A 72,089-nucleotide genomic window follows, 5' to 3' on the forward strand; every position below is an offset into this window, starting at 1 on the left:
GCTTCGGACGTCAAATATTATTGCGCCATTACAATTCAGTATAGAACACACCACACTGGCTATAGCTTCTATTAAGTAATCGAAAGCTCCAGGCCCTGATAAGATACCTGGGACCTCTTTAAACATGCGCCAGAGGTGTGGGCTCCATATATTAATCTTTTATGCAATGCAATTGCTAGAGGGCAGCCCATTCCAGAATCCTGGAAGGGCGCGGAGATCGTCTTGATAAGAAAGAAGGGTAGTAGGGACGATCCTGCTAATTACAGACCTATCAGTCTGATAGAAATAATGCAAAAGGTTTATGCCAAACAGATCCTAGATAAGTTAAATGACTGGATGATTGAAAATGATGTACTCTCCCCATGTCAAGCGGGTTTTAGAAGGAGAACTAGTACCATAGACCAAGTGTTCAGGCTTGTAACTATAGCCTGGAAATACATAAAGCTGAGATCTGGCCATTTAAATGTGGCCTTTATCGATTTAAAGGCTGCATTTGATTCAATCCCTAAAGATTTGTTATGGATAAACTTGTGCAGCAGGGGGTACCAAAAGATATTTTAGTTCAGCTGATTAGGCTTCATGAGGACAATTTTGCAAAAGTGCGCTGGGGCAAAGGGGGGGAACTCACAGATAAGATAACAGTTAAGAGAGGCGTGTGCCAGGGCTGCTTCCTTGCGCCAACTTTGTTTCTCTTATATGGTAATGATATGTGGAGTTCCTGCAAAAGTCCAAACATGATTCCCCAAAATTAGGAAGGAATCACATTTGTGCGTTAACATTTGCAGACAATACAATTTTGTTGTCACAAACGCCAAAGGGCCGGCAAAATCTTTTAAATACGCTTGACGAATACTGCAAACTAAAAGGCTTGGAAATAAACCCAGTTAAAAGCAAATATATGTCTATGAGGCCCCATAAATGTTTTAAAAATGACATAATCTTGAATGGAGCGATTTTAGAGCGTGGTTCTAGTTTTGTCTGCCTTGGGGTAACCATTGATTCAAAACTCTCATGAACCCCACAGAAAAAGAAATTGAAATCTATTTTAATGCAAAACTCAGCACCAGTTATAAAAAAACTTCATGCAACTATGACAAAGGCCATCACACCAGCCCTAGAAGTTTACAGGTCTAGGGCCCAAACTGCTGCTTTGTATGGTTCAGAGTTGGGGAGGGGGGGATTACTCTGCCCTCTAACTGTGGGGGAAAATAAGGTTTTAAGAAGGTTAATTGCCCTTCCCCAAAATACACATGTGATCCCCTTAACATATGAGCTGGGCATAAAAGGAATTGAACAAAGGGCGGTCTGGATGACTTTGTCATATTGGGTCAGAATATGGACCACCGAGGAACTACAAACTTACAAACAAACATTGAGTGAACTATTGCCAATTGACATTCATGTTGGCTCATATCCGTAAATGGTTTCGGGATCTAGGCTTGAGTAGATTCTGGGAATACCCGAGCATGTTGACTTCGGACTCAAAGCGGGAAATCAAAACCATCTATTGGAATTTTATTTGGCACAGAGTCACTTTAAATTGTACATGTGACACACTTACAGTCAATTCCTGATGTTCAAAATACCATTTTGTTTTGAACTGTTTTTAGACGAAATTGAACCCCATCTAGCAAAAATATTGTATCTGAAATTCAGATATGGCTTCCTCCAGACAAAGGCTTTCACATCTAAATGGGGAATGACACAGGATGGGGGGAAAGATTGCAAGTGCACCCTGTGCAATTCAGGAAGTAAGGAGAACATTGCACATGTCCTATTCTTCTGCCCCGCTTACGTAAATCCTAGAAGAAAATGGCTAAAACCTTTGGCCAGGAGCTTGAGTATTAGAAATTATATTGATATGTTGCGTATTTTAAAAACTGATAGCTCCCAGCTCATTGTGTTTGGTGTCAGTAGATTTTTATTGGCTATTAATTTTATGAGGAGGAAGAAAGGGCTCAAATTTTTAAATATTTTTTATCGGGGTCATATAAATTTCCTAAAGTCCTTGTTGTATATAGCCATTAATAGCACTAAAGCACTATCCAAATTTGAATCATGTATTGTGAAACAAGCCTCGATGATATTGCACTCCGCACTTTGCACTTTATGGAACTTATATTGGTGCTAATTGTAAATAATAGGAGGATTATTGTACTGTACTGTAACCAACAAGAAGAAGAATGCACTGTATATGTTTTTTTAACAATGTTTTTTAGTATTTTATTGATGCTTTGATGATTCCGTTAATTGAATAAAGATGCTTTGAATGAATTAAGTTTGGACTCCATTATCGGTGAAGTTACTGAATCTATGCCTCTGTTTGGAGGAAGGGGTGACATCGATGCTTAATTTGAGCTGTTGGTTGTTGGTGGGGCGAACAGGCACTCACTTTTGGGGACCAGCATTTTTTTTTTTCTGGGCAGACTTTTATCCATAGAAATGGAGAGAAATGCACAAATAAAGGAAAGGAATAGGAAGAGGGGAAAGCAGTGACAAAAGCAGAAAACATGAATGAAAAAACACCTGCCAGAGTGAGAGGAGGATATAGGGAGTGTCTGGAAGAGTATTAGAGAGGCATGAGGTGGAACCAAAACAATACAGCCTTGGTATTCGGCACTCTTACCTTCAATAGTGCCGGTCGTGGGCTCCCGAGGAAAACCTCGGGCCACAGCACTTATTCTTTTACAAATTAAGCATTGGGTGGAATTATAGGAGAAACCTTCTATTGTGGTATTTGCTACTACTAAGTGTGTTTCCCTTTACGAGGAGTCTGTGACCAGTTAGACAACTATACACTAGTTTAGGAGAGGGCCTGAATGTAAAATACTATGCATATCAAGAGACGTAAACAAACCAACAGTAACTTGGTCCTCCTTGACATTGAGACACCTTAAACAATTCAACGTTCTTAGGCCAAAAGGCAAAAGTTTAAAGTAACAAAACTCTATGTGGTGACAGTAACTCTAAAATATAGACAACAGACTGAAAATAGTGATCGAATAGTGAAACCAACTGTTATGTGCTGTTTCTAGGAGTGTGATCTGGACTATTTTATCTGATGCTGCAATATCGCTTCCTGGGTAGGGTGAGTACACAATACAAATCACTGCACTAGTCTTAAGGGAGATCCCCTTCCAGCCTGTGAGAGGATATCTTTATGCAGAGAAAGCCATTAGCAGTAGTCAGTGGTTGTCCTGAAAATGTGGACTTGAGTTGGACTCTCCTAAATAGAAGGTATTGGACCAGGCTGCTTTCTTGCAATGAACGACGGTGGAAACTGGTTGAAACTACCTTCAAAAAGTAATGCTCAGTGATTGGAAGACTCTTCTATCCCTCCGCTATCCTGCTCAATCCAATAACTGACTAACATATCGACCACTCAAATGAATTTCATATTTCACTATACTAATTCATCACTAATCCTTTATGGATTCCAGAGTAGCGTGCTACTCACTGAAAAAGTGCTTTGATGCCTCGTCAGGGGTAGTAAGCGCTATATAAATGTAATTACAATACAAAGAGTAGAATGAAGGGCCGTGGATAGGCACCAAGATTGGAAAAGGCCCCTTGACACTCACCACAATTCATGTACTGCCTTCAGAATGACCAGTACCACTGGAATTATGCGGCAGGGAGGGAACAATTTATGCAACAACGTTAAATAAATTACGCTGCAAAAAAATACTAATTAGAAAAAAAAGTGTTAAAATCTACAAATTAGGCAGAAGATGATGCAATGTTCGTACTGTAACAAATCGATAATTATGCGGAAAATGTCCAGCTGAAGAATCACATCATTCCAGTCGCAATGAGAGTAAGACAGACTGGTTTACTTTTAATTGCACCCGTTTACGCATAGGAAGTGGGAGGCCAGAAATGGAAAACGGTGGTACTTCCTGCCTACCATGATCCTCAGCAGAATGTTTTTCGTGAAGGCACCTAAAGTGACAGAAAAATAGGGAGCAAAGTCTCTAAAATAGCTTTAATCATTTTTTATTTAAGATATTTACACTTGTTGTTATAAAAATATAAAATGATGTTGCTTATTTGTACATTTACAATCTCAGATATACATTACACTCGCAGAGACTGTTTCAACTCACTGTAATTTGCAGTTAAAACCTAACCGCTTGGCAAAATCTTGAAAATTCCCTGTAAGCTTTAAAGAAGAAGTTTATATTATACCAGGATGAAGACCGAAATATTCATAAATATGAAATATGCTAGAGCACGAGGTCGTTGTTTAGGGAAGGAAGGGGGAGGGGAGGGGAAAAGGAAGGAAAGTGAAGGGTGATTGATTAATGGCTATTGTGGGAAAAAGAAACATTTTGCCAACAAACAATTTACAAAATAACTTAAAATGACGCTGAGTGAATAGCAGGGGCCGTGTTCCATCGTGTGTGCGGCGATCTGTTGTAGTCTGGAACCAGCATCCAACTTGTTGTTGCCTCAAAGTCTTTAAAAAAGTGGACACTGCTAAGCTTTATAGTGCTTTCAGGAACTGTTAAGCGTTTAACATCACTAATGTCGCACACAATTAATTTACACATCTGTTTTACGAGCAGTCCGCGGGCCCAGCTGTGCAACCTAAGACGAGGAGGCTGGGATTGAAAGTCCGTGCACGAGGTTGAGGGCTTCCTGCGTTTTCATAAGTGAACCGGAAGATTTTCTGTTCATCCCTAATGCTGGAAAGAAGAAAAGAAGGCATCAGATGTGGGCAAGTACAGCACACGCACAGACACCCAGCAAAGTCCGGAGTCTGTTTTCACTGGAAGTAGAACAGAGCACGTGTTCCGCGAGGCCTGGAAGCATTTTGGACAACAAAGCCTCTGTTTTTAATGCGGCACAGAATTATACGTTTGTAAGAACTAAGCATGTTGGCACAATAGCGGCGTTTTTATGCCCAATCGACTCTCTAAATAGACGCCTGATTACATCTGTGTTCTCTGAAACCTGAGAATGTTACACTGAGGCCTGGAGCCAGAGGGGGGTAGTTCACTACTGCTGAGCTATCATGGAACAAATGCGAAACAAGAGTACATTGAACAGCAGCCATTGTCTGAGTGCATTACTGGCAACTTTTTACTGCGTACTGCACATTTGTGGTAAATGTTTACCGCAAATGTCGCGTAATTACGTGAACAGGCATAATGTTAGAAATTTGAGTAACAAGCGTACCACAAAATTCCTGAAATTACATGAAGTACTCAACCGTAATTTAAATATTGGCGATGCATAATAAACTTCCAAAACTCAACTGGTTCACATCAGCGTGTTTATTTACAAGGAATTAACACAGCGCGGTGCCGCAAGCCATTTGGCTGTGCCGTACTGCGTTAATTCGGCAGCAAAGGGATGCATCATATCTACAACAATATGACAGATACCTTTGCTCTCCCGTGCGCTGACGCACAATTAACTGGCATACGCTGACACATGGTGTAAGGATGCCTCCGTCACGGGGATGATTGTTTTGTTGCAAGAAGGGACACCTTCCAGCACCAAAACAATCACAATAGGTGATTTCCTCTTCCTATGTGGGCTGTAGAACGCAGCACACATAAGAATAGGAAAAAACAAGGAGAAATTAAAACATTTCTCCTTGTTGCACCTCCCTATGTCTCCTCTGGGGAGGCGTAGAATTCAGACGCATTCCCAGTTTTATGATTTCTCGTAAATCTGGGAATGTGTCAGGTTCCATGGGTGTTCCGAGGGAATACCCACAGCAACACTCATGGAATGCCCCATTCACGCAAAGTGTTGCGTGTAAAGGGGCAGTATTTACAAGGACAGGAAAAGCCACGCAGGGTGGCTTTTGGTGTCTTTGCAAATACAGGGCAGCAAAATGACCCGCCTGTGATTCACAAAAAGTGACGCACCAGCGGCACAAGGGGTTTGCTGCCTCATCCTCACACTCTTTATAGCACAATATCAGGTTCTACTGCCAGTATTCTCAGTGGCTGTCTTCATCGCAATCAGATCCTGATATTGGCAGGATGAACACAGTTTTATAAGAATTCATCCAGCAAACGGCTATTTTACTAGTGCTTCAAATGAATGCATTATTGATTGTGCTGGATTCAGGAGACCCTCGTTTAAAACATTAGGAAACACAATCATCAGGAAACAAGGTACAAAGCAAATGTTAGGTCTTGCTTACACACAGCTTTAGATATACGTTATCAAATACCTATTATCACTAATACACTAAAATATATACACATAGTGGGCTTTGGATCAGTGCCTTACTCTTGATTGGAAAAGTTTCTTGTCTTTATTACTTCTTTGCTTCTTCTTTGAGGACTTTGCTCCCTATTGTTTGTCCTCCAGTGGAGCATGTTTTCTTTACTGTGATATGATTGGCTGCCTTTAAGAGAAATATTTTATTCTTTTACTTTCAGCACTCTGTGAGTCCATGTGTTTTCTCGTTCTCTCCTTTTGGTGCTGCTTCTCCTGAAATACCTGCCCCCACAAACCCTGTGTTGTTTCTTTTTTTCCCTCCCCGACTTGGACGTTTGTTCCCATGCCTGGCTATTTTTTGCCTTTTTTTGTATTTTCTCCTCCCTCCTCCCCTCAAGTTTCTCCATTGTCCTCATCTCCTTTTTACAAAATGTGCTTTCTTTTACATCTAAGTTCTTTTTATATTTACAGCTCCAAGACTGACGATTGCCACCTTAGAATACCAAATAAAAAAAATAGCTGCACCATGTTGTGTGGGCATGAATGCATGGTGATGCATGCATGCGTGCCTTCATGCATCATGCTGAGTCTCCATAAGAGTCCTGATGCATAGATACATGTGTGATGATGCATGTGCATGTACACATCATTGAGCCTTTTGTTGTTGCTGTTGCTGATGCTGCACAGCATTGTCAAAAATTATTTTTTTCTGTTTTTGCTGAGGCTGAAAAGCATTGGAAAAAAAAGATAAAGCTGATGGTCTGCATTGACTGCCAAAAGGCAAGACTGATTGGCTATGCCAATACTAATTCAGAATGCAGTATTTACAAACTTGCAGTAATTACCAAGCGATGTAACGGTAACAGTGTATGTCTCCTAGCATTTATCACAAATGAGTAGCAGGTCAAGTCAACCAGAATAAGGAAGCAGTAGGTTATCCCTCAGTTTTGGAGGCATCATCAAAACACAGTGATCTGCTTGCAGTTATGTAATACATTCAAAGGCCTTCATTCCGAGTGGCCACTTAATTAAGATGGGCCACAGATAGTATTCGGCCCCACTGGAATTTAGGGATCTGCAGCAGCACCACTGATCTGTTTACTTTCACAAGGAGATTTTACCTGCTAAAAGCAGCCAAAATCTTCAGGTGAAAATCTAGAGACAAAGTACACATTGTAAGAGCTGCCCAAAGTAAGACAACTGTTTTGTTTTTTTATATGTAAAATTTATTTTCAATAAAATATTTTGAAATAGAATTAGGAATTATTTGTGGAATCAGATGGAGAATGCCGATTCCCCAAGTAGTTCCTCAGTTTTTAGGGGAACCTCAGAGTCTAACTCCATGATGAGCCAGATTTTCATTACAGGTATCCCTAGTGGAAGTAACTAAAGAGGTGGGAAAATACCAAATCGATTTCAGGGTCACTTGTAATAAGGACCTTGGCCATCACCACAATATGTATTAACAGGTTCCTAAGTAGGGTCATAGACTGCATCCGACCCGACTGCAGACGTAAAGTTAGGAGTCGTAAGTGATTTCTGTGAATTCCAAAAATCGCAAGTGCCTTCTGTACGTTGTGTAGAAGTAGTACGTTTAGGATTTTGTCTCAGATTATCTCTGTGAATCGGCCCCACAATGTATTACTAGAATGCCTATGTATTTCTAGCCCCATACATCAGCTTGTTATTTTCACTAACCCTGGGCGTAGTGGGCGTAGTGGGGCTTCGCGAAGCTACGTGAAGTGGGCAAAAAACTACGCCCACCCACGCACTTCGCGTAGCCCCACTACGCGCCACCCGCCTCCCTCCCGCCATGCCACCCGCCTCCCTCCCGCCCTCCCTAACGGCTTCAATGACATTATAAATGAGTTATAAAACCACTTACTGTGTCCGCCGCGTCCCCGGGGCTCCCTCTCGTCATCGCGCTGCCGGCGCGCGCGTCTTGGATACTAATGCGCATGCGCGGCCGCCCGCGCATTCGCATTTCTTGCGAGAAAGTGGGCGTAGTGTTGCCTGCTTCGCCTACTTTGCAAAGGGCGAAGTAGGCAACACTTCGTGGGCGTAGCGAAGTTGCCCGCCCAGGCCTAATTTTCACTAAACACTCACATTTATCCATGTATTAGTCATATATAGACACAATGCGTCTCTCTCTCTCTCTCTTTCTTTTTCTCTCTTTCTCTCTGAAGTCCCCTCCGACCCCCATCCCCGCTCCTCTACCCATTAGGCAGGAGAATCCATTTTCTGGAATGTGCTGAAAAAACATACTAAACAGTGGTAAAGTATATGCTATCTTCTGCCAACCTAGATGTCATGCATTGTTCCTGCTCTGTATGAGTGATGTACACCCAGCACCCTGCTGAAGTACAGATGTATACAACTGTTTGAATAACAAATATACCACAGCAGGGCTAAGCATTAATTCCCTCCTTGCACCATCTCCATCTCTCCCTGGCCTTGTCCCCTCCTTTAAAGTGGCACTGGCATGTCTAATGAGGAAGATATCCACGTGCAGCCCTCAACACTCTTCACCTTCTCTTCATGTCTTGGTCCAAGGGCAACATAAACTAGGTTTGGGATTTTTGAGCTAAAACTAACAACAGTGTAATGAAAACCTTTTCTGTGAAACATCACAAAAAAAAGTTTACAAGAGGATAGAAAGAGAGGCATCTAAAAAATATATGTGTGAGACTGCTAAACATGAGCACAGGAACCTAGTACTTAGTAGGGCAGTTGGCACCTCACATCAAGGATTAAAAGGTGCAATTGGCCTTCTTTGCATAAAATGGATAACATAATCGGGCTGCCTTTTAAATCCACTAGCATTTCACTTTATTAATGCTTTACCTTCTTGCTGTCCATTTTTTGCTGTTGGTGCTAGTGGGGAGTCAAGGTCCCAGAATCCCAAGGGCCGAAGGGGGAGGGGCTGACACGTGCATCTCCTGTGCTGCTGCGCTACAAAGTGCTTCACCACCTCCCGTTGCTCTGGACACTTTGCCTGCTTGCTAGCCATTCTTTGCTGTTGGTGCTGGCAGGGACTCAAAGTCCCAGAATCCAGAGGCCCGAAGGAGGAGGGGCCGCAACCTGCATCTCCTGCACTACGGTGCTACAAAGCGCCTCTTCACCTCCCACGGCACAGGACCCTTTTTGCTGGCCATTATCTGCTGTTTGTGCTGATGGGTGCCTCAAAGTCCCAGAATTCCGAAGCTCGAAGGAGGAGGAGCCGCCACCCTGATCTCCCTCTCCGCTGCTCTACAAAGCGCCTTGCAACCTCCATGGCGCGGGATATTTTACCTGCTTGATGGCCATTGTTTGCTGTTGGTTCTGGTGGGGACTCAATGTCCCAGAATCCTAATGCCCGAAGGACATGGGGCAGCCACCCGCATCTCCCATGCAACTGCACTTCAAAGCGCCTCCCCACCACCATTGTCACAGTCAGCGTCCATCTCAATGGTAGGACCATCTGCGCCCGGTTCAAGGGTGGGCCCATCTGAGCCGTCCAAGCCCGGCCCAAGACCAGACCGAGCGTCCACTCTAAAAACTGCCCTTTAATTCTTGAGGCTGTAGAACCACCAAAGTTAAAATGGGAAAGCGTAAGGCCACGACTGGAGGGGATACTGCTCGACAATTGGACTGAAGCCTACCTAAATCCCAGCAGGGTAAGCCGAGTATACTTTCATTACTCTTGTCTGCCATGAGTGCACTGAATGATGAAATCTCCAATGTGGAGGAAGTACTTGCCTCGCAGAGGAGATCGGACGATACTCCTATCATATTTGTTTGGTGGCATCCCTGACTCAGTTTCCTCTCTGAGCGTCGATGCTTCTGCCTCAGGATCTACACGTTGCCAGTACCCTCCCATTAAGTGGTAAGGCAGAAGGATGCACTAACAACGCACAAAAGCAGGCGTTAGTACACCATACTCCTACGGTGGTAGCGCTATCTGTGAGAGACCTTGGGGCAGCACTCACACCTCTCTTCGACTTGCATGTAAAAGAAACAAAAAGGGAGGGGACAGCAACAAAAGGATCGCACTCCTGAAATACACCAATTAATGAGTGGGCTCCTGCCACCTTGGTGGAATTTCTTATTAACAGCGCAATTCAAGTGTCCCTGAACAATCTATCCGTTAAATTGGACATCCTTTATCAAGGGCTCATTCCATCCCTTAGACCTACACGTGGGAAACCTGGTGCAGACTATGAAAGATCTTAAAGTGGGCCATCACATCTCTTGCCATTCTTTTGATGGTAGTCTGGCCCATGTGGAGAGTATTCCTTCTGATAATATTCATGGTAGAGGAAAATCAGGAGGTTCAGTTCGGGTGGACTGCCTGGCCAGGTCCAAGATCGCGTCCTTGAAGGAGATTGCTCATCCAACTTCATCACCCCGCTCCTCATGCTGGTCCCTCCTGTGCCTCTCAGGGTCGACCCAGGACTTGCTAAGTGTGAGGTTGTCATTGACTTGCCACATGCGGCCTCCCCATATGTAGAGGTGCTGGAATATTTACTGCTGCTGCCTTGTGGCACAAGTGAGTCTTATGGTCAGTTAAAAAACAAGGTGACCCACTGGATTGGCTCACATTCCAATCTTAGTTCTCAAATCCACGCACAAATAAATATGGTGAGAAGAGTGAGCTGGCTGGGGAAATTGTGTGGTGATCAATTGTAATTGTCCTACGGAAGCTGCACGAGTTCTGACAGATGTCAGTCCTTTGAGACTGATCAAACTGTCTTCTACCCAGGCCCTGCTGCTAGGTTTTTTCTACATGCCAAAGACTGTTTGCATTGCACGATGGACACAAGTGGATCACCTGGGTTACCCCCTGCTTTTGAAGCCTCCCATATCTATCCCCTTGATGTTTGTCAATTGCTTTGCCCCTGTGACCCCCAGGGAACCTGCGATTGACTTAAACCTCCTGTTTTGTCACCAACCCCAGATATCCCACTTGTTGACTGCTCCACTGCTCTCTCCCTCGATGACTTCATTATGCACCACCTTAAGGATCTTAAGTTAGTGAGTTGGAACACAGCTGGACTTGCCTCTAAATTTAACGATCCAAACTGGCATTCATTTATTAGAAAATGTAATGTGATCATTTTGCAGGAATCTTGGGAGACTCTGAATAGATTCTTTTTGGAGGGATGCAAAGCCTACTTTGTCTCTGCTGCTATTTTTACCTCTGCCGGTAAGATATCCAAGCAGTTTGTTATTGCGCTAAAAGTTTGAGGCAACCTTATACAACTGTAAATCGTGCTTACTCTTGCTTTGTAGGGCACGAAATTAATCTACTTCTACCCTAATGGCGACAGCGACCTAAAAGATAGAGGCTCTAGAATATTGGGTAAGGCCGTTTGCTGCCTTTCCATTCTTTTCTCGTGCAGTAGCTGCAAGAAATCTGCCCTAATGCCTTGCATGTCCACTACTTTTTAGGTATCACCACTGCCCCTCCAAGCGATCACCGCCTCAGGTACAGCATCGTCTGTGTTTATCTCAGCAGGTAACATTAAAAGTCCTTGTCCCAGTTCTCTCAGTCACCTCCATCCAAGTCCTGTATATAATTTAGGTCTGCTTTCGGTCATTTTCAGGTACAAATCATTCCCCAGCCTTGATGCTGTGAAAAGTTATATTTGAATGCATTTGCTCCTCTTCTTGGTAAGCTGTGTAGGAGGGGGTGTTAACTGAGTTTAGATTCTGATGTTGATCAGTCAAATGCACATTTGGTAAAACCACTTTTTTCTCACTATCTTTTTTCTTTCTGTAGAATCAAAGGCCCTGATGAGAATCCTCTTAGACCAGCAGGATTCGAAACGCGTAGGACCATCACCACTCTCAAGTCTGCGTGGGTGATAAGTTTATCTGAATTGCTCCGCTGCTTATCATCCGTTGTACATTACCGTGTTTATTTTGTCACTTTATCCCACCAAAAAAACTGTGATTATTCAAATTTTGATTAGGAATGTACATTTTCATGTAAATAATTTTTCAGTTAAAACTTTTCGAAATATATTGCAGACTGTGGCCTTTTCCAGCATCTTTGTGTTCACTGTAAATATCGTTCACTGTAAATATATCACTTCTTATTCTCCCCATTGTTCCTGAATGGTTGATTGTTGTATGCTTGTGATATGTCTGACATAATGAAAGATTGTTTCTTCCCTTAATTTTGTACCTAGCATGTAATATTGTTTACTTTTGAACCAATTCGTTTTTGATAACATTAAGCAAATAATAAAAGCTACTAAGCAGCTCCAAGCCTTGAATCTTACTTCAGGTTTAGCGTTTTAATAAGTATTCATGTGTATCAGTACTGGCATCCTCATTTTGTTGTTCTCGCTATTTTGACCTCTGGCAGGACCACAGGGGACGGCGTGATCTATATCTCTTTACCAGTTAAAGGTTGGGTTAAGTAATTATTCTCCGGCTCTTCAGTTTTACAAGCTTTAAAGATGATCCTGCCTGATTCCTCTGCACATTCCTCTGCACATTCAGGTTCACAGATCCCTTCTAATAGTCAGTTGTTGGGTTCCTTTATTGAATCTCTACCTGATAAAGAAGGCGGCTCACCGAATGTAATAGTTTCTGAGAATTTCAACATACATTTATGCGGGTGCCCTCTTGCCGACAGAAGCAAAAAATGATCACGTAGGATCCAGGTTGGTTTCCATATGGAACACACTAAGAGGGGAACCCTGCAGCACAAATGGTGTGTGGGCAGTAGTGGTCGGTCGTGGGAGTGCTGCAGGGCGGTGATGTGGGGAGGGGAAGGGCAGGGTGGTGGGTAGTAAACTACGAATTACGGCCAATTACAGGTAAGTAAACATATAAATAAATAAAATGAGTTTTGTTGCGCGCACTGCATTGCATTTGGCGATGCAGTGCGCGTAACAAAATTCAATTTATTGATTTTTATATTTACTTACCTGTAATTGGCCGTAATCCATAGTTTACTATGCCCCACCCTGCTCCTCCCCCTCCCCACGTCACCGCCTGGCAGCACTCCCACGACCGACCGCTACTGCATGTGGGGGGTTTCAACATGCAGGAGCTCATCTTTTTTTAAAGCGGCAGACAGCCTGTTTAAAGATTGAAGTGATGGTCATGCATGGTGGCAACGGGGTGAAAGAAGAAGGAGACAGCCTGGTTTTCAGGGCTGCAGCTATCACTAGTGCCGCAGGTGCAGTTGCATTGCGGCCAGGACTGTAAGGGGCCCACAGCACCCCAATTATGAGGAGTAGTGTTTAGGTCCATTCTATTTTTGTTTGATGCATTTGACCTTTTATAAGTCACACATTTACTGTGAATTATGAGCTCCAAAAAAGTACACATGAAATTATTTCATAATCACTTCCCCCTACGATTAGCCATGCCACTCCCGTTCCCCCAAACCTTGCCGTAAAGATTTATGGGTGGGCTAAATGCAAAAAAAAAATCTTAGTGGGGCTCATTGCAAAAAGGTTTGAGAACCTCTGGTATAGAGTGAAAGGTTCGACCAAATAACGACATAATGATGTCAAGACCAGTGAAAATAGAGAAGATTGCATCTATTCATGAATTTGATAGTATATCTTGCACAGGTTGGCCAATCTAAGTGTCTATGCAAATCTATGTAACTGCAACAATCACATGTATAAAGCTTGGCTGCTGGGGAGCACACACATGCTCATGCTTGCACACATATGTGGGCCAAGATAGAATGTTTTTACTTATGCTTGTCTTAAACACCATTACAAGATGCACACACAGGTGACGATCTACGTATTGTTATTAGAGCATTTAAACATTGCTGCCTATGTATTAACTTGCACAGCAGCAATTTTGGATGGTGTTTCATAAAGTATTTAAAAAATCATCCTCTCTGCATGTGTAAGTGTGCTTGAGTAAGTATGTTATAGTGGCAGTAGCAGCTCCTGGAGGGAGTGCTGCTGGGCCGTGACGCAGGGCGGGGGAGGGGAGGGTGGCGGGTAATAAACTCCAGATTGTGGCCGAACGGAGCTAAGTATACAAATAAATAAATAAAACGAATTTCTTTGCACGTGCTGCATCGCCAAAGGAGAACCTTTTTACAGATCAATTGAAAAGTGCTTTAGGCCACCGAATGGGTTATATAAAGCATTATATAAATACCAATAAAAAACAACTCGGTGAACAATGGCACTATAAGGTTAGGGTGCATTACGTATCCCGCTGAACACAGGATCTTGAGAAACCAAGCAAATTCTTTCCTGGATAAGGAACTAAAGAATATCATTAAGAAGACATAGCACCAAAAACTACTTAGTTAAAATATAAGTTATGGTTTACTTTGCTCACTGCAAATTGAATGTATCTAAAACCTCCGACATTCCCTTAAAAACTATAGTTATAGAAACTTTTGGTTACAATGAAAAATCTAAAAAGCACTGAAGTTTCCGTTCTATGGTAACATATGTCACAATACCTATTATGCTTTCGATCCACTGCTCATTGTCTCTCAAATTACATGATTCTAGTAATTTCTGATTACATTTCATTTGACCTCTCTAATTATAACGGTGACATCACAGATGCCATCAATAACATAAGAAATGACAAAAATGGGTTCTTCTTGGAAAACACAAAAAGGCTTACATATGATCACAGCAAAGATATTTACTGGAATGTGGTAAAGATATTATCAAATGCTTTAAAATAATTATGTTGCGAAGTATATGTTGAGCAAGTTGTAAAGCTGTTATTTCATTTGTTTTAGAGAACCCCTGACGAAGAGGCAGTAAGGCTCGAAATGCATTGGGTCAAATCAATGAAATGAACCCATTCTGACACTTGATTGTCCACACGTGCCGATGTTGAAAGCCTGGATTGGCAGCAGAGGCATTTGAAAATGTTGAATAAAGATTCACTGCACGATTAAGTCGTCTCCGCAGTGATTTGAAAAACAGCAAGAGTGTGATGAAAGAATTGTTGAAAATATTGAATAATAGAGAGTAATATGTAAATGATTAACCGAAAGGTATTATTGTGAAGAACTCATGTTCACTACAGCAGTGCGACTGATGGGTGCATGACTGAAGCACCCTTTTGGCACTTTTAAAATAATTATGTGGCATAAAAGCCAACCAACGGAGTATATAAAATTTGATACTATCATAAACATTTTTTTCATAGCACCTCCTTCCAGATTTGGCACGAGTGCATACTAAATCTTGTAATTGCGTGTTTAGAACAAACAAATACACGATTAAATGTAAATGAAATTCTTCAAGGGCACATGAAAAACGTATTTTGACTGTGTTATATAGTATACCGTGCACACCAATACACTTTACCAAGAATATATTTGTGGACCAGTGCTACTTGTATGTTAGCAAAAAAGATCTATTGACATCAAAAATCCCAAAATGATGGATGTAAAAGAGCATTACAGCTTTGGAAATATATTTTGAAATTGCCGGATTGCTACATTTACATGTTCGCCTAATTGTAGAAAAATATTAACTTTTTAACCACTTACGGCCACATTCAGCAAAGGAAATTGCATTTGCAAATGGTGCGAATCGCAAAATTCAGCCGTTTGCTAATGCAATTTCCATTTTTGGTATGCATTAACATTTTGTAATTTTCGCAATTTAAGAAATCGTAAAAATGCGATTTCTTAAATTGCAATTGCATTTAAGGAATCTCAAATTGAGATTCCTTACATGCAATGCATCAAACTCTGAAAATTTGCGAATTCGCAAATAAGAGGAGCAAATTACCATGAAGTTGACCTTCATGGTAATTTGCGAAAACTTTGAAAAATGCAATAAAGTGCATTTTTCAAAGTTCCATTTTACACACACACATGCCCTTGGAGCATGTGAGTGTTCAAAATGTACTTCTAAGCAGATTTCAGGGGTGCAAAAGGGTGTCCTTTGGACACCCCTGCACCCTTGAAATTGCATTCTTAATTTGCGAATTTCTAATGGTGAATTGCAAATTAAGAATGTCTTTCCATTCATTCCTATGGGCCACTAGGCCCATAGGAATGAATGGGGAGGTATTCCTTAATTGCGATTCTCAATTAGAGAATCGCAATTAAGGAATTTTAAGAAATCACTATTTTAATAGCGATTTCTTGATGCATTGCAGTTTACAATTCCTTAATTGCGATTCCTTATTTTTCGCAATTAAGGAATCGCAAAATGCAATATTGATGCATGTGCCCAACAGTGTATAAAATGGTAATGGTATAAATTGATCATTTTAGGTTCTATTGACACTTTTCTGGCGTACTTTTCGATTTTACAACGCAAAATATGATTTTTTTCCAAAGCGCAGCATAGCAATATTTATTATTATTTATAAGACTTTCGTTAAGTTTCAAAACCATCTAAAAGAATCACACATTTAAGCTGATAACTCATTACACAGTTCAGGAATTTTTATAGACAATAGTACAAAAGAACTACAAGTATGTTGCTCGCCAGCGTTTGCAAGAAATCATAGCACAACTCAATTGGTGCCAGAGACGTTTTAAACATTGGGCAAAGTGGGCTCTGGCCCAGGGCCCCAGCCTTTCAGGGGCACCCCTGATAGAGCAGCTCTGCTCTGCAGAGAGTCTTGCCCTGATGACCTTGAATAAATCTTAAAGAGATTGTTTCAAATACCGTTTTCCTTTCATTCATTTTTAGTGTGGGAGTCTATTATACACACTTTGCAGGTAAATATTGTTTGTTTTATGCAAAATCCATAAAAAAAAGTTTATTTTAGATCAAAATAGGACCTAGCATAACCATATGTCACAGAGATTATTTGCAGTAATGTTAGTGAGCTGCTGCTGTGTTCAAATATTGAAAACACGTCATTATCCTAAATATTAGATGTAAACACATTTAGAATTTGGACAAGTGTTCCTGGGCACTGTCAGTGATATGGCCAAAGAGGGCCTTAAAAGCTGAAACTGGATCATAAATTCAAAGCTATTCGAAGAAGGGGGCTCCACAGTCCGTTTTGTCCAGGGCCCCCAAAATTGTTAAATTGTTCTTCATCTGTGTTGTTTTTTGGTGGAGCTTAACAATGTTCTAAATGCTACAAGAGTAATTGGAAAGATATTTGTTGTGGAAGATAATGTGAGTTAAACATCCTGGTGTGTCTTTAGAAAACTGCCATGCTCAGATTTCTTAAGGAATGCCCCGTCTATTACTCAGGAAATGTGCTCAAATCATGAACACATTAATCATATACTTGTATTAAACATACATCACAATAAAATGCTTATTGTTAAATGACAAAAGGAGATGACTACCTTTGAATTTCAAGTGAGCAAATTGTCAATGAAAGACAACTTTAATTAGTACCTCAGAGGTGAACAAACAATGTCTGATTAGCCATTTGTTCACAAAAAACTAAATTGTAATTCAGTCTTCAGACAGACATTTCAAATACTAAAACATTGGCAATATGGACCAATTTTCGAATTATTATGTTTGATTTTAATTAAAATTCCTATTGTATTAGATGGAAAATGATAAATGGACAAATGCTACCTTAAAGTCACTAGCTCAGCTAACACCCAGCTCGACATAAAACTATTTGTGATTGCTTTAACTTTGTTTGGGATATCGTTCCTTGTTCCCAACAATTGCAATCATTATGGGACTTTAAAAGAGTTGTTAGCTTTTGTAATTGCTGGGAAGCTGTTAGACCTTAGGCTGGTGTTCCGCTGGACTTCTTGCCTTTTGCCTCCACGTTTTGCTGATTCATTTTGTTGGCCTTAGGACTCTGAGCACTTTACCACTGCTAACCAGAGCTAAAGTGCAATCATCTCCCCTAAACATGATGACATTGGTGTATACCTGATTGGCATATTGGTTATAACCATATGTCCCTTGTAAAGTGGTACACCATATACCCAGGTCATGTACTACTAGTAGGCTGCAGCACAGATTGTGCCACCCACGGAAATAGACTTTCAAACCTGTCTAAGGCCTGCTACTGCAGTGCCTGTGTTTGCAGTTAACTGCAAATTTGACATGGCATTTAAAACCAATTGCCAGTCCTTAAACTCCCCTTTAAAAACATATAGGTCATCCATACGGTAGGCCCTAGGTAACCCAAAGGGCAAGGTGCAATGTAGATAAAAGGTAGGACATGTACTTGTATGTTTTGCATGTTTTGATAGCGACAAATAGCCTATTTCATTTGATACTACCGTGAGACCTAACCCTCTTGTAGGACTGCATTGGGACTTCCTTAATACACTTATAAGATGTAATTTGTGATCAGAGAGGAGCAGCTTTTTCATGTGTCATATATTGGGAGTGGTAATGATAAATCATTGTTACTGGTTAAGCTAGATTTAACATTACTGTACCAGAAATGCCAGTTTGAGAGGGTGAAAATTTCTCTGTACTTACTGCTCTTTGTGCCTGACAGCCTGTCTCCAATACATGTCTATAGTGGGTGACAGTTACACTTTGTGCATCCTCTATAGCTAGCCACAAACACAAGAAGGTGAGGCTCATCTGCATTATGATGGAACTTCCTGGGCAGGGAGGAATGGGAGGGGCGACACTTACACTTTAATAGGTACTGTCCAGTCCACACACAAAGCACTGATTTACCCCGACAAGCTGGCAGACAGATCTAGGTTTAAAGGGATTGTTGTGCACTTTAGAGAGTTACTTTGAAGTCACACCCTACATCAAATGAACTTTTGGGTTAAAGTACTGGATCTCTGCCACCCTAAAAACAGACACTTCTGGATCTTGAACTAAACCTCTCTCAGAAGGACTGCTGTGCTGCTTACAGGACTCAACTGGACTGCTTTTCTGGAAGGACTGCTTTTTTTCTTGTTGTCCTTCTACCTGCTGATCCTTTACTCTACAGAATGAGAGCTAGACTCTGACTTCCCTCGAAGCGATCTCCCAGGGCTTGCAGGCTTGCCTCCTGTTTTCTGAAGTCTTAGGGATAAAAAAGACTTCCTGCAATTCTGCTTGTGCTGCTGGACTCTGCCGTCTGTGAGTCCTACCCTTGCCTGAGGTGCCCTCTCCAAGTTCTGTGCCTCAAAAGTGGGTTCTACAGCTGTTTTCTTGAAAATCCACACATCATCACCACTGTGCTGAGTGGAAATGATGTATCGCCATTTGTCTTCAACACAGAGGCTGTTTGATGACAGCGGTTCTACGGCCTGAGCAGCCAGTAGACTACGCTCTGCTCAGTTAAATCACAATGCATTGACTTCACTTCAGTGAAGTTCAATGACAACGCAGTGACCCAACTGCATGGAAAGGATTGACCCACTGAGCCCTCATTGTTGATGCTTTGTTCCATCCAAGGTACTTTCTCAGTGGGCCCTGCTTGAGTCCTGTAGCTGGCCTGCCCTCAATCGAAGTCCTCAACTTTTGATTTGCACTGGTCCTTCATGACCTCAAGTAGCCTTTCACCGCTAGTGAGTTCTAAGCACTATTTTTGCCTTTTATCTTTAAAATTTCATATCTCAACATCTACTGATTGAATTTTTGCCATTTTGGTCTTATGTTGCTTAGGTAGATTTTTTCTAATTTTCTAAACCTGTGTGAAGTCTTTCTGTGGTGTATTCAATGTGTTACCGTGTCTGTGTGTGCGTGCCACTTTAGATAAGCCTGACTTCTCTGTGCCAAGCTACCAGAGGGTGAGCACAGTTTATCTTTTAGTGTGTATCTAGCTTACCCTGACTAGAGTGGTGCTTCGTCTCTGGCCTGGGTGCATACCTCAGCCAACCAGGTATCCCAATTTTGACAGAAGCATACTAGGGATCAGGAGCATATTGTTGACATAATGTAGGTGGTATGAGCTTCAAACAACAGCCTCTATGAATATCCACCATATGTCTTGTGCAATCTAAGGAGTGTATTGGATTATGCAGTAAACCTTATCTTGTGCAATCGGAAAGTGAGACCAATGATGACTTTCAATTGAATGAGATTCCCTAATATCTATTTCTGGCCACAAAATTCAGGGAGTTTTTATCAAGAGACCAACAACCTCACAAGAATGTTTTGCCAATATCTGATCACCTGGCTTTTCTCAAAATTGATCTTCAACTTATTTTCACTAGAATTTCAGGCAATGGTGAAGCTTCTCATACCTTTGCACAAATGGCAAAGAAAGATGGCACCCCTGAAAAGCCATTTCTAAAGCAACTTTAAGATTAATGATGTGGGTGTTGTCCACCCAGTCAGATAATTTTTCAGGAGTAACAGCCAATATATTCCTTGGGTGACTTAGCATAGAAAATAGGTAACAAGTGGCTGGGTCTAATTTGGTGTTCTCTTTATAGATTGGTACTATTCTACTTTTAGACCCATTCTAAGTGTTCAAAATCACCCCAGTTGCAAGCGCCAATTGTAATTGGTTCTCTAAATTAATGCCCACTCATGTGTTTGCTCCTTAAGAACATTGGTCCATCATCCTCCTGGGCTGACAGCATCAGATAACCTCTCAGTAGTCTGCTCATGTAAACAATTCTGTATTGCGAGATGTTAACTTCAAGGTCTTCAATATATGAGATCTTCAAAATAAAGATTCAATTCATTGTCTTATAAAGGCCAGCTAAAAATCTGAACAGGTAATTATGTCAATTTGAATCTTTTTAACTTTAGTTCCTGTGATTGTTTGAGTTAATGAACTTCAGTACTATTACACAGCAATCACACTAGACTTACATCCATCATAAAGCAAATTAGGGCTTTAGGCGAACTGTACTTAAATGGGATCATTTCTTGCAGAACAACATCTTCAAGTAAAAATTTGAGACTAGACATCTGCTCCTAGCAGATTGGCTTGTGTGGTGCCACAGGTTTTGATTCTGGCTAAAACTCTCTTTAACATTTATACAGTGCCTCGTGGTTTAATAATGAGAAACTCTTGCGAAAACTTATACCAATGTGCTCATGATATTCAATTGTTTCTAAAAACATCAAATACAGCATCAACACCCTAAGAATCTGCCTCCTCCAATGCAATCATGGGTGAAAGATAATTTACTCCACTTAAACACAGAAAACAACAAAGTTCTTCCTTCTTTCCTCACTATCAAAAACGTTGGACCTGACTCTTCTGAACCTACTAAATTTAGCAGCTTCACCACCACCACTCCGGTGTCACAAGTCAAACTGTTGTGTTTTAACCTGTGAGCCTTATCATGCACAATGCAAGAAAGCTAAAAAAAATATTTTCATCTATGTATGTTAAAGAAAATACAGACACCTATTTTTTTACAATCTTCTCTAGACAATTATCATATCCAGATTAGTCTTTGGCAATACCACATAAGATGAGGCTGTCCAAACATGCCTGGCCCCAATCAAAGCTGTCTTTCACTCGGCTGCAAGACTTATACATAAAGTAATTATCTGTGATCTCTACTGGATTCCCTTACAAACAATGATCTGCCTCAAGTACTCTGTTCTTGTTTATAAGGTCATTCATGAAAACAATTTACCTTACCGAGCTGAGCTCCTAACAATCACAGGATGATCTAGAGATCTGAGAAGAAATTACTCTCTGCTGCATGAAGTCCTAAAATGTGTAGCCTCTAGATAGGAAACAGTCCTTCTCTCGGAGAGCGGTAGCTGTAAGGAATAATCTATCCAATAGCGATAGAAAGCTCAAGCCCAGTTACCATCTTCCAGCAGAATCATTGACTCTACTTTACATATTCCCATTCATTAGTTACAGTCACCTTATCTACTAAACAGCCTCATTTCCCCTCCAGGAGGTTTCGCCCAGTTTGACCCCATGCCTACCTGAAAGCTCACAATTTAGTTGGTTTGGTTATTTGCGCTTTCATTACATTGATTTCTCCATTGTTCATGTGTATAGGTTATATGTAAAGCATCTGTATACATACCCTAGTTTTGGTTGCAATAAATAAATAAAAGTATGCTATCTGGTTCAAATATACATTACTTTCCCTTAAACTTTGGAATTTTCAAATGTTCATTGTCTGTATGAACTGCTTATATTTTCCACTTGATGCAAGTTCTACCACAATATGTATTATTAGTTCTTTGATATGCAAAACTAACTTTATCTTTGTGGATTGTGGTCAGTTTCACTCCTGGTGTCTATATTACAATCAGTGCAATATGGAAAGAATTCACCAGTCATGAGGTGCATTGAATTAAGGATTGAGATTGCCCACTCAACCATGTAGAGGTGGCAGTCTGTTGGAAACGAATCTGCCACTAAAATAATAGTTGATTAATGCTAAGAGTGCATTTCAGCAAGCAGACAGCTTGTCTATTTCACAACACTGCAGTATTGGGTCAGGGACATACAATCGTGTGTCACGTTGAGAGATGGTCTCTCTTAAGTACTTAATGCCTTTTGAGTCGCCATTAAAACTTTCAGTCTGGACAAAGCAAATGTCATGATTTTTTAGGATTTCATTTTCATACATTCTATGATGATCCATGTTTATCAATTTAGTTTCCGCAAGGAAAATAGCTATCTATGAGTAAAAGAGGGATTGCTTTTTCACATTTTCTTCAGAGTGAAGCCGTCTGCCTACTAGAGTAGTGTAGAATATATATGATTTATTAATTCACATATGGGCTTTGCTCCACAATTACACGTAGGTATCATTGTAGAACTAATGCTTGCAGAGCTGACAAATGTTCTAAATTCAGACCTATATTGACAGACAGACAGACAGACAGACAGACAGATAGATAGATAGATAGATAGATAGATAGATAGATAGATAGATAGATAGATAGATAGATAGATAGATAGATAGATAGATAGATAGATAGATAGATAGATAGATAGATAGATAGATAGATAGATAACAATGTCGTCCTCTTAAACCCAGAAAAAACAACGTTCCAGTACAGAGTATACGACTGGAGTTAGGAGTAACTAGTGTATCACAAAGGCTATATAATTTGTATATTGCCTACACTACTGATTGTTGGCGAGATTAAATTCATCATGTGTGATTTTCAAATGATGTTTAAAACTAGAGGCTATAAAAAATAATTTCACAATAACTTTTTCAAATTTAGTTATGAATCCGATAAAGGCCATAGTGCAGCACTATCCACTTTTTTTGTATATCAGCGGAGTAGCTGTGTAGAATAAATTACAGACACATCTGGAACTACTTACAGAGGACAGATTGAGGACGTTTCATTTCAGTCTGCGTGGTGGGAGGTTACATTTGAAAAGTGTAAAGGGGATTTGGCAAGGTTTACGTAGTTCAACTTGCATTTGTGATTTACGCTGCTCAGGGGTATGAGATGTTCAGCATGTATTATTTGTTGATCCAACTTTGACAGACGCACAAAGGCGACATTTAAGGTTAATGTTTTTGAGAATTGTTAAGTTAGTGAAAAAAGCTTTGAATTATATTGTAGTGGTCGTACTATTGCTGAGTGCTACAAAATATTTAAAAATTGTATTGGCGTATAATCTAGTGACTGTAATTTTAACTGTAATACTTATACACCCGTATATATTATTTTTTTAATTTGTTTACTTCAAAATGAAGTTTGCATCAAATTATTAAAATATGTATATATTTGTATACATACATCAAACAAAGGACACTCATCTATGCACAGGATGCAGTGATGCTTTAAAATGTTAACATGTATTGTCAGTAGGTCGGAGATATATTTTAATTATGTTTTGAAATTTGCATAATTTCCCATTTTTGGAGACATTAAATCTACAAAATAAATAAAAAAAAATCACACTGCGCATTCTGTGTAATTTTCGCATACATGAGACTCATTCATGGAGAAAATATCTTGCGGAGAGTTATTTTTCTCAAACTTGCACTCTGGCGTGAAAAATAATACATGAGGTTATCAACAAGCCGCATTCCTCTAAAAAATGTCGTTTCTCATAATGTCACTAAATGTTAATGGAATTTCCTGAAGATTTGTGAAAAATATGTGATTTCACACACCCCTGTCAGTCTCCCCTCTTTTCAAATCATTTCAGCTAATGGTTTCGTCTTTTCCAAGCGCTTTTGGGTTCAACTTCTTCAGAATCCATGATTCTGCCAGTTCACCTACTGGATTTGGTGGAAAAGCTTGTTCTAGCTCTCCTTGGAAGCCTGCATTGCCTTTTCACTTGGAATACTGGCATAAACATGCATTCTCTCTTGATGAAGCTGAAGATGAAAGCTCTTGGCAAAGCTGATAGCATTAGCTAAAATGATTTGAAAAGAAGGATTGCTGGCAAATTATGTCAGGCAACTTCTTGGAGTGTGTCTGTGTCCTGTGCCTCTCTAAGGAGCTATTTGTTTTATATCCAAATTTTGCCTCTGCCGTCTTGCATGGGAGGACGCTCTCCAACACAAACATCTTAATGCTGGAACCCCTGCACAGAATTTGGCTTCTTAATGTAGATAACTCTGGCAGCCGTCACAGGGATAAGAATACTGATTATTACCCTACCAACCAAAGCATGATCAATTGTCTGAAGTTGCACAAAGCTGAATCAGCTGAAAGGACTGAAGGTAGACAAGGCAGTAATGAAAAAATGTGTAAATTACAGAGACCAGCATGCATCACTGCCTACTGAGGAGAACATGTCCCCCCTGCCCCCATATAACAATTGATGACTGAACAAGTCAAGGCTGATCACTAAATTATGATACACCGAATGGTTAAGGCACTTCGAGGGTGTCAACTTAGTATGAGTCTATAGGGGTAGTCTTAAAGGAGGTAACCTTGGCTGCAAATCTGCTTTCCATTTGCAGCTGGTGCACTGAAAAGTGATGAACTCTGTCCTGATGAAGGCCAAGAAGAAAACGTTTGACCAAGTTGAAAGCATGAGATAAAATGATTTGAAGAGGACAGGCCAATCACAGCAAAGGGTCCTCAGGGTCAGGAAAACACAAAACTGCAAACGTTATGAAATGTCCCTGCTATGCAGTAGCGGCTCCTGGAGGGAGCAGTAGCGGTCGGTGGTGGGAGAGCTGCAGGCGGTGACGTGGGGAGCGGGGGGCCAGGGTGGGGGGGGGGGTAGTAAAATATGGATTACTGCCAAATACAGGTAAGTAAACATAAAAATAAATAAAACAAATTTTGTTGTGCGCACTGCATCACCAAATGCGATGCAGTGCGCGCAAAAAAAATAATTTTATTTATTTTTATGTTTACTTACCTGTAATCAGCCGTAATCCATAGTTTACTACCCCCCACCCTGCCCCTCTCCACTTCACCACCGACAGCACTCCTACCACCAACAGCTCCTGAGAGGGAGTGCTGCGGGCGGTGAGTCAGGCTGGGCAGGGTTGGGGTAGTAAACTCCGGATTAAGGCCGAACGGACTTCAGTAACGAAATAAATAATAAAATTAATTACATTGTGCGCTGCATCACCAGTTTGGCGTTTCAGCGGGCACAATATAATTTGTTTTATTTATTTATTTAATTACTGAACTCCGGCCTTAATCCAGAGTTTACTACCCCCCACCCTGCCCCTCCCCCACCCCGCCGCCCTGCAGCACTCCCTCCAGGAGCGGCTACTGCTGTTATGGTATTCAACACACACTATAACTCAAGCCTGCAATCCTTTAGTGGTGATTTTTCAGTTAAATACTGGGAGGCGGGGACGGGCGGAGGCTCTGTGTATTGCTTTCATTTGCCAAGTACCTGTTCGGTACTTTGCATGGCCTCTGGCCGTGCTCTGCTGGGCCGGCCTTAGACAGAGATAGAAGGGAAAATAGGTAAATATAGATTTTGACACACATGACCAATGTGCACATTATAATAAGCTATACATTACCATTGTTGAGTGTGGGGAAGGGTCATTACACAAGAGAGGTGTTTTACATCACATTAAAAATTTACTAACATATTCTCCAGAGACCACAAATCTGCTAACTACAAATTGTTCTTTCACTGTACTTATGACGTCCCTTCATATAAAATAAACAACTGACTAGAGATAGACGCACACCCACTGTCTATGGACAAACCCATGTATAAAATTGAAAGTCCGTAAAGAAAATCTAATGAGAATTGTATGTAATAGGCGGATCCCTCAACACACATTTCATTCTGTTGCTGGATTTTCTCAATGATTTTTTCCTTTTTTTCCTAATAGGGTGTACCTTGGTACCCAAATCTTGAATTCCACTGACTTGCCCATCCACTAAAAAATTACTGTTTGCAAGGACGAGCTTCTGTGTATATTTTCTTTCAAGTAAAGACTTTCTTAAGTCACGTCTGTGCTTTTTTGGGGTAGTGCTTGCGTTAATGTAACTTTATAGTATCTTTATATTAAGCCTATTACATTTTCGGCATTTTAATTTTGTATATTGACAGTCGGTATTTCCATATTTTGGCCTGATATGAGCCAGGGAATATTTTACAACAGTTAATAAATAAGGCCCAGAATTTTCTCGATTATGAAGATGTTTGGTCGTTAATGTTGGCATGAGCATCACATCTCGCCATGTTCTCATCTATTTGAGGGAGGAGCTAGTGTTCATCCATCTTGTTTCACACAATTTCCTTCTTATTTAGCAGTGGAATGCTTTGGCATGTGGCACAAATAATATATCATAGCATAGTGTCCGCGCTACCTCATTAGACCCGTCTTCGTCTGTGTGTGGTTGCTACGTCATACCACAATTAGAACACATTGACATAATTTGATCAAATATACAACTGAACTCAAGTGAAGAATGAATGAACGACACCCCAAAACTGGGGTGATGTGTGCACAGGTGGACCTTGTGGTGAGGGAGCAACACAGTAATGGCTGGCTATGTCATTTCGAGTGAGACGGACAGGCGATACCGTTCCTTGGTATTGCACCCTTTATTCACGAGATTCACGCTAGTGAGAACCGGACCACTCGGGTATAATCCCTGTCCTTTATTGAATTCTAAACACCCTGAGGAAGCCTCAGGTGGGATGGCCATGTAGAGGGGCGAAACACGTGTTGGCTGTTACCTTTTTTGCTCACCTGAGAGGAAGTCTCAGTTTTAAAAAACTGCCTAAAAAATAATGCACATGATCAGTAAGTAAGTAAGTAAGTAAGTAAGTAATCGCCTTCTGGAATTTTTTCCATGTTCAACCACAATTCGCCTGAATTTGTCCTGACTCTCTTGGAATTCTCTTGTCGCCAGTGGGATGGAGGTCTCCCACTGTCAAGGACAAATACTTCACCAATATTTAACTCAATAATACAGTTAATAAGGGATTGGGACCCTTTCTCCCTCTCTTTTGCCCTAAAGGGAAAGATAGTGAACATCTTCAGTTGCTTCCAGCTTCCAAACTTTGGAACTGGGGAGCTTGAGAGAGTGTGATTCTGAGCAAACCACTTAATCTCCCTGTGCCTGAAAAATTAATGTTACCTTGTGTAATGTAACTGATGCTCATGTAAATTACCCCAATACCTTCAGACAAGTTTGTATTAGGTAAAACTGCAAAAAAAAGTTAAAGATGTCTTCAACTTGTACTGCCTCTTCTAGACCTGCCAAGTCAGACTTCAGCGATTCCAATCACACCGTCTTTGTGCCCCCTTTGTAACCGAGCGTCCAGGAGGCTCCTGGCCTACAAGGCAACCTTAGGTTATGCTGCAGGGAGAGCACACACAGACACTGTTAGTGCGGGAAGTGCAGGGGAGCATTCATTTTCATAGGCCAGGTTGTCTCCTCCAACTCACCTGAATCACTTATTCAGGCGCTAAAGTAGAGGTGAGAGGCCAGAGGGGGCAATGCCAAAGGGGAACAGAAAGGGGGAGTGGGGGTAGAAAAAAGGATTCATTACTGTTGTCAACTATTACAGTCATACGTGCACTTTAAATCCTTTGAAGGCTTTGCCAGTGCCTGGATACCCGCATGGATGACAAGAAGCGCTTTACAAATCTATTGATTGATTGATTGATTGAAGGCTAAGGGTATTTGATTTAATTTTTATTCGGCTACTCTCAACAGTTACTTTTAATAATTGAAGTGCTATCACCCGATGTACTAGGATGAACATTTTCTGCATGTTAAAGAAATGTAGTTGTTTGAATTATTAAGAGATTTAATCATAATTCTACATGATGTTTGTTGCGAGATTTACATGCCAAATAACATTATGGGTTTGCTCTTATTTTATTTATTATTTATTTTATTGTTTTCTAGAGCGCGAACTTGTCCCGTGAGGGCATCAGAGCGCTTTACACAGTTACACGGTAAACACAGCAACAAAGCAATATGACAAAGCAACATAGACTCAAGTGCAGAAATATACAAAGTTTGGGGAGGGATAGGGAAGCTGGGGAGCATAGGATACAGTTATAGTTGGCTCAGTAAAAGCAGAAACAAAAGCCCCACGATTACATATCAGGGCAAGTTGGTAAACAGTGGAGGAGGCAATAGTTATGGATTCGATAGGCACACTGTGGTAGGTGCAAGCATGTCATTGGCCTAGAAATTTGCCCATGAGGAATGTTTTGGTCTCCTTCTTGAAGCGTGATAGAGAGGGGATTTTTCGGATGTCAGGCGGGAGAGAGTTCCAAATTCTTGGTGCAGCTCCGGAGAATGCCCTATTGTAGGTTCTATTTTTCTGAAAGCGAGCAGGTTGAAGCAGGAGGTTTCTAGCGGACCGGGAGTTCCTAGTTCCTCCAGACATCACCAGTTTCTGCACCAGATAGGCAGGGGAGTTTGTGTAGATGGCCTTGTGAGTAATGCAAGCAATTTTCAGTTGTATTCTGGCCTCCATAGGGAGCCAGTTCAGGGCTTTCAGATGTGGAGAAATGTGGTCAAATTTCCTGGTGCCTGTGAGTAAACTTGCGGCCGCATTGAGGCAAGCTTTTAGAGGAGCCAGAGAGATTTGTGTAAACCAGTGAGGGTTGGAACACCCATATTCCAGTCTCGATATGACTAGTGCTTGGACTGCCATTTTTAAGTCAAGAGCATCTATGAAGGGTTTTAACTTCCACAGGTAGCTTAGGTGGAATCTGGCTGATTTAGCCATTGAGTTGATGTGGTCACGCATGTTCAAGTTACTGTCGAAGAGTATGCCCAGAGTTTTGGCAGAGTTCACAATGGTCGGCGGGCAATTTAAGGCTGTGATAGCTTCGATCCAAGTCTCGATCTCAGGGTTGGCTTTGGAGGGGGAGACCAGTAGGAATTTGGTTTTCTTTGCATTGAGTTTCAGTTGGTTAGCGGCAAGCCATTGGACAGTTAGTTTCAGGGTCTCGTTCTAGGTAATGATCTCCTCAAGTGATGAAATATTGATGTATGTTTGGGTGTCGCCGGCGTACATGTGGTAGGAGATGTTGGTGGTACGGAGAACTTCAGTGAGTGGCTCTAAGTAAAGGTTAAAGAGGGTGGGTGATAAGGTTGAGCCTTGGGGGACACCTACTGTGATTGGGGTGGGAGCTGAAAGTTTGCCATTTATGAGGAATCTCTGAGATCGGTTATGTAGGAAGGACCTAAACCATTCTAGGACAACACCATCAAGCCCCATCCTGAGATTAAGAGGTTCGATTAGCTTATCATGGTTGACCATATTGAAGGCAGAGGATAGATCTAGGAGGATTAGAAGGCAGGTTTTGCCTTGGTCAAGGGCTCGGAGGGCATCATCCACGATGTGGAGCATAGTGGTTTCCGTGCTGTGCCCCGGTCTGAAGCCAGATTGAAGGTTGTCCAATAGGGGGAAGTTATTGATGTGCTGACTTAGTTGCTGTTGGATATACTTTTCTAACACTTTAGCCAACAGAGGGATATTGGAGATAGGTCTGAAGTAGTCGGGGGAAGCGGGTCCAGCGATGGCTTTTTTAGGATACGAAGGACTTGACCGGCTTTCAAGACGTCCGGGAATCGAGCCCTGCTGAAGTGATGCGTTGATTGTTGTAGTCCAGCAGGAAATAGTGGCTTGGGTGACCGCAGTGAGGCAGTTAGATGGTAGAGGGTCATTGAAGTGGTTATTGGGGTTCAAGGTAGAGAGGATTTTGGAGATGGAGTCTTCGTCATAGTATTCGAAGTCAGTCCAGTGAGCTTGGTTTTTAGGTGGGGCCAGTGTGGGTAGTGCAGAGAAGGGGGGAGGTCAGGGAGGGGATGAGAGTAATTGGCGGTATTGAGTTCAGTTTCTAGTGCCTTGGTTTTATCAGTAAGGAAAGAGGAGATTTCCTCTGAGGATATTAGTGATTTAGGGGATTCTTTCTGAGATTTAGCCAGTTTATTAGCTTGGTGTTTGATCAGGTCAAGGAGCTTGCGGGGTCTGTTTCTGGCATTGCCCAATTCCGATCCAAAGTATTCTTTTTTTGAGTTCAGGGTGTGTTTGTTGTAAGAGTTTCTTGCCTGGCGGAGAAGTTTAAGGTGCTCAGCAGAGGGGTGCTGTCTCCAGATTCTTTCAGCTTGTCTTATGGATCTCCTTTCCATGTTGAGGGAATCAGAGAATAGGGGTTTCTGTCTTTGATTTGTGACCTTTTTAGTTTTAGAGGGGCCAGGTCATCCAGGATGTTCGATATGGATGCTGAGTAATGATCATTGAGGTCACTGACCGCAGTAATATGCAAAGAGGGGGGGGAGTTCGGAAATGCAGCGTGCTTCTAGTTTGATAAGGGCAAGGTTTTTAGTGTCTCTGATCCAGCGCTTGGGGATCACCGATTGCGGTGTCTTTGAGTTGCGGGTCCCTGGTAGAACAAAGGAGATGGTGTGGTGGTTGGACCCGTCGCATGGGTCTATGGAGACAAGTTTGACTGCGGATTCTTTAGAGATGATCCAGTCCAGGGTGGCCCCTTTTGAGTGAGTATGCTGCGAGCAGGCTTGGGAGAGAGCTTGATCAGAGAGGAGGTCTTTGATAGCGTTGATGTGGGGGTCTTTAAGGTCATTCCAATGTAGGTTGAAGTCACCAAGGAAGATTTCTTTAGCATTGGAGGGAATCTTGGTTGTGATGATATCCAAGAGGAGGTCAGTGAAAGAGTTGAGCCAGGGGGGTGGTAGAGGATGTGCAAGTTGCAAAGGTGTAGTGAGTTGCTGGAAATGGAGAGGGCGAGTTATTTGCTGGAATCAGTGGAGTCAGCTAAGAGTTCTGTGACCGAGAGGGAGGATCGGTAGATGCAGGCGATGCCTCCACCTTTTTTGTTGGAGAGCCTGTCTAGCCTAGCAATGTTGTAGTTAGGAGAAACTAATAAGTCGAGGTAAGGGGAAGAGTATTCATTGAGCCAGGATTCGGTTAGTATAATTAGGTCTATGTTTTTATTCAGGATGAGGTCAGCGATATCCGAGGCATGTTTAACTGCCGAGCGGCAGTTAATTAAGAGGCCCGATAAAGGGAGAGTAGAAGCACCGGCGCGAGGTTGCTTTTAACCACACTTCTGTTGTGAAGCGGAGCTGGTCTGTTGGGCTTGATGGAGACTGTGCAGATGTGCTATTTAGGGCTCATATCTTAAGGGCAGGAGGAGTCTTGGGCAGGGTTATGGTCTTAAAGGATAGTTAGGATTTCTTCCCCCGTGAGGTCCGAGTGAGAGGAGGTGGCCGAGGTGGAGTTGTAAGTGATTGCAAGAGCTCTGGATTCTACCTCAGATAGGAGGCAGGGATGTTTGCACGTACGATGACGTCTTAGAGGTAGTGGAAGAGGGTGCATGGGAGGGACGGCGATCTTAGGGGGATGATTGAGGCAACATGAGGTTGGTGAGGGTGATCTTAGGGGGGGAGGGTTGGGGTGGTTTGATGTTGGCGAGAGTGAGTTTGGCGAGGCTAAGAAGGTTCATAAGATCCAGAATGGATCCATGGATGCTCTGGGTTAGATTTGTCCCTCTGGAGTGTAGAGTTTCAAGATGCGTAAAGGCTGGGGGTGCTAGAGTGGTGGGTTGCGAGGGTTCAGGAGCAGTGTCGGTAGCACGTGGAGGTGACAGAGGAGAAGGGTTTACTTGAGCCGATTCAGGTGTCTTTGGAGGCGTTACCAGTTCACGGTAATGGAAGATGGTTGGCAGGGAGGTGAGCAGAGGTCTGGGGGCGACTCTGTTGGAGGGGTTAGAGTGCGAGCTGTTGTGGTTAGGTTGACCCGTAAGGGGGGGCGGCGAGGGGCAGGTTAGAGCTGAGGTCAGTGTTTTTGGGGGAGAGCCAGATTCGCGGTTGGTTGGGGGCGTTTGGTGGGGGGGATCAGTGGTGTAGGGGAGGACCTCAGGCCAGGGTCAGTGGAAATGGTGGGGAGGGTAGGATGAACAGTGATGGAAGCCGTAGTGGTGGGGGTAGGCGGGTGGATAAGCAAAGTAGACTGGTAGGACATAGGGTCTATGGTACAGGAGTTGGATACCTTATCCGTGTTGTATACATGATTTCTAAGCAGGGAGAAAAGATCAGCAAATTTATTGAGGTTATTGGATGAGGCTTGGATCAGAATTATGCCATTTTTGTAGAGGGTAATGGTAATGTCAGCTTGGAGCATGGAGGAGAGGGCAATTGAGAGTTTGGTGCCATATGAAATGTTTCTCGATGAGCGAACGTTAAGGAGGTGACTTAGGGTTTTACCACAGGCTGCAATTCTTTTGGAGTAGAAGATGAGGTCATTTCTGCAAGTGCCACTGTCGTGTTGAATCGCAAGTCGGTTACCAGCATCTCCGGGTGGCTTTTTAAGGTGGCGTGTTTGAAAGATTTAGCTGCGGTTTTGGAGAGGTGGGGGGGTAGACCAAGGTAATGGGATTTTCCCGGGTCCAAGTCAAGGTGGGAAGCGTCATGTTGATTTGGGGAGGGGAAATAGAGTAAGTTAAAAGGGTAGAGGGACGGCAGTAGCGGTCGCCATTTTGGAGTCAGGCGTGGGGTTTTGGGCCGAAGTTTACAAGCTGTGCAAGTAATCCTAGAACCAGAAAGAAGGAATTCATAGGGTCGAAATGCACTTTTAAATTAGCGCAATTGTAACATAACCTCGTCCTGGTAATAGCTTGGCTTGCCCTCCTCTACTCCTGATGGCAGTCTGCCTGCTTTTCCACTCACCCAATCCTGCTCTTACTGCTCTAAGGGGTTTTGCCTTTGGAAGGTCTTACTTGTAGGCGTTGGGGAGTTTGCTCCACTACTGTGATTTTGTCGTATTTTTGAGCATTGTGGCTTGTAGTTGGCACGGACTCATGCAGACACTTTTAGCAACTCTCATCAAAAATTCCCCAAAATAATTGGTTTTCCTCCAGAGCAGGCTTTTGGAGTTTTTTTGTTACCAGTGGTTGAAGGCATGCAGGGTGCTTGTCTTGCTGTTTGTAGGGTACACCACCTTTTTGCCCATGGGGGAGGGCGGGGGCTGACCCAGAAGACCAAGTTATGTACCAGGGAGTCCCAACAAGGACGCCTCTAGCATGCTTTTTAAGGTCATGATAAGAGCTTGCTTTGCTCGCCAGCAGGGGGAGATGAGCAACTCAAAATCTGGTTGTGGTCATCAGTACTTGGATAAACAAGTTGTGTGTAAATAAATAAGGCCCGAGTTGGTCTTTCTCGAAGCCACAACTTAAACTTTCTGGCCCTCTTGTGTGTATGGCTTTTGTTTTGAGGCTCCCTCCCCTTCACAGCTCCAACCCATGGTAAGAACTGACTAAAAAGTAAGACAATTTCCTAGAAAAACATGTGCACACAAAAGTAAGGGCTTCAGTTCAATTCAATTTCTCAAACTTTGATTCACCACATGAACCATCCAAAATGACAATTAGTGTAGGATAGGGTGACCAGAATTTTAAAGCCAAAAACCGGGACATTTAACAAAAATAGAAGAAGGACTACACTTTTACTTCAAGCGAGAGCGCTCCTCGGCAGAGAATTACAGAACAGCTAGTAGGAACATACATAAAATGCAATTTTTAAACCCAGTAGCTGCCTGTTCATTAAAATGCTTTCTTGAAACAACTGCCAACTATCCCTGCTTTGTTTAAAACATAAAAAACACCTCTCACAGTTTTCAGTCGACCCTCTTTAAAAACCGGGACATGAGCTACATTTCTTGAAATTTGCTGGGACAGCTTGTTAAAAACTGGGACCGTCCTGGCAAAACGGGGACGCCTGGTCACCCTAAATTAGTGTTTAATCTCAATATTTCGTGAGGGCTGTTCTAACAAACATTTTCACCTCAATGTGTCATTAGCACTTGCTCCTGCAATAACAGAGGCTGCTGGAAATCCTCAGCAGCTAAATAGTGTTACCAGTAAGAGGCATCACTGTGTCGTAAAAAACACCTCTTTTGCCATACACAAACAACACTCCGAATGGGCGGGACTGCACTATTATGCAGTTAACGGAGATTACATGTTCTTTTCGTTCGTATATTTTTATAGTCGAGATTACAGGATCGGCTCGCCCCTCTTTGAATGGTAATATAGTGAATGCAAATTAAATATGCTCCTTTGAGCGCCATGAAGCCACACTGGCAATCCCTGTGCGCTTTACAAGACACATAAAAAATACTTACACAACTGAAATCAAAAGTGGAAGAAAGACTCAATATATATAGTGCACGGAAATTTAAAAATGTTACCCCCTGCTGCTCTGATTTATCTACGAGATTAATAGTGCTTTATCAAGCAGCGCTTATTTTGCATGGGGTGGGGGGGAGTAATATAGCTCATAGTGGGGGATATATTATATCTATGCACTTTTAAAGTTAGTTTCATGGTCATCATTGAGGGTATAGAGAGGGCACCTAGAATTATGCGAGAATGCGGCCTTGACGATTTCCACTTAGTTATAGATTTGCTGGACTTGCAAATCAGTCCGTTATTTTTTTCTGACTTTGCAGACGTTAACAATCAAATATTAGTTTCTAACTCAAACAGATCATGAGTTACTAAAATTAAAACAAACTATCACGTATGTTGCTGCGCCGTGCCAAGCCTTTGCCTTTTCTTCCTGCATAGTTTACTCAAGGCTGTTGCATAATTTCACCTCTCCCATATGCAGAATTCTAGTGGCCATGTCGATTCGATTCGATTCGATAGTGGCCATGTCTATAGTGCATGTGCAGCTGTGGGTGCAAAGCATAAAGGCCAAACAGAAGGAAGCGAGACAGTAGAGAGGGGTGGAGGGACATGGTAGACGGAATAAAGATAGAGGCAAGTGAGGATACAGGATAAGAAAGGGCGGGCGAAAGAGGAGAGAACATTGCAGAGAGGGGCGACTACTTGGCAGGAAAAGGGGAAATGGGAGGGGAGAAGGTTATAGATATAAAGAGAAACAGAAAGTGGGACCAGATACAGCGACAACAATAAAAAAGAAATAGACAAACAGATCGGTAGATAGATAGATAGATAGATAGATAGATAGATAGATAGATAGATAGATAGATAGATAGATAGATAGATAGATGGATGGATGGATGGATGGATGGATGGATGGATGGATGGATGGATGGATGGATGGATGGATGGATGGATGGATGGATGGATGGATGGATGGATGGATGGATGGATGGATGGATGGATAGATAGATAGATAGATAGATAGATAGATAGATAGATAGATAGATAGATAGATAGATATTCCAACCAGTGAAAAGAGAAGTACAAGGGGGAGGTGAGAGAATAGAACAGACTACTGAGAAGGAGTGTGGGGAAGGGGGTGGGGGTGAGAGAACAGACAAGATAGACAAGAAAGGATGGAGTGTAAACAGATGAAGTTGTTGATGAAAATGAAGAGACGGGGATAGGGAAGAGAGAGGGGTGGAGGTTTGATAGAGAAAAAGAGAAGGTCAGACAGAAAGCTAGAGCACGGGGGTTGTGTTTGAGAGAGAGGAGCAGCACAGGGTAGCATCCTGGGAGGGCAGCCGCTCAGCACCAGGTGTTATCGCGAGAGAATTGCCGAGTGTGTTAACAGCTCGCGCCTCTTCTCTGGTCTCTGTTGGCGGAAGTGTTTTATTTCATGCCTTGCTTTACTGTTTAGCTCTGGCTACCGAGCTCATAAAGTAGCCAAGCTGTGCTCTCCGCAGACAGACACCCCACCTCGGACATCTGTAACCGGTCAGGCCGTGGAGGTAACTTTCCGGGCAGAGCTGGGGTAGCCCTGAGCTGTCAGTGCGGCCTGGCCTCGGGCGCCGGGTTTACGAGGCCTTGTAAAGCGCGGCCGTTAGCGCGAGCTGTAACCCTTAATACCTCCGCGAAGAGCAGCTGAGAGCAGGGTCCCAGGCAAGGTCGAGCCGCGGAGGGTCCGGGGAGTTACTCTTCTCGCGACCCGTCGTGATATACTGTCAGGCGTGGGCGATGACCCGGCGAGGCCTGTCACAGCCGCCCCTCGGTGCGCAGCACAACACACCTGCACTATGGGGCGAGGAGGGCATGTGAGGTGAATTACACGGGCGGGGCCGAGGCCGGGAGAAAGGACGAAAAGCAAAGGGAGATGAGTGAACAATGGAGGAAGAAACCGTGGGAGAAAGAATGAGATGGAGTCATGGGAAGAGAAATAATGAGATGGATTAATGGAAAGAGAAAGAATGAGATGGAGTCATGGGAAGAGAAAGAATGAGATGGAGTCATGGAAAGAGAAAGAATGAGATGGATTCATGGGAAGAGAAAGAATGAGATGGAGACATGGGAAGGAGAGGGTGGAGAGTAAGACAGGGAGAGAACGAGGGGATGGGGCAGAGTAAAAGCTGCAGAGTAAGAGATGGGTAATATATAAAAGAAGTGTGGGGGAAATGGGGTGGAGAAAAGAGAGAAAATGGAAAGAGAAAGGAGGCAAGAGCTAGGCAGACAGGTAGGAGAAGAAACGACAAGAGGGTGGAAGGATGGACAGGAGGACAGATTGATGGTTGGTGGGTGGATGAATGGCTGGATTAGTGATTGGGTAGGTGGATGGGTGGATTAGGGGCTAAACGGCCGACGGGCGCAAAAGCGTTTCAGCTTCAAGGAGCTCAAATTAAAATGTGTTCATACAATTCACGTTCTTCTCCCATTCACTGTAGTTGGCGACCAGTAATAAATGCGAGAAGCGGGTACACCAGGTATGCGGCTGGCACAGCCTGGAATGTAAGAGGCCGAATTACTATAAAACTAATATTCTAAATGCACCTGCAAGATCTGAGCTATTTTCCGCGCAAAATCGTTGGTTTTCCATTTTTACTTTTTCCAATACGAATGTCGTTAACTTTGACGTTATGAAATATGTTAAAGACGTGTCGGTGATATATATACAAGAAGTCTTGCGTTAATCAGAGATCGGCCGAGATCCCCAAGTCCTCGGCCTATGAGCTGTGGTCTACGGTCGGTGGATTGGTGGGGGTAGGATAGCTCAGTGGGTTAAGACATTCACATCAGGGATCTGTTTAGAACCATAACACTGCAGGCCCAAATTCAGCTCAGTATTTCATATTTAAGTGGATGATAAAATTGATATTTTTTGTACATAAAACGCTTCATTCTGGACAGGGAACATCACATAAAATTAGCTAAAAATATTCCTGAAATGTCCTGCATCGAAAATACTTTTTTTTTCAAAAAAAATATTAGGTATTCCCAAATGTTTTTTTTTTGTTCCGTGATTCCATTCGCATGGTACTCTTTCAGTAAAGTACTAAAAACGACAATAATAAAATTTCCGTTGGCTGGGCCCTATCGGCTAAGTTAAGAGAAATTGATTTCGTGTTTTTCAGCAAAGCCCTCGAAGTTGGGACTGGCTGCAATCGTTTCTTCCTTTATTAAAACCATGCTGTGTAGTGCAATAAAAACGGACTGCGCCCGCCAATAAATACTGCACAATACTAAAACTGTACAATGCAATCAAAACATGAAGGGTTATTTGAGAATAAATCTACCTGCCTGGTAAAACCGGAAACCAGGCCCTACATCGCCAAATAGCTGCAGAGGAGTTCGGGAGCGCGCTCTCCGTGTTTGCACACGTTGTTTTATCGAGCACAGACGGGTCTCGACAGATGTCGTCAATGACATGTGTCTTTCAAGGTGCACTCATAACCAAGCTACAGAACATTGCATAGTTTCAGGCCGGAATATATATGTATTTGTTGCTAAACAAAAGTCCGCGCTTTTCCATATAACACATTTATTAAACTGGGGCAGACGCCTTTACCGTCGTGTGTAATTAATTTAGTCACATAACTAAATAAAATGTGATAGTTGAATTATAATGGTTGTTGATATGTGTACAGTAAACTATTGAAGTAATACTATAACAATTTGAAAATTAACATACGGAGGCTAGCGTCGAAAATCGGAATTCGTATGGGTGTGGAATGACAGTTGGGTCTTCCTGGTTTGGCGTGTGCCTGTTGAGGGTGTTGGATTGTGTTTTTGAGGGTGTCAGCGTGTATGTGTAGTTTAGCTGGTGTAATGTGTGCGCGCGCGCCCGTATTTGTTATAGATAGTTTCCATCAACATAAATGCAAAGCCTGGAAAGTAAGTTTGTTTTCCACCTAAACGAAATATCAGCATCGTCATGCGAAATAAAATACTAACAAATAAGTTAGCATGATACGATGACTTAATATTCTAGCTCCTTCAGAAAATGCAAACCCCGAGATTGAGCCTGCCCACATGTGTATCCACCGCAGTGAGACTGGTGATCGCTTACCTCGCTTGCACCCATGTCATCACCACTCCCCTCCCCCCCACACACACACCACCCGCACGTGTCAGCGCGCGCTCACATACCTTCTCTCCCCGGGTGCTTGAACGCCATGGAGGCTGTGATGTCTCCCCCGTGGATGGGGCCGTGATGAGCCAGCGGGCTGCTCTGGGACTGCCAGTGGTGCCCCGGGGGCACGTAGCCCGCGCCCGGACCCCCGTACACCCCGTACTGGTTGGCGGACGTGTAGGCGCAGGCTGGGACGAAGCCGCTGACGGCGGACAGGCTGGAGGCGGGCTGTGGAGAAAGAGAGAGAGAGTTCACAGCACCTGCATGCGTGGCGCACATGTCCCCACACCCCCCAGGTGTGCTTGTTGGACGGGACATGGGATCCGCCTGGGCAGTGACAGACAGCTCTCCCCCACCCCGCACTCTGGGGAGAGGGCTGGGAGGCCCTGGGCAGCTAATGGATGCGGGCTGTTAACATGTCACGCGGAGCTCCAGTGTGGGCCTGACATGGGCCCCTCGTCCTCTTGGGAGCACAGGGGTCAGCAGGGCCAGGGCGGGAGCGGATCACAAAATGCATCACCGGCAGAAGGGTGGCTTCTGCTGGCGAGGAGGCCAGAATTAATAAGTCAAACTCATTTTCCAAGGAATGGACTTGGGACTCCAATACGTTACAGGATATATATATATATATATATATATATATATATATATATATATATATATATATATATATATATACACACACACACACACACACACACACACACACACACACACACACACACACACACACACACACACACACATACATACGTTCTTGGTACTTCTACCTTTAACTTCTAAATATCAATCGCTGCAGCCACCAGCTTCTCATGGAATTATTCTGTATTTACAAAATAATTCTAATATGTAACAGCCCACTCCAAAAGTTTACCTCCCAATGTCACTTCCTGTGATGCGGGTGGCATTACTTCTTCCTCTTTGGTTTTGGTGCAAATGGCGCCAGTGGCGATTGTTGAACGTAGATCAACTGGATTTTGCCAAATTCGACTCCTGATTTTCATGCACATCCCCGTTCCTGCTTTTCAGTCCGACCCCTACCCCTCAACCCTTTTTAAAAGAGAATGTTGAGCGACCACAGAAACAAAATAAACGACGGAAAGAACTGTGATGTATACTGAAAGAGGGCAGCGCGCTTTGGTTTCACAGGGTGGTGGAGTGCAAACAGTGACTGTGCCGCCCTGAACCCCGCAGCACTTCTCGGAAAATATCAATTGAAACATCTCTGCCTCACCAACCCCTCCCCCCCCACCCCCCTACCCCCCTACACACACACAGAAAACCAAACAAAAACAAAATAGGAGATACGTGGGAATGAGACAACGCAGTGAGAGGCGCACGTGACTTATTTAGGCCATGTATTATAAACGCACCGGTGTGAGCCTGGTGTCAGTTTGTCATGCGCCTAGTGGTAGGAAGGAAAGGCCCACCTGGCTGCTGTTTGATTAAAAAAAAATACAGCAATAATAGGGCTTCAGTGCCCCCGTCACACGCCCCTCCCCCCAACGACCTCTCAGCCCCGGTGCCACTGCACCAGCTTCACCGATGAAATAGACCACAAACTATAGACTGCCCCTTCGTGGCCCTCCAAGCACCGGGGCTTACCTGGGGGTACTTGATGTCGGCCTCCATGACGCCCTTCTCGAGGCCGTTCAGGTTCTGGCCGCTGGAGAAGCCGCCTCTGTTGACGCAGGCCCAGTCCTCCATCTTGTGGGGGTAGACGGAGCCCTCGGAGCCGGCCAGAGCCCCTGCAAGGATTCATAGCGACAATAAACAGTGTGACCACAACTCACAACAGCAACCATGATACAAATGATGACGTCAACATCAACCGCGTTCGCGAGGCTGCGAGCTCTCCACTGAGTCAGAGCGCAGACCCCCTACACTCGTGTGCTATATACACCGAGATACAAGGAGTTGTAGCCTCTTCTCTTGTGGGCCGGAGACTTCAGCGAAACTTGGCCGAATTCTGAAGGCGCACAGATAAAATGGCGGCAATGGGTTTGTGTGTGTATGTGTGTGAGTGAGTGTGTGTGTATGTGGGGGGGGGGGGGGAGGGGGGTTGTGTGGCAGGTGCATTAACGAGTGTCGTATTTTTCCCACAATAAAAAGAGCCTAAAGCTCGCACATAACAGTAAATTAGAAGAAAACAAAGATATGATATGGTTTATCTTCATATATCAGCCTTATTATATAGAGCTGTGTGTGCTGTTTTTACGCGGTCTCTTGGCATGCAGTGGCATATCATGCTATGTTATGATATTCAATTATGTTAAGTGAGGGCAGGGTCTCGCGCTAGTTGCAAGGACTCCCAAGATACCCGAGTCCTTTCTTCACACTTCAGATTCTCAAGTACACAGCTATGTTGACCAGGCTATGTTATACTCGTCACTACTCTCACAACATCACACTCCGAAATGTATGCACCGTTCTGAACATAATCCCACAAATCTCAAAAAGCCCCCCACTTTGAATCTACCTGCTGCTGCGCAGCGTTCACGCTCGCGCCACGATAACCTCAAAACCGCCATTTTCCAACGTACTATTCAGCGGGTTTTTCGGACAAACGCCCGTTTAAGTATTTCATAATCAGACACGGCCAGCAGCCGAGGTCTGGGTGACTCCAGCTAGTGCAAAGTTCTGTGCAGTTTTCAAAGGTGGAGTCAACTTTCGCTGACAGTTCACGGCCTACAGTTTAAAATCACTCTAGCCACCCCAGCCCTTACGTTTTTGGTTTGTGTATTTATTATAACGCGGTGTGATTTAAACGGTGGAGTAGCACACTGACCCCCCACCCCACCATCCGTAGCCTTATCCGGGTTAGCCGCGCCTATTCCACAGCAAGGCACGGGTGCAGACCCCGTCTGGGCCTGGGAAGCTGGGGGCGGAGGTGATGGCAAGTAACTCAAACCCACCGTCCCCAGGGTGTTTGTGCCCCGTGGCATGGAAGACACCCCTTGTACGTCTGTGGCATCTTTGCAGCGCTTCTGCTAGGCGCTGCGGTAACTGCAGAAATACCGCCCCGGTCATGAGTAATGTTGTAGTGACGAAATTCCCCCTCAGACTCGGAAATACGAGGACAATGTGCCGTGTCTTACAAACCCGCGGGAGCCGAGGACACATGTTGTGTTTCGGAAACCACAAAACTCCGCTACCTGTTTCTGTGTAATCTCTCCAAAACCTGACAAGGCTGCGGGCGCCCTCAGGGCTGTAAAGTGGTGTTGTACAGGTCTCCATGAATCTCCATATATCGAAAATAGATTTCATTTTTAGAATTCTTTCAATTTTAAAATATTGATTAGTAACATGTATTTGATTCTCTATACATCTCTGGGCACTTTAAATGTCTTGCACTGAACATTTGATTTCAGACAAGTGTATTGCTTGATAGCCAAAATTATGTAATTAATTATACGTTTACTGTTTTATTACGCTTGTGTCGGATTTTTTATTAAAACATCTATATTCAGGCACCAATATTCTGTGTGAAATATATATATATATATATACATTCATATATATATATATATATATATATATATATATATATATATATATATATATATATATATATATATATATATATATATATATATATATATATATCAGAATCCTTCCCGATGTATATAGCATATTTACGTGTCATATATACGTGTCATAATATTAAAACACCATATACAATGCGCAGGACCGCCAGATTTGTTGCACAATAATATTTAATATTAAGGTACATCATGACAAAAATCACAAACTTAAAGCCACAGATTTTTTTCTTTTTTAAACAGCAGACATACAATTTAAAATCTGAAAATGGCTAATGAGCTTGGTGCCGAGCAGTTGTGATGAGGAGTCTGAAAGCGCTCCCGTGGTGGTGCCACATTTAGGCTCATCGCGTATTTTGACACTAATTGCACTGACTCGGGGTGCAGAGTCAGCCCAGGTGCAGGGATGTGCTACAATTAAGCTGCATTGCTAGCGAGGCCTCAATGTCCCGCGATGCCTCAAGGCAGCCGGGGCCGACCCCGACCAGCGTAGTTTATGCACAGACCCGGCCGTCCGACTTCAGTCGATGCAGCCAAGGCGACGAATGGCGGCAGCGTGGGAGACCCGCGCCCCTCCGAGGATGTGCGTCTGACCCCGCGGCGGGGCTCTGGCAGACACCAGTGTGAGCTGCAGTGACCTGAGTCCGGGGACAGACTCCACAGGCGGTAGAGTCTTCCTCCCGAGTAGAATCACTGCGCCCCGGGTGGAAACCCGGCATCAGGACAGCGCACCGCAAAGGGTTCAAGGCGCTGCGCGTTACTGCAGCGGAAAGAGGTGACTGCCCCGACGCACGTCCACAACGGGCGTGGGCACAGGGCGACAGCACATACTGGCTGGCCACGTGCCCCAGATGTGTCTGACTCAGAACATGTCTGTCCAGGACAGAGCCTGGCATGTTAGGGAACAGCTGAAGAAAGTAGAACAGGCAGTATGGGGTGTTAGGGCTTAGATTTAAAACACTCCATTCCTGCCGTTGTGTTTGGAAGATCGGGCTGTGTTCCATGGACTCGTGTTGAGGCCTGGTTGGTCTGACAGCTACCTTTAAAAGAGAACAGTAGCCTCGAAGGGTAGCCAGAGTTTCTCCCTTTCGCACAGGACCAATGCTAATTTAAATATCCTTTGTATTTTATTACAGAATTTACATAATGCTTCATAACCCTGAAGATGTCACAAAGCGCTGTGATTAGGTTCTTGGTGCCCTGCTGGAGAGCACAACTGGACAGCGTGTTGGATGCAGTATAGCCTACATGGGAGACAGTGGGTGAGGTGTATGATGGTCTCATACGTGCTTCAAACATGGCGCAGTGAACAACCAGGTGTTGCAGAGTGCTAGAATAGTCGGTGTCACCATTATGCAAATTTTTTGTTCATCTGTGTCCTGCAACTATGTGAAAAGGTTGGGGGGTGAACCGTGTTCTATATATTAGCGTTGTGCATACAGATTAAGCTTCCGCCAGCTCCTGAGTCTTTGAAGGGCTGCTGGTCTTGAGTGGTGCCACCACCAGCGTAGTGGTCTTGTGTGTTGACAGGAGTGGAGTTTATGTTGAATGAGTGGATGAATTCCATGGGCTGCACCCTCTGCAATAAACAGTGCTTTAAAAGGGATCTGCTAGCCACGGGCAACCGGGGCTACGATATTACAACGGTACCTGTTTGTACCGGCACAGACAAGATAAAAACGGATGCAACAGACCACTTCAAAGGTAAACACAAGTGGTTCAGTTCATTTAAGTATTTCTACTTAACACTGTGTTGATGTTATGTCAGGGTATGTCACGTAGCTGTAACTTACATTATTTTTGCTCATGCTGAGTCATATTAAGTTTTACTTTGTAAATTATATTATTTTATGTTCTGCTCTGTCACATTAAGCAGTGGTGTGTTATTTCCCGTTATAAATGTGTCACCTTTCAGTGATACTATTTGGAGTTGCATCACAGTATGTCATTTCAAGTCCAGTTGTGCCATATAGCAGCATTATCCTAGCTCTGTGACATATTATGTGACATAGCTCCAAAATCCAAGGGCTCACATTCTGAAGATGATGTGGGACACAGAAACATGTTATCAGGGATAATAGGTCAGAAAATGTAAAAATGATGGGGTTTTAACTTCTTATCCGAAGTACAACAGGGTTTGTTGTCAGATTTCAAACTGTAGGGGTGTGTGTGGGGGGGGGAGGGGAGGGGGGACAGGAGAGCTTCCCTCAGACAACATTGAGAAAATCATGGAATCTACATGATTTGAAGCAAGATGTGGCTTTTATGATGTATGTAGTAGACCGACTGATGATTTAGGAGGTTCAGTAATCTGAGCTAAGTTTCACTTATGATTGGGAAGCTCTCATCTAATAGCATACTACGACTGAGGGCCTACATGTCAGACTAGTAGAGTGGAGGACATGAGACCTACTGGATAATTTATAGGCCCACAATCCAGAAGTCCAGAGTCTCAAATCTTGCCTGCCCGCAATCCTTGTCGACACTGGTAGGAGTTGCCATGGCAGAGAACAGATATACGTTTTTAAGAGAGCCACATGTGACTGTGGTAAGCTGCTATGCATACTGCGCTTTATAATGTTTTATTTGAGCAAAACGAGTTCCATGCTGCTGGAAAATTTGGTACTTTTTTTCTTTCAAGTGTATTTAATATATGTGGGCTTATGGGCTGTTGATCTTCTATTGAGTTTAAGTGCTGGGACATTTTAAATGCTTATATACCATGTGTTGATTAAATTGATTCAAATGTGTGCTGTGCACTACTGGTTTTGTAACACTTGTGATTGTTTATATTGAGGAATTGGGTAAGGTGCGTTATTTCTGTAAAAATGTATTTCTGTGAAATAAAGTATTTTGATGGATTGATAGAATCTTTTATCTAACCTCAGGCACATATATTATTGCATCTTGTGACAACCACACCCCTATCATGGCTGTGTTTTTTATTATCCAACACAGAGGGAAGAGGCCCATTTTGCTTGCTGGCCTATGCCTCATTATACTCTTGACACACCACTTCAGCTAAACATTTTAGCTGTGCACCCACACTGGGACACCTGATACGAATCATTCTACAATGAACCAGTACACTTCTGTATCCTTTTTATTTTTTAAGGTATTTCTTTACTATTTGTGTATTTTGAAACACTGCATCTTGGGGGAGAGTTTTGTAGCTCTTTACATAGCAAGTTCGAGGGCTCAATAAAGTCTTATTCATCACTGTAAACCTCAGCTTAGGCAAGACTACTGAGAAGGAAGTTAAAAGCTGCTAAGCTATGCATACACATATGTGTGTGTGCAGATATATGTGTATGTATGTACATATATGTAAACACACACATATATAGATTAACAGTAACATTTATCTTCGTTCTCATTAGTCTTGCCTACACTAATGAGTTTTACAGTGATGATGATGATATATATATATATATATATATATATATATATATATATATATATATGTGTGTGTGTGTGTGTGTTTGTGTGTGTGTGTATATATATATATATATACATATATATATATATATATTTATATAAATATATACATATATACATATATTCACGAGAGAGAGAGACAGACAAACACAGCAGGTAGCTGTTTAATATAGTCCAATACTGCCATTGAGGGGTTCTAGTGACATAAAAAACCACAAGGTCGAAGGCAAAATTGTGCAAATGTCACTTGAACTCCAAAATTCCAATATTAGACTACATTGAACATTCTACTTGATATGTATATTTTGTATATTACACATTAATGTTTGGTTAGCTTGACACTAAATTCTCCAAATTAAAGCTATCAGTGGGCGCTGATTACAATTAGAATGCTTAGGTTTTGTTTACCTTTAATGAAAAAATTGTGGGTAAAACAATGGAGTGTGGTGTTGGTCAGTGGATTTATGCGAATCTGTGGCTGCAGCATTTACACATTTTTATGGATTATGGGTATTTGCCACATAATTTATTACATAACTTGCAGATTTTGCATACAAATGTGTTTCTTAATCAAATGGATAAAAAAAGAATACTGCCTGAAATGTTGGAACATTGTTTGTATTTTTTTGCTGCATAATTTAAACAGCCTTGCCACTTAAATGTGTCTTCTTTTCTGCATTATTATAGAAACCCTAACAAAGCTAAAGCTCTGCAGAGTGGTTTGGCGATTAGGATGGTAAAATCTGCTCTCCAAAATGAATAATGCAATATTTTCCATACTTCATGGTTCTCTGTGAAATACAGGTTTTCTGACTTCTGCATTTTATACAACAAACACACACACACACACACACACACACACACACACACATATATATATATATATATATATATATATATATATATATATATATATATATATATATATATAGTGGTTAGAGTGACAGCTCTATCAGATAGCTAGATAGATAGCTTGATAGACAGATAGATAAATAGATGTTTTCCTTATTATTCTTTTTCATACTGTAAAGATAGGACGGATGCTCACCTGTCTGTTCCATGAAGGTGCGGATGCCCAGAATGTTTGTTACAGAGTGCGCCGAGGGCCAGTGCCTAGGGATGCTGACATGTCCTGTGGACACTCCTGGGTGGTGTCCGCCAACCTTGGTTCCACTGGGAGACATAGGGCCTGTGTAAGGATATTGGTAGATGTGGTTGTAAGGCAATGTGGCCTGTGGAGTAGATGCCTGCTTGGTGCCCTCATATTGCCCGCCAGGCTGCGATAGGCTTCCAATTTTGTTCCTCAGAATCCGGCTGATGGAACTGACAGAGGGCACATTGTATTTGTCACATACATTATCAGCCAGCAGTCGGTCCCGTATTTCCCAGGCGAAGATGCCTGGGTCGCCATGCTTGTATTCGCGTATGTGCTTGACTACATTGGGGGTGGTGACCCGGGGCTTACTGCCCCCAATGGCACCCGGCAGGATGGATCCTGTCTCATTGTAGCGGGCCAAGATCTTGCTCACGCAGCCATGTGAAACCCTCAGCTGGCGGCTAATGTCACAAGGCCGGATGCCCAGCTGGGCCAACTCCACAATCCGCAGTCGGATGGCATTGGGCAAGGGCCTGCCATTCACAAACACTCCACCAAGCTGGTTTACCTCTCCATATGCTTGCTCTGAAAGATTTGGGGGAAAAACAATAGATAAATCACATTGTGTCATTACAAAAGGGATAACTATTTTCTTCTCCATTATAGACTTTCTGGTAACTTTTATGCAAGATTTATGCATGATCTATGTAAGAGTAGATCTAGTCAGGATAGGGAATGACTGCACATAAATACAATCTCCCATATTCTCTGGAAAATCACTGACTCGGTAAATTAGTTCCATCTAGACTCATTGTATGTAAATGAACAAACATTTGGCATATTATGTATCCCTTTCGTGTCTGAGGATAGTAGTCAATACTTTTATGTAGCTAAAGGCACTTGTGTGCACATAGATTTCAGATCGCCGCACAGATTTAACTCATAGAGCTCTAGAGTTTATTTTCAAAGCCAATTCATCATCAGTGTATCTACCATCAACCTGCATTGAGAATAATTTATGTACCTCAGCTTTTAGGGGGCTCCCTTCTAAGCCACCGAGATGTGTCCACTAAGCAGACACAGTATTCACCTGCCTCCACTCTGAAGCACAAGCCACCTAGCATGTATGATGCCGTTTTTTAAAAGGGGCCTACTAATATTCAAGTTGGCACTGCACGCCCAAAGTATGGTGAACTTAGACCATCAGATGCGTATCAAACAGTTACACAAAAGTACTGCTGTATGCGAGCAGGATGGAATATGTATTCCTAGAGTTATGTGCTTTCCCTACACTGGAGATTTGCAAAAGAAATGTTTTTAAAGCTCGGACTTCAGGGTTTTGGAATGTTAGCAACCTGTAATATGATTTGTGATCAGTGTACAGCCTGAAGCACTTTTACATGTGTTTGGTGTGTATCCACCTGCTCTAACGCAGATTGCTCCCCTTTGACAGCTTGAATGGGAACCACCCTATAAAGTTAAGACTCCTTGGAAAAATCTACTTCACAAAGAGGAAATATTATAAATTGGTATACTTTACTGTGCCTCCGCGTGCACCCTAGCTTCACAGGAAAACTTTGCTCGTGCGCAGTGGTGTTTTTACGATCTTGCTGAAGTGTCAGACTTATTAATATCCCATAAAGTAAGCGATAATTGGATTTCGTTTCAACATTCTATTTTTGCAATGCAAATTCGCGCACACACACTCACACTAGATGACGTCATCACAGAATTCCGTAAATGCTTCTACATTTTTCTTGCTAATTTGACTCCTTCCCTCATACTCCTTTTGGAATGTAAGATCGCATTATAGCCCTGGAAGGCATATTTAAAATGATGTGATCTGTCTCTTGTATAAAGAATGCCTTCAGTTGACTGCTGAACTTTAACTGCACTTTCCCAAGTTTTTTTCATCCTGATCTAAAAGTGAAACTGCAGCCACATCGAGCCTCCCACATAACACTCCTACAGATAGCAGATACCCTCTCTTCCACAGCTTCAGCGTTCCGACAGTTAGTGGAGGATCCCTTTAAGTACCCCCCCACCCCCCAATCTGCCAACTTCAGGGGGCGCCGGGACGGGTCTTACCCATGTCCGGAGCCCGGAGCAGACTCTCCTCTGGGGTGACGGCCGCGGTCCTCGGTTGCACCGCACGGCTCCAGATGCATAGACAGCGAGGGCCGGGTGGGCGCGGGGACAAATCACTCCAGAAGCTGAGTCGGCCTCGACTCCCTCCTCCTCGGCGCGGTGTGCGGGGCAGGGCGCGGGGCCGGGGCAGGTGCAGCTCGCGTCCGCCGGGGGGTGCACTGCGCGGCTCCCATCAGACGCGTCTGCGCCTCCACGTCAGGCCCGCTGGTCAAGGAGGGCGTCCCGGCCTCCTATTGGTTCCCGTCAGGGCCGGGGGGCTGGCACTATTGGTCCGCCCCCTCCGGAGAGGGCCAAGCCCACCGGCTGTAACCCTATCCGAGGCAGCGGCGAGCGCCCCTTAAAGACGCCCTGACGCGTTTAAATGTGTACCCCCCCCCCTCCACTACCTGTCAAAGTATTAAACTGGGCTCGAGGACGGAGCTATCGAAACGGCCTGGGCAGTTTAAAAACATGAATGGCGGGAGTTGGAGGGGCTCCCCTGCTTCCTAACGCCTAAAGGTGTTCTGGTGTGATGACTTTTGGCCTTTATGAATGCACCAACGTCAGAGGCATAGCTATCAACAGTGCAGCTGGTGCAGTGGCACCGGGACCTTGATTCTGAGGAACGCCGTACATTCCAATTGTAGTTTCTTGTTTATTTATATATGCATTTATTTATTTATTACTAATAAACAAGGGGATGACGACGGTCCTATTTATTTGCTTGCATTACGGCTCCGCAATTGCTTGACGTGTATTTATGTTTGTTCATTCTCTTTGCATGATATTAATGTATCATTTTCGGTTTTTACTGCAAAGGTACAAACTGAAACCTTCCAGCCGCAGAAGCACTTCAACGTTTACTACAGAGTTCTGTGCAACGACAACAAGCAACTACTGTGTGCTCAGAGAAACCAACTAAGTGCAAGGGGTGATGTGTCTTTCACACACACTCTGCGGCGACGGCATATTTCCCGGGTCTTCCTGGGCAGGGCACGTATCTTATCCTCTGACAAGTCGTCACATAACTTCTGTGACTTTAATAGTGGCACAATCCATACTTTCGTGCGCACTAGGATGTATCCTTTTTATAACCTCAAAAAGTGGAAAGGAAATGCAATTAAAGTTATATGTGATTCTGCCTTTTCGAAATCCAAGTTGATGAATTAGAAACTGTTGCAGCTTGTTCAAGTTGCTAGAATAGTGTGCTATTTTTTTACAACTATAAAACTTCGGCGGAGAAAATTCCAGTTACATCTTCCAAATGGTTATTTCTTGTTGTCTAATTATGTCTATTAGTATTTTATTTAACCAATTAAACGAAACTTGTTGTACCACTGTACATATAAGTACATTGCTCAAAAACCCTTGACACCTTTAATGACGTGTACCCTGGAATTGACAGCGTGGCTACACCATGCACCCCTCCCTTTTTCTCCACATACACACAGGCACTTGTATGTGCATACATTATGAGATATAGCTTACAAATACTATAAAAAGGCACAAGCATACACAATGTAATGTCGCATTTATTTTATTACTCAGTAATATGACGGACACGTACCAGGTGGCAGACCTAAAAGTGAGTCATGTGACCCCTTCTTTCAATGAGTAATGTGGAAGATGTAGTTTTACACTGTTTGAGGACGGTGGACTGATGCTTAACCATACTTACTGGCACACTGGGAAGAGGTTTGGGCATGCTCATTGATATGGGAGCGATGAGACGATGAATAATTAAATAAATAAAACATCGACATAAAGACATGCACACGCAGGCGAGGTCAAATTGACACGACAGTGTTGATAGTTGAACGGATGGACAGATGGGCCGACAACGGGTGGAATAATGGAATGGTTGATGCCTGATGGAAGTTCAGAAGATGGACAGACAGACAGGCATGTTTGGGCTGTTGAATAGAAGAAAGAATAGATGAATAGCAGATGAGTTGTAAAAGGGTGGATAGATAGATTGATGGAGGTGGGATAGATAGATAGATATTTTTAGAAACTTGATGCGACTTAAATTGCTTATTTCCAATAAGGTGATAACATTCCGCACACGAGTGTTTGTATCTCTAGAGTACCTGGAAAGATGTAACACCCAAGACGCATGAACTGGATCCAAAAACTGGCTATTACATGTCATGTCACCTGACCAATGATATTTACGCAGCAATAGAAGTGCATGTAGATATCAGATTATCTAAGTGTATGTAAGTGTAAATCTAACTTTCGTGTAACCCGGTCCCAAGGCCCTGACTTGTGGGGGCAGAGCACGGCGCTTGCAGGCTGATTCCAGGTGTGATTGTAAACGTAGCACCGATTTGAATACAGGGAGGCATGCTGGTGAGCCGAGGGAAGTGGGCAGACAGACTCCCACGTTCCCGAGGCAATAACAGACGCAGATCTTCGTCCACTGAAGAAAGAAAGGATGAAAGGGGGGTCTTGGTGATCCCGAGTCTAAAGTGAGTGATTGGCGCATCCGGCCTTTCCACGGTGACGCGCACAGCGCGGGTCCGCAGCTCGCGGTTGTCCTCAGAGGTTATGGCGTTTCCTTTATTCTGCTGACTCCCAGTTTCCGAATTTTACATTATTCTTCTGTTTGCAACACCGCTGGCCAAGGAAGCTTTAGAGGGCGAACCTTTTATCAGGTCTACACTCTTTTTCTAAAGTATCTTCATGGCCCAATAAATCGGTACACTTGAGAAAGCCGGGCGTTATTTTACATTTACAAAAGTTGCGCCCAGTAAAGAGTTTCACATGCCAAAGCGTAACAATATAAGCTGCTAATAGAACAATGGTCATTAATATGAAAAAAACAGAGCCTTGGCCAGCACCACATTAAATCTGAGACGTATAGGTAAAAATGTGAGTCCAAGGCAGAGGCGGTGCCGTCTGCGCAGTGCAGGGAAGTATCGATGGAGGCTGTTTCACAGCTGTTTGCCGGCACATGGCTGGGTCAGCTCTGAACAGGGCTGCACCTTCTGTACCAACCCGCAGTCACCGACCGAGCAAAGTTCTTCGCAGCTACCACCCGAATATACATGTGGCGACGAAGACACCCAGGAGATGTCTATAAAAGCAATAGACCACACGACTGACCATGATATTACATACTTTTGTCCATACGTCTGTCTGTCTGTCTATCTATCTATCTATCTATCTATCTATCTATCTATCTATCTATCTATCTATCTATCTATCTATCTTTCTCAATGTCCGAATATCTGTACATATATATGTCTATGAGAGCTTGCGCATAGAGTGACGCGCAAAAGCTGTTTCGTTAACCTCTAAAACGAACGGCATAGCAGAAAGGGATATTTATTTAAAAACATCCAGGATGTATGCAGATAGTTGCTTTTGTTTTGCAGAATAATGTTGAAGTTTCCGGCAGAGTTGAGGAACATTTCCCACAATCTTTTTTTTTTTCAACAGACGTCATGAAGTTTATTTTTGGGTGAAAAAATACAAAGGCCGAGTAAAATTAAATCTATGAACCCGCAAGTGTTTTTCTACAAGTTTTGTTATAATGGAAAGAAACTTGTCATATTTCAATCGTTCTAGTTCTCATTGTGCCAGACCTCTGCCCTGAGGCTATTGACTTCACGTCCAGTTACCACACGTCTGCCCGACCCAGACGGCATCTGACGTAACAAGGATGGGGGGGGGGGGGGGGGCAGCTAATGCGGGTGTTTTCAGAAGAAGCAAGAATTACCTTTACACACCACATGTATATATATATATATATATATATATATATATATATATATATATATATATATATATATATATATATATATATATATATATATATATATATATATATATAGTGTGTGTGTGTGTGTGTTGCAACGAAAGTCTTTACTCCAAATAAGAGGGCACTCGAGGGAATAGAAAATGCAACGTTTATTAAGGCAACACCTGATCGACAGGATTGAGACACCCCACATCGAGCCACGTTACTTAATGAGGACACATTTTTATGACTATCGACCCCTTCAGAAGCAATGATTTGACACAGTGACCATGCACTTGTAAGACAATAGAAATTAACTTTGATCGTCTAGTAAGGAAACAGAAAACCTCATAAACTGCCAACATGTTAGAAGTTTTAATACCAATAAATACCCCCTATTTTAAACACTGTAAACACGTCTGTAGAGATTTTATGGGCTGTGAGTCAGACTCCACATCACGGTCATGGGGTGGGTTAATGAGATATTGCCCCACACGGTGTGTGCAAGTGATATTTAGCTGTGATAGATCTGCACATGAGGTATTCACCCATGAACCTGAAGCAGACCACCGAAGCCTGTTTGGCAACTTTACCTGCCTGAAACACATGTATGTCTTGTGTTGTTTCATGTACAGGCGCTGGTTCCCCGGGGTTGTGTGCGCCATGGCAGAATGAAAACATACATAGGATATGTTGCATGCCGCTCTGCACAGATGCACGTACGCTCGTGTGTCCACCGCCATACATAGAAAGCCATCTATACTGTAAGGTTGATGCGTGGAATGAAACACAGCGTGGCAAGTGCAAAGTGGCTCAAAACAAACACGGTGCCAAGTGTGCCTGGTGCAGGCCGGCGCTTCCTGGTGTCTGGGGCAAGGAAGCGCGTGTCCCACAGGGGTGAAGGGTCGAGTTACTCTCCAACACCTCGCCCTCCCTGGCGCTTCCCCAGATGGAGCCGGCGATGCCCGCTCGTGCGTGGGATGTTTATACAGGATGTCGTGGGTCGGGACCTGTCAAATATGCATGGATGCAATGATGCCTACATGCACATACAAATATATCGCACACGTGCACATATATACATACCAATACACACGCGCAGACATGTACATGCACTTACATATACTTAGATAGGCGTGTGCATATATAAACGCACACATACATATATATAGTTATATATACATTCATGCATATGCATATACATATGCACAATGCACATGCATTAATATGTGCATAAACATGCACATATATGTAGACACAAGTATACCCATACATTCATAGATACACCCACATGCTCGTGAAATTACATCAAAACACACAGATCTACACATATAGATACATATAACCCCTATATACATTATATATATACATAAATGTGTATATATATATATATATATATATATATATATATACATATATATATATATATATATATATATATATATATATATATATATATATATATATATATATATATATATATATATATATATATATATATATATATATATACACACACACACACACACGCATAACTACATACTTGCGAAAATACACCCGTGCCTACATACTTACAATATCTAGTATGCATGGGTGGGTAAGCAGGACGCCGGTGGCACAGCAGCAGTTGCAAGGAAGCAGCTTTAAGAGGCCCCGGGGACGTCCGCACTACAGCGGCCACGGGAATCCACCGCCTACATTTGTGACATACTGTCCGCCACTCGGTTTATTATGCCCCGCTTCCGGAACGCACGTAGTAAGTGCACGACAGATGGGAAACCAATATCTAGCATAAGTAAAAGTCACGGAAAGTTGAGCCCCGGGCAAAGACACATCAGAATGAATTATTACAATTTAACAACACATGTAACATGCATCTACAAAGGGCCACACGAATAAAAAAAAACAATGCTAAACCTATTGGATGCAGACACTGCTTAAATGTACTTTGCGCCCTTCTTCGGAGACTGCCGCAGGCCCTGCATGGTATACCCATATACGTGTGGAGATTTGTTACAGGGAATTGCTGCCCGCACTGGAAATGCTTGGTTCGAGGGCTGTCTTTGGTACAGCCCGTGCGTTTGAAGCCGTGTTAGCTCATTATTTACCACTAGACCCCTATCTTCACGGGCAGCTTACTGTGAGGGTCGGCGATGAGGCGAGGGGAAGACGCGCCTTTTGCCTCAGCACAGACAATTTTATATCATTCACTTCACTGCTGCTCGAGATACGGCTTCAAGTACAGGGGGCCGATTCATCATACGCACCCTCCACGTGGCACACACTCAGAGTGCGTCCTTGCAAGAAAGAGCTTGGCGTCAACCTGCTGGGCACCCACACAACCGCGCCCAACGAGCCTCACAGATTTCAAGCACTTCCGGGGTCACCGACGGCCACTTGGCTTTGAGGTCCTTAATGGTGTGACGGAAGTGCAGGTGTGCTATCAGCAGGGGTTGACTCTGTATATAAACCCACCGGCCTCTTCAGTTTTTTTTACCCGCCTAGTGGCTGCGACCCCGCTAGTTGGCGCTTCAAAGTCATCGCCATATGATCATTTCTTTATATCGACAAACAGTTTATTCCCACTTCTAGGGAATACGGTAGGTATTTTTGAGTGTGGGGGGCATGCAATATCGGATATAAGCAATCTGAACAGGTTCAACAACACAAAGGCTAGGATTTCAGAGCTTGTACGCAGCATGAAAAATGTTTGACTGTCAGGTGTGTGGCTAACTTTGGGGCCTGTTAGGGCCGCTCCAAATGACACGCGTCCAGCAGGTGTACAACTTCACGGGTAACACTTTTAAATAACCGAAGAATTAACACAAAGTCCAGCAGTTTGTAATTGATTCCAAACTCTCCTTTTTTAACAATGAAATCTTTATGCAGTCCTGGCATTACATCTTGAAGTCACCCGTGATGTGCAGGTTCTCAGTACCTGCCAGTCCCTGCCGGTTTAAAGCACTGTCCGTGCACTGATCTAAGTTTACAGTCCTGCAAGAACACCCTGGCCAGGGCCTCTGGCTGAAACGGCCTCATTGCGAACTGAGGTTTGTTTGAACAAGTACAAATCATCAATCAAAAATTGCAAACATGGCAACACCAGCGAGGAACATGCTTTTCAAAAGACACAATCCAGGCCTTGTCAATGAGTGAAATCAGGACTGTTTGAACATATCCCAGAGGCAAATACCCATGGGTGCTTGGAGTCCTCACCCACATAAGGTGGCATAACCTGGTATGCTGCACCAGAGGGCTTTAAGCATCCCTACGGATATCCATGTGTCCAGTAACTCACTAGCAGTTTGTGAGGTAGAGAAAAACAGGGAAAATATAGGTGTCTAACTAGACTATCCTGCCTCCCTCCCAGCCACAACTGATATATATGTTCATTGCTGGGTCACGGCGTAGCCACTTCCATAGCATAGGTTACTGTCTACCAGGGGAATAGCTCCAGGGAGGGTCTTTGGGGTGTTACACCCCCCCCTTAAAAATGTATTCTTTCGTAAATAGTTGGGTACAAGGGCTTTCAGCCGAGTAACGGAAAGTGTCTGTCGGATTACACCTGGGATTTGACAAAAAACGAAACACACAATCTCTCGGCGGTGTTTTGAAGCCCTTAAAAATTGTTGATTCGTTTGAAAAATATATTGTTTTAAGTGCCCTAACAATTTGCATTCCTCTCTCTTTCCCCTTGCCCCTTAATCTGCCCTCATGTCCTGCATGTCATATAATGGGTTTTGGCAAGATGTCTCAGTGTGACTGTTGAGAAAGCTGAATCCCCCCCCATCTCCCCCACCCCCACCCCACCCCCCAGCTCATACCGACCAAGCTACACCCCTGGATACCAGTGTTGTTGCCTAAGTTGTACCTATTCTATAAGGAAGGGAAGCCTGCAGTTATGCTCTACCGCTTCTGTGACGAATAATCAGTGCTTAATTTGAGGCAGTGTTTTCTGTTGCTGGGCTCCAGCACTTGTTTGTCAACACCGATGCCCTCCCCTGTCCAGGGCCAATTGAAGATACTATAATCAAGGTGATCAGCCCTCCTATGCTGCACCCAAGAAGGCTGGTACTGATGCTCACCTAGCCTTTCCTGGAGCATACTCAAATTGTTCGTGCAGTAATTTTGGAGATCTTTGGGAATCATGCTTGCACTTTAGATTCTGCACAATGCTTCTGGCATCTTGAGACCTACTTCAGTCCAAATGTGTGTCCATAGGGTATAAGCAGGGCCAGTGGAATTATGCAGCAGGGGAGGAACACATTATGCTGCATAATTTTGCACATTTTGTGATAGTACTACTTTCTTGTTTTGTCATTTTTACATATGTTCGCTCTGTCTGGGAAAAAGGTTTCACCTCAATAGTATCAATTTAACACCATAATATAAAATACCTATTCCAGTGATCAAATCTAACAAAAACATTCATAATTCGTGTCCATCCCCTCTTACACACCACATACTCTTCTCCAAAACACATCACCACCCATGTACTAGTCAAATACCACTCACCTGCAGTACTGCACATACAGATCTTTCACAGAAAACCACTACATAAATATCTCCTCTAACAACTTCACAAACAAATACAAATCTCAATATATTATCTTCCTTATACATATATTTCCTTACTATGTAATCATGTATCTATATATATTCATTATTTTAGTCCTATTCTATAAGAAAATAGATTACCCTCTCAAAAGCATTACTTTGTCCAACCATCATCTATACCTCTATCAATTTATCCTTTATCTTCACTCTCTCTCATCCCAAACCTTCCTGGACTCCTCCCTCTTCTACACCTCCTGGTTCACCCTAAACTTCACTTTACTACTATTATCTCCCAAACAACCCTACTAAATTCTCCCTCATTTTATCTCTCCTTTGACACATCCCAAGCCTCATTTTTCCACCCTGATTCTCCTTCTCCCGAATCCCTTTCTAGAGACTCTTTCCTCCTCCATCTCTCTTTTACTCATCCCAGACCTCAACTAACTACTATGATCTCCTGATTGACACTTCTGGTTTTCTTCCAGCTTCTATCCCTCCATTACTCTGTTCAATCCAACTAACAGACTCACATGTCCTCTGCTCAAATTAACTCATACCCCCCTATACACCATACTCATATTTCCCTATACTAATCCACCACTAATACTTTTGGTTTGCCTCATCAGGGGTAGCAAGTGCTATATAAATACAATTAAATTAGAAAAAAATAAGCAACAGAAAGGAGAACAGTCAACTTTTGCAAAGGGCCTTCCAATGAACTACACACCTGTTGCCATGTTATAGTAACTGTTGAGCCACTTTAGGTGAAACCATTTTTTTTGTTAAAATCTGCAGATTTTGCAGCAGAGGATGGATTATGTGGCACACACGGTAAATCCATAATTATGCAAAAAAAAATACAATGGCAAAATCACATAATTTAGGAGGCACCTGGGTATAAGGTTAGTGGGTTCAGTGCGAACCATACACTGCAAAAACATATACTGAATTATTTACGGCTAAATTATCTATAGAACAGAAATATCAACCTACAAAAATCTTGACCTGTTATACATTCCTAAATCCAATCAATATTGCCTGCCACCTATTGGAGAACAGGGTTAATTAAAAACTATGGGTCTGTACATAACTGGGGGAAAGTGCTCCCTAAAAGGTGTAGATGTGTGTCAGAAAAGTTATAATGACATAATAAATTTTTGAAGATATTTCGCGGCAGAAAATGTTGAGCCTATGTTTCTGCATACTATGTTGCTTTAAAATAATTTCATCATGTGTTAGTTAGTGGCTGACCTACAACCAAGATCCTGTCATTTGTCAATTAGCCACCGCAGCATTATTTATAAAGCACGGCCAATCCACCACAGAAAATAATTAACAGTCACATTCTCGTGCCCTGAAATCTGAATTCTCTGATCCTTAGCAGTATGGAACCAATGGGAGAGAGACATATGCCTCTGAGGTTAGATTTTAGGAGTGCCTTTCAACTTTCCAATGTCTTGCGCCCAGTGCACTGTTTCACCACTAATTCTATTTTATCAAAGTCTTTTACTTGACTACTACAGCAGGATGTTGTTTTGAAGGCTCAGAACTATTGTAAGTACGATTGTTCAAAATTTAACTTTCACCTGTACCATTTTATGAAGTTGACAAGTTCTGCGTGGAAATAAAAGGCTGCAACTCTCACAATGTTTCACAACGTTTGAAACGTTTTGGAAAATATCAGAACATATGCAGAGGGATATTTTCATGACTGACAACATGGTCCAAGGTACAGGACTATGTATGCAAACTCTGTTCAATTATATATATATACGTCACATGTCACGTGCCACTGCCTTCACCTTACTGAGAAAACAAAGGTTAAAGCTATAGACAGGGAATAGAAGCATCACAGGGGTGCTAGGCAGCAGGGGGCATTAGAAAGTTTTTGTAAACAGGCTGCACAATCACATATTATTAAAACAAAGGTGTTGCATCTTGGCCAACATACACTGCCATTAGGGTGGAAAATGAACGGCTTATGGTGGCAAATTGTCAAACCGTATAGATATTTCGGAATAGTTTTTTTAACCACAATCTGACAATGACTGATCATTTCCAACAATCTTTTTCAAGGACACCGCCAGTATTGACTGGACTTTGTCATTGTTACCATCCATTTGGTGATTGCCCGGTGAGGCTGCTAGTGAAGACCTTCTTGGCACTGGTGTTTTAATTGTCATGTGTGGATTTCCTGGTCTTGTTCTAGAGCATGGAAACCCTCAAGCCTTTTCCTAGGGGCCAAAAAGTATGGTCAGTGTGTGACCGATAGCTGCATTTGATGTCAGCAGGGAGTGAGGTAGGTAAGGTGGGTGTAGGGGAGGCAAAGCATGTACATGGTATGGACTGGAGGCCTTAGAATTATGTTGAAGGTGTCATTCCATACTGTCCTCCAAATTAAGCTCCTAAGGGCAGATGTACGACCTTTTTTGCGGTTACAAACAGGAATTTGCCCCAAACACAAACCATATTTTTGGAAGTCGCTAACCCATTAGCGACTCACAAAATATGGTTTGCGACTCAGTATTAGGAAGGGGCATGCCAAGGGCATCCCTTTATAATAGCAAGTCTAACACCAATGTATGATTGTTTTGGACAGTTTACCATCTACTATAAGTAAGTGGTAAACCCCTTCACAAACAGTAAGGGGTCCGAAGGGGACCTCTTCCCCGTTAGGAATGGGTGCGAAAATATTGTTTAAGAGCAGGCAGTGGTGGTCCCTGCCCTTAAAAATGAAACATAAAAGTTTAATTTTTCTTTTTAAATGTATTCCTTTGTCCTTTAAGGCAAACAGGCTGCATTAAAAGTAAAAAAAAATACTTTATTTATAAAACAGTCACAGACATGGTGGTCTGCTGACCCCAGTAGGTCACCATCCTTGTGAGTGCTTGCCATTCCCAATGGGGTCGCAAATTGCGCTGCCTCACGAACATTGATGAGGCATGCTATTTTACGACCCCATTGTAAATCGCAAACAGTGTCAGAGACACTGTTGTACATTCAGTTTAGTGATTCGCAAATTTCAAGTCGCAATTCTGTACAATTTTGAACTCGCTAAACTGAATGGTCGTACATCTGGCCCCTACTCTCTAGAAGAGTCATAGACTTGATAATACTGTGCTACGCTGTAGCTTAGTCACTGTCCCTCTATTGCCCCTTGGCTCATGCCATTGCTGCCATGTGCACTTCAAGTGTACATCGGAAGTAACTTGAATATTGAATTGGAATGAAATAGAAACTTAGGCCTCAGAATCTACTTATGCCTTTACTTTCTTATTTGTAAACTTTAGGAGTTCTTAGAAATAGTCTCAGTTAGGGAACCAAGGGGCATATTATCAAGGAATGGCGTTAAAATTATCGCCTCTTTAGCGGCAGGAAACTGCTGCTAAAGCGGTGATAATATGCTTGATAATATGCCCTTGAGAATTCCACTAGAAGCCCATGTTCTGGTGTTAACATGGGCTTCTATTGTAATTCTCCACTGTATATTATCAAGCCCATTATCGCCATTTTAGAGGCAGTTTCTTGCCGCGGAAGCAGCGATAATTTTAACGCCGTTTCTTGATAATATTCCCCCAAGCGCTATAAATAATCCTTGACAAAAAACCCCACCAACAAGGTGTGCAATTTACTGAGGTGTGCGTACACACACCTAACCTCAACTGCTAGACATGGGACAGTGCAAAAGTTTTAGCCATTGCAGTAGGAAACAACATTTAATACTGCCATTACCACTTACCAACAGAAAATAGGTTGGTTGACAACACTGTTTTTAAAGTCTGAGCAGGTTCCACAGCACATTGAATTTCTTTGGTGAGAGCAGTCCCTAAATCTCACCATTGGAAACACTCACACCGCATTTGTTGTGTAATGAGCAAAATGGAGACAACGAAACCAGAAGGCATGTTTTTTATTATCCTCACCCGCCCCTCATGACAAATTGTGCCCTCTTAGGTAATCACTTTAACAACCTATTTCTCTGCTTGCTGATAGTCAAATCATATCCTTCCTATGTCTTTGTTTACTTAATAGGCTTTATGTGATAAAAGTAGGAGACACACGTGCCTGGCTGAGCAGATTGAGCTTCTCTTGAACTCTTGAGCCCAAAACAAGCTAGGACTTCATGTAGATTCTGTCTGCCACCCTCGCTCTAGCCTCATGCACCAAGAATTAAAAGCAAAGAGTTAACTTGTGTTGCCTAACAAGGGAGTGAAAGACCGATATCCCTGCTCCCATTTATGGGAAAACTCACAGAAAAGCATGTGAATAGGCACTTATTGAGCTTTATCGAACAGACCGGCAGTATAGATCACTCTCAATTTGGCTTTAGGCCTAAACACAGTATCAAGTTAGCATTACCGCCAGTGACAGATGATCTACACATGTACCAGGACAGGGGCCATTCTGTTGTCCTGCTGCTGCAAGACTTATCAGCGGCGTTCAATACTGTATCCCACAACATCTTGCTTGGACGGCTTGCTAAGATTGGTCTTGAGAGTATGGCACTGGCCTGGTTAAGAAGTTTTCTATCCAATCGGACCCAATCGGTCAGCATGGGCACATTTTGTTCGGTGGAGACTGAGATCACCAAGGGGGTGCCACAGGGCTCTTGCTTGAGCCCAACTCTCTTTAACATCTACGTGGCCCCCCTGGCTAGAATCTTGGGAGAGTTTGTCTTCATCCCGGTATCTTACGTGGATGATACTAAGCTCTTGTTTCCATTCAAATCTCTCACCAACGAGGTGAAGACTTCCTTTTCCGATGGCATACAGGCGGTTGCCAAATGGATGTCATCTAATTGCCTGCAATGTAACGTAGGCAAGACGGAGGTCATGCTCTTTGGGGAGGCGAGGATCCTGTGGACCCCGGATTGGTGGCCGCAGGATCTTGGCACAGTGCCAGAACCTAAGCAGGTCGTAAAAAACCTGGGGGTGCGCCTGGATCGAGAACTCTCCCTTAAGCAGCATGGCAACTTCATTGTGGGCTCCTGCTTTCATGTCATTGGCCTTTTGCGGAAAGTCTTCCCCATGCTGCCAGATTTCACCAGAAAAACCTTGGTGCAGGCTCTGATACTTAGTCGTTTTGACTATTGTAACGGGCTCCTGTTGTCCGCCAATGGTGGAGTATTGGCCAAACTCCAGGTGGTCCAAAATACGGCAGCCAGGCTGGTGTTAAACTCCCCCCCCAGGACTCCTTCTGGATAAATTACATTGGCTCTCAGTTCGCAATAGGGTAAAGTTTAAAACCTGCTGCCTAATTCACAAGAGCTTAAATGGATTAGAGCCGTCACACTGGACAGATAAATTTACACCGTACAATCCTGTACGGTCTCTTAGGTCCAGTAATCAGCTTCTCCTGAGAGTGCCAGCTGTAAGGAAGGTCAGACAGGGTGGCAAGGCTCTGTCCGTAGTCGGTCTGACTTTATGGAACAAGCTCCCCCTGACGCTTAGGCAATGTCCAGAACATTTCAGTTTCAGGAAAAAGCTTAAAACCTTTTTGTTTCAGAACTAATTCACTTCTCTACCGACTGCTTTGAACATGCTTCTGGTGTTTTTGGGCGCAGAGATACTCCTTCGGGAGTCGATTCAAGCGTGATATAAACCCGTACCAATCTAATGGCAGAATTGAAAACCTGAGATCAATCCTTGCTTCCGCAATTTGACTAAATTGTATGATCATGGACAATTATTTTATTTCACTTTGCCTCCTTTCACTTCATTCTTACATATGAGAGCACCTTGAGATACATTAATTCAGGATGCGTGCTGCACATAACCTTTACTTGTGTTTGTTTTAATAAAATACTGTGTTGGCCACTCAAAGGATGCACATAACAACTGACTTTCCTCTTGGTTCACCGTTGACATTGTTGTCGGGTTGAGGGCATGCCTATTCCTAAGTTCCTGTTTGAAACTTAACACTTAAAAAAATGCTTCTGAATGTAATTTTTTAAAAATTTGAAGAAGCTCATATTTTTATGTATTTGTTGCAAGATGTTCTTGAAATTAAGGTGTGTCTACACTGAAATGGTGAAAGAACTTTTGCTTTTATTTTACTTCAGTTCTTCAGTAAATAAATGCCTGGGTTCATTTTACATTTTTTGATTGTTAGTGCTCAGTCAATTAAACTGCAGCCCAGTGCTGCAGTTCATCAAGGGGCTGCATGAAAGGGGCAAAAGGGGTGCATGCAGCCCTGGGCAGTACTTCTAATATCCCTGTTCTAAAGCCTCCCACCCCCATTTAAAAAGTTTTGAAAAAGCTTAGAAGGGCATTACCCGAATCACTAGTAGTAGGTGTACAGGTGCCACACCTTGAGCTGGATCTAAGTTTCCTTTGTTCTGTTCAATGAGATGGCCAGTTTAGATTCTTTATTTTACTAACTAGTCAAAGTAGATCTTCAGAGGCAACTCACTGTTTAATGAATCTTTGCAGAATTGAATAAAATGTTGATATTAAGACAGAAGCTATCTTGCCAAGACAGAAGCTTAAGAATGGAAAGGTCGAAACCCAGCTTGCATTTCGACTCAAGGGGGATTTTAAATGCTCAGGGCCCAATTCACAAAGGTAAACGTAGACCTAAAGTCTAGGTTGATATAGACCTGACAGTTAACAGCATCGCTGCAGCGGCTTTTCCCGCTGTGTGCGGCTATTTTCAAAATACCGCATTACATGACGAGCTCAGCTCGTCATCAGCATACGAGCGCCGTAGCTGATGACGAGCTGAGCTCGTCATCAGCATTGAAGGGGTTAAGTTTTGACCTGACGTCTAGGTTTAGATCTGACAACTAACATTAGACCAGAAGTCTACGTTTAGATGTCAATCTAACTTTAAACATAAAGTCTATGTTTTGACGTCTATCTGACTTTAGACATGAAGTCTGAATTCGGACTTCAAGTCTATAGTTAGACTTCAGGTCTAAACTTAGACTTTAGGTCTAAGTTTATCTTTGTGAATCGGGCCCTTAAGGCTTCAGGTCTAAAGTTATTAGACTTCAGATCTAAACTTAGACTTCGGATCAAAAGTTAGACTTCAGGTCTAAACTTAGACTTCAGGTCCAAACTTAGACTTTCGGTCTGAGTATACCTTTGTGAATCAGGCCCTTAAGACTTTAGATCTAACTTTATTAGGCTTGAGGTCTGAACTTAGACTTCAGATCTAAAGTTAGACTTCCGGTATAAGTTTACCATTGTGAATTGGGCCCTGTGGGTTTGATAGCCCCGAAAAAAGTGGCTGAAGTAGAAAACGTGCAAGGTGTCATTTAGAGCTGACAACTAGTTTAATGAAAATAAAAAGATTTGTGATGCCATTTTTATAAGTCTAAAGGATTAACAGTTTTTTTGTTTGGAGTGCCAAATCCCAAGGTATACTGAAAGCTACTTTTATTCTGCATGATGCTGACTAATCGATTTAGTCAGCCAGGTGCTAGAATTTTGGCAAAATGGGATATCCAAATGCATAGACTGAATGAACTAGGACATATTATGCATTTATTGCCTGAATATAAAGCACTAAGAGTGATAAAACCAGATGCAATACAAACCGGGTAATAGTTAATTACCTTATAACCCACGTCAAAAAAAGGGGAAAGGCGGGAGGAGTTAGTGAGAGAAACTGTGAATCAAAAAAGAACCCTCATGCACCAACAAAGTTGGTGACTAGCTTCATCATTGGCTTGAATTTTTAGGGCTTGTGAATTAGTGCCCATGTGTGAATCAGTGAGTTAAAAGAAGCAGCTATTCCCTATACTTATTTTAATAAAGGGATAGCTGGCTGTAAAGAGGGGGTCCACACAGTTGATAGAAGGTAAAATAGGTTCAGTTTAATCAGGATAAAATGAAGAGACCTCCAGCTCCTTCTCCAGCTTCTTCTTACTGGCACATTCTCAAGACATAACATTCTAAGCATCCTGGCAACTAACAGAGAATTCTATTGAGCATGAACCCAATGAGCATAGATCCTAACACATCTCCCCCATTACAAATAATAAAGGAAATACAAACATGAACAATAATAATGCGGTTATAAAGTAAATCTAAAAATGCATTAAGGAGCAGAAGACTTTGCAACATTATAAAAAAATGCATTAAGGAGCAGAACACTTTGCAACATTGCCACAGCTCCAAGCAGAATCATCTGTCAAAATAAGGACATTCCTTTTGACGCATTTGATTTGTATAGGTTGAGAGAACTTGCTGTCTCCTTTAAGCACAAATCCCCCCTTCCCTGTCACAACCCAGTCACCAACTTTGAAATCATTCTCACGTACCCTCATTCTCAAGTTATATGACAGAGCAGAATCACCCTGCTGTCTTTCAACACCATACTTCACTCCCCTACGATCGACCCATACACATTCCTTGCTTCTCAACCAACCCGGAACCTCCTTCACACCCGGCTCACGACCTTTAAGAGAAACAAACGGTGAAACACCAGTAACAGAGTGCGGGGTAACTCTGTAAGACCACATTATTTTTTTTAGTTCGCCAGACCAATTCAAACCATTAGCAAGAGATAATTGAATGTTTTCCATTAACAACCTATTCACTCTTTCCACCAAACCGTTGTCCTGTGGTCTGAACAACGCCACCCTTTCATGACAAACACCCATTCCATCCAGAAACTCCTTCATTTCTCTAGAGACCAACTGCACACCGTTATCTGACACTAAAGTTCTCGGAATCCCTTCATTCAAGAACGTTCTCTCCAAAAACCCAATAACTCTTCTAGTATCAATAGATTCAGTCGACTCTACCACAAACCATTTTGAATGATAATCCACAAGTACCATCAAAAACCTGTTACACACCCCGAGCTTATGGATTGGACCCAAAAAATCTATAGCTAATTTCTCCCACGGATGTTCTGGAAACTCAACACATTGGAGAGGAGGCTGCCTGACCACTTTGGTCTTGTCGCTACTTGCACATGCATGACAATTCTTAACAATTTCGTCAATTTCCCCATCCATGCCTGGCCACCAGTAAGATTCACGAATTCTTCTTTTTGTCATATTGCGACCCAAATGGCCTTCATGCGCTAAGTTCATAATCTTAGTCCTAAAACTGCATGGTGGACCTAATCTATTTCTACACCACAATTTCCCTTCCGCAACACTCAATTCCCCCTCTACATGCAAAAATCCTTTTAATCTTACATCACCACAAGCCTGCTTAGACCAACCACCAGACACATTGTCCATAACTATCTTTAACAGATGATCATCACTCATAGCACATTCCCACTCGACTCTGTCAAATGCCAAAATTTCATTGCAACTGGCACTAAATTCATCACCTACAAACTCCTCAGACACCACATCAACTGGCATCCTAGACAAATAGTCTGCAACAACATTTTTTACACCCTTGACATACTCCATGTCAAAATTGTACTCTAAAACTGATAGAATCCATTTCGATATCCTAGGAGTAACATTCCCTTCCAGGCCTCTACCACCCTTGAACAAATGCACCAGGGGTTTATGATCTGTCCTCACTCTAAAAGGTAAACCCCACAGAAAGTACCTAAAATGCTTGATACCCAAGGTACAAGCGAGAGCATCTCTTTCAATTACCGAATAAGAAGTTTCCGCTCCTTGAAGCCTTCTGGACGCGAATCCAATGATTCTTTCAACACCATCAGAAATTTGAGTTAACACTGCTCCAAGCCCCACGGTACTTGCATCAGTAGTTACCAAAGTTTTGGCCCGAACATCAAAATGACCTAAGGTCGGTACATGCAATATGCCATCCTTCACACTTTTAAACGCCTTGTCACAGCTTTCACACCACTTAAATACGACACCATTCTTCATTAGCAACCTTAAGGGTTCTACTACATCAGCAAAACTCTTAATAAATTTCGAACAGTATTCAGCTAAGCCTAAAAACGATCTAAGCTGATCTTTACAAGTGGGTGTAGGAGCATTGTTGATCGCAGAGAATATGCTCTTCTTAGGTTTTATTCCCAGACCGGAAATTTCATGACCTAAATAAGTCACACAGTCACGTTTAAGTTGACACTTTTCCTTCTTTATAGTTAATCCATTCTTTTCCATTCGCACCAATACCTCTGTCAAAACTTTATCATGGTGTTCACAATCTCTACCAACGACCAAAACATCATCTTGAAAACACAAGACATTCTCCACATCAGCTAAAACTTTTTGCATCACTCTTTGAAATACTGCAGAAGCAGATGCCAGGCCAAAAGGTATCCTGCGATACCTAAAGGCTCCTAGTGGAGTCACGAAAGAGGTAAGGTGACGTGATTCCTCAGCTAAATCTATTTGGTGATACGCAGCTGGCATGTCAATCACACTAAAAACCACGCCCCCACCCATTGCGCTCAGCATTTCAGAAATATTGGGTAAGGTTGCCTGTCTACCCAAATATTTTTATTCAAATCGCGCAAATCCACACATAGACGAATCTTTGCTCCCCCGTCCTTTGGCGCGACCACAATGGGCGCAAGCCACTCAGAAGCTTCAATAGGCTCAATTATTTTCAAATCCAACAACTTATCCATTTCATCTTTAAGAGGAGTTCTCATCAAGTGTGGAACATTTCTAACCTTGTGAACCACAGGCACTGCATTTTTCTTGAGTATTATTCGGTGCGAAAATCCTTTTAACTTACCCAGCCTTTCAGTAAAAACATTTGGAAACTTTCTCATGATATCTATTTCAAAACCATCAATATTGAGAACAGTGAAAGAGGATACTGGTTCAGGTGCATTGGGATTTACCGTTATACCTCAATCTTTTTGGTGGCGCCAGCCAAGCAAGTTAAAACCTTGTTTGGTCAAATAGACTCTTCCAAACACTTTCCTAGAGGAAAAAGTTATTACCATCCATTTCAATCCCAAAATGTCTATGGTCTTACCACCATATGCCACAGCCTTGATGTCTGGAGCCCCCCAAGAAGAAAGATCACTATTTTCTGCCCAAACATTAATATACATTTCCTTAGACAGTAATGTGTAAAGGCTTCCAGAATCAATTAACATCTTAACATCCTTGGATCCAGGATGTTTCGGATCTCTGCAGTCAAAACTGATTAAACGATGTGGTTTCTCCAACTTATCTGTACTCTCAGTGGGAACATCAATCAAGCACACAGGATCTTTAGAAGAACCACTATTCTTATCATCTACTCCATCAATGCATTACATGAACTCTTGAACATCCTCACAACAATCATCAACCTCGTTAATATTTTGAGATTTCACATTGCAAACTTTAGCTAAATGCCCCCTTTTCCCACAGTTTCTGCAAATAGCATTTCTCGCCATACAACGTGTACTTGAGGCTATATGTCCTGGAGCACCACACCTATAACATTTCACTTGGCGAAAATTTCCTTGCTGTGTAGAAGTTGTAGGATTTGGACGGAAAATGTTAGGAGATTTGGAAGACTCAGAATCAAACTTTCCTAGTGGTTTAACAAGTTTAGTCTCATTAACACAGCTTTGAACAGGAGAAGCCTTTTCATTAACTTCAGATTGCTTTGTAAACCCTTCTTTTGACATTACTGAGCTAGTGCACTTATCCATCTCTTTAATCCACAAGTCAGTATTTTCAAGTCCTTTAGCAATCTGAATCGCCTCTTCCAAGGTACAGTCTTTTATAAGTAATTTCTCTCTAACCCTTTTGTTATTGCTACATCTCACTATTTGATCACGAATCAAAGAATCATTTAAATCCTTGAATTGGCAATTGATAGACAGTCCCCTTAAAGCTGCTACATAGCTTGCAATATCTTCATCATTCTTTTGTGCACGACAAAAGAATTTATGCCTTTCAAGCACAGTATTTATTTTGGTCATAAACCTTTTCTCAAGCATTTGCATACTCATCTCATAGACGTTATTAGGTTGCCCATTTCCAATCCCCAAAGAAATCTCAGGCAAATCCTCATAGAGTCTTCTACCTTCAACGCCCAAATTATGAAGCAAAATTGCTTGCCTGCGAATTGGCCCAAACTTGTCAGAACCTGTAGCAAGAACATACGTTAAAAACAATTTTTTCCATTCCTTACATGGTATGGTAGGCTCCCCAGTGGTGGGAAGAAAAGCAGGGGGGTAGCAAAGGTTTGTTCAGCCATACTTCAATTTTAGAGAAGAAAATATAGTAATGTACTTCAAGATTCACTTTTCACTATGAGAATGAAAGATTAACAACCTCACTTAAAAAGCCCTTTAAGTACATGCACTCGATTTGAACATAAAGAAATATTACGTGGTAAATGTTTTTTCTGCTACTTGTCCAAGAATGCTCGTCAATGCTGATGTTTGTTGAGATTAACGTGCACACTATGCATTAGCCATGAAAATTGATAGGACGAATGCGCACCGGCAGCTTGTTTCTCTTGGCTGCTAGGCAACGCACTCGGCGCTTGAAAGACAAACACGCATTGGCAATTCGGGGCTTGAAGAATAAATGAGCATCGGCAGGTTGCTAGGCAATGCGTAGCAAAGATGGCCGCTTGCGCAAGGTCACGCAACGTGAGGGCGCGATGTCATCACAAGGTCAGTAACGTGAGGGCGCGATGTCGTCACAAGACGGATGACGATCCGAAGAGATTCCAGATTCCAGATTGCGAAGCAAGGAGAAGCGTCTCCGTGGAGCGCGGTGGTAAGCGCTGCAGTTTAAAATTTGAAGAATTCGCAATGATGCAAAATGAAATTCAGGTTCAGCAAGTTTTGAGAGAAATTCAGGTTTAAAAGATTTCCAAGTGGATTATCAGCACTCACATGGGGGCATCTTTAGAAGAAGAAGTAAATCCAAAGTAGAAGGAAAATAAATGTATACTATCCTCGTCGCCAATGTAAAGAGGGGGTCCACACAGTTGATAGAAGGTAAAATAGGTTCAGTTTAATCAGGATAAAATGAAGAGACCTCCAGCTCTTTCTCCAGCTTCTTCTTACTGGCACATTCTCAAGACATAACATTCTAAGCATCCTAGCAACTAACAGAGAATTCTATTGAGCATGAACCCAAAGAGCATAGATCCTAACACAGACCTTCAATAAAAACAAAGTGCAAACGGACAACTAATGGTTGAGTGAATTTGAACCAGAGTGTCCTATATAGTCCTCGATGACTTTGTTGGTGCATGATGGTTCTTTTTTGATTCACAGTTTCTCTCACTAACTCCTCCCGCCTTTCCCCTTTTTTTGACGTGGGTTATAAGGTAAATAACTCTTACCCGGTTTGTATTGCATCTGGTTTTGATACTCTTCTGTTGTTTGATAAAGTTTATCTAAGGAGTACAAGAGTGACAGTCTGACCCTTTCTCTCCTGTTGTTCGATTATAGAGCACTAAGGAAACAATATTTGAAAGATGAGTTACATAGCGGTTGGTATGTCCCTGTGTTGGGGAAATTACAAAAGTATTCTTTTTATTGAGATCAAACGCAAAACAAGTTGTTATAATTATGATGGAAATGTACCGAACATAAATTACAACGTATATGCTATTTTTGAGCTGGAAGTATAGCTATGATAAATTGACAATAAAATATGGGTAAATGAAGATGGTCTACGAACTGTGTCATTGGACTTTGGCTACTTACTAGATCTAGAGACAGATAAGGCGACCATTGAGGTTTTACTATAAAATGTGTCAATCTATTTCAGTTTTTTTCCTATTTATATGCATCTGTGTTGCTTTTTTTAAGTATTTGGGTGAAGTTATTGTTTTTAGGTGGATTTTCTATAGCTATAATGTTTTTATTTACGGACAACAATTTCTAATTAAATAACCGATTGTCGGTTTTTGCTACCATATGAATGCTTCATATAGCACATCTAAAACACAGAAAAAATCTCACACTGCAGCTTGCATCATGTTTTTCTTTGAGAATGACAATACAGAAAACTATCATCTAAGCCACAGATAGGCAGTGATGGTCTATGTAGAGTTCAAAGCTGTGCCACACTTGCGCTATAGCATACTTTACATTATTTCCACATCATTCCTTATTTGGAGTGGGGGGGGGACTCTAAATGTAAGCTGAAGTTGGATCACTGCAAATGTTACTGCTGTTAATTATTTTGTGTGGCATTTGCAAAAAGGTAGAGGTGGAAAACAACAGCAACACATTGAATTAGTGTGTAGTATCCTCTCTGTTACCATACACCGAATTTCCTGTTTACAGTTTGCGATAGCAATGCCAGCATCACGTTTTGGGCGCTGTTATGCGTTTCCACTGTGCTTTGCTTCGACATATAGATGAAGACCTCAGTTTTATGGTATGTGTAGCTACACTGTATGGATACAGTGAAATCTCATGATAACTCTGATCTTCATGAGGCAACATTGGATGTAATTCTGATGGTATTTTCATATATAATTATTTGTATCCCTAGTAGGCACCCATTTCAGGATTAGTTTACCAGGTTTATTAAGGTGAGTGAGTTAAGAAAGGTTAGAGACAGAATTGTGTCAAAGATCTAGCTCTGAGTAGGTGGGAGTATGCTGCCACTTAGGAGCAGAGGCAGCATCCCTGGCACCATCCAGTTCTTCCTCTTCCTAGGGCAGTTTTGAGTTTCAGAAGTATACAAGCATTGGTAAAGCCAATAGGTCTTTCCTTTGTGATCTATTGCCTCTGGCAATGCCTTTGTTCATGCTGTACACCGATGCCAAAGTCATTTTGTATATGCGTGCATGAGTGATGATGTATGCCCATGCATACCGCATTATGCAAGCATGCTTAGGAGTGACCACACATGCTCGTTTTTTTAATGATTCAAGCATCTCTCTTTTTTTCTAACATACTGATCCAAAACAGATCTTTAAATAAATAAAAAAGTAATTTGACAGGCAGGGGTGGGGCGATGGAGAGGTGGGTGGGGCTAGGAAGAAACCAGGAGTAGG

General features: G+C 42.6%; 1 protein-coding gene across 1 annotated transcript; it reads right to left on the bottom strand.

Moving 5' to 3' along the window:
• Window positions 1-3,980: 3,980 nt before the first annotated feature.
• PAX1 (paired box 1) lies at window positions 3,981-49,090 on the bottom strand. Its single transcript, XM_086925407.1, has 5 exons — window positions 48,870-49,090; window positions 46,734-47,366; window positions 40,311-40,453; window positions 38,723-38,933; window positions 3,981-4,688 (listed from the first exon to the last, which is right to left on the bottom strand). Exons 1-5 carry the CDS (start codon window positions 48,871-48,873, stop codon window positions 4,591-4,593), a joined length of 1,089 nt encoding a protein of 362 aa, XP_086781533.1. The 5' UTR covers window positions 48,874-49,090; the 3' UTR covers window positions 3,981-4,590.
• Window positions 49,091-72,089: the final 22,999 nt, after the last annotated feature.

The sequence above is a fragment of the Lissotriton vulgaris genome, chromosome 6, assembly GCF_964263255.1.
Source record: "Lissotriton vulgaris chromosome 6, aLisVul1.2, whole genome shotgun sequence".
Classification (NCBI taxonomy): domain Eukaryota; kingdom Metazoa; phylum Chordata; class Amphibia; order Caudata; family Salamandridae; genus Lissotriton; species Lissotriton vulgaris.

Coding starts and splice junctions, on each gene's coding strand:
- PAX1 (XM_086925407.1), bottom strand. Junction 40,454..46,733: donor CACCTTCATGGAACAGACAG/GTGAGCATCCGT, acceptor GAATCCTTGCAG/GGGCTCTGGCCGGCTCCGAG. Junction 38,934..40,310: donor CCGACATCAAGTACCCCCAG/GTAAGCCCCGGT, acceptor CTTTCTCCACAG/CCCGCCTCCAGCCTGTCCGC.